Source organism: Tamandua tetradactyla, chromosome 16 (assembly GCF_023851605.1).
Source record: "Tamandua tetradactyla isolate mTamTet1 chromosome 16, mTamTet1.pri, whole genome shotgun sequence".
Classification (NCBI taxonomy): Eukaryota; Metazoa; Chordata; class Mammalia; order Pilosa; family Myrmecophagidae; genus Tamandua; species Tamandua tetradactyla.
In genome coordinates this window covers 5,768,830-5,840,918 of record NC_135342.1, presented here as the reverse complement: position 1 = coordinate 5,840,918, position 72,089 = coordinate 5,768,830, and the positions used below count along the sequence as shown (strand labels likewise).

Below are 72,089 nucleotides of genomic sequence, written 5' to 3'. Positions count from 1 at the left end.
ATAAATATTTTTAAACACTGTAGTCTTTGTTTCAATCTTTGGTGGCAATACTGAGGGTGGGAGCTGCAGATTGTGTAGACTCAGTATTACAGATTGAAGCTCAATTCCTTTTTCTGAAGCATTTCAACATTTCTGGGATTGAGATAGTGGTTGAAATGCATGCTTTTATTGGATTTCTCTTTCTCCCCATATTCTACTATATTACTAACACCTTGCACTAGGGTGGTATTTTTGTTACAACGGATGGAAGAACAATTTTATAATTGTGCTATTAACTACAGTCAATAGCTTGCCTTAGGGGATCATACTTCGCATTGTGCAGGCATATATGCAACCTTAATTCCCCCCTTTAACCACATTCAAATATATATTCACAATGTTGGGTTTCTTATATGCATGTATAAGTTACAGAAGGAAATTCATATGAAGGCAAAACCAGGACAGAATTCCCAATGATGTCTGATGAAACATTTCAAGTGACAGCTGTCTCCTCGATGCCCGCTACTTGGGAGGCACACTTTAGATCTGTCTTTCATTATGCTCAATCTTCGAAATATCTTGCAAAGGTTCCCACTAAATTCTCATTTTGTGTTACAACTAAAAGTAGAGGCTTGCATTTGTTTCTCAGATATAAAACGATCATAATCTAGAATCAGCAAATTCTGGCTGCCAGGTACTAATGGGAAAATAGGAAGCAACTGCTTTATGGATGCAGCACTTGGGTTGATGGAAATATTTTGGGATGCAATAGAGTGGTGTGTGCACAAGATTGTGAATGTACTAAAATAGCACTGAATTGTTCACGTTACAAAAAACTGCTCACTTTTAAATGATCAATGATGCTGTTACATGATAGTCATCTGAATTATAACAATAATTGTAATAAGGATAGCGTATACACATGGATTTCCCCAGTTTCTAAAATGTTCTCCTGGATTTCACCATTTATTCAGACTTTTAAAAAAAGTTTACTTTGGTAGCAGGTACAGTGTAACAGTCTTTCCTATTTTAACCACTTGCAGTGATACCTTCAGTGGTGTCATTATCTTCACAATGCTGGGCTGCCGTCACCACAATCCCTTATCAAAATTGTTTTATCACCTTAAAAAGAAATCCTGCACGCATAACTCCCCACATGTCTCCGTGCTCTGTAGCCTGGAGTCATCTTTCTAGGGTCATTTTTACAGTTTTATCCACAGCATCTAGACCAAAGTTAGTTCATTTAAGGCACTCAGTGTGCATTTGTTAAAAGGTAAATATTAAGCCTCTGGGAGTGGCAGGCAAAGCTTAGAGGTAAGCACAACGGGCAGGCCTGAGCCTTTTTGAGCTGCAAAGAATCCTGCCTCCACTTTGTCTCCTTAACCTCAACTTGGACAAAATGGTAAAATTCCAAGTCAGCTTGGATAAAATGGTAAGATTTCCTTCCCTCCACCCACCCAGCATGCCACCGATGAATGTTGACGGATGTATTGGTGGGATAAGAAGAGTAAACACAGTAACTGAAAGGATTTCAAAAAAATCCTGAGACTTTCCCCAAAGAAACTTCTCTTGGTATCTGCAAAGAACCAGATAACGCAGAGAGCTGGGGTGGGGAGGCCGGAGGACCCAGAGAGATTAGGACGATAACAAACTACTGACTTGCAAATGAGGACCTTTGAGTTTTGGGGAAAGGATTCTCCCAGAGGCCGGAACTCCACCCGTCTTTGCATGGCCTCCCCGGAGCACCTCAGGCTATGGGATTCATTTGCAAATCTTTGGAATTTCTGATTCCTTTGGTCAGGATTCCAGGGAATGCTCCTTGAGTCATTACTTTATAGCCCTGGGGAGATACAGGTGAACAAGTTTGGTCTCCTTGATGGAGAAGTTATTAGACAAATCAGAAAAGACCACCGAAGTATAAACGTGAGGTGTGTAACGAAAAGGGTGCAGGATCTCCTCTTATATGAAATAATGAGAATATGCAAATTCAGAGGCAGAGAGGGGCTACAGGGGCCTGTTCCAGGGTGGTGAATGGGGGTGAAGGAGCACAGAGTTTCCACTTGAGGGGAGGTAAAAATTGGGGTAAAGGATGGTGGTGATGGTTGCACAGCAGCGTGAGTGTAATTAGCATCACTGAATGAATTGTGTACTCGAAAGTGGTCAAAAAGATAAATGATAATTGCATATTTGTCAGTATAAAAAAGTTTGAAAAGTGAAAAAAGAAAGTGTGGCATGCCATCAGAAGACCTGATCTGGAGGTTCACAGAGACGTCCCAGAAGATAGCTTTTTTTCTGTTAATTTATGTTTTTAAATAAATGTTTAAAATTTAAAAAAATATGTAACAACAAACACAAACATTCTTAACATATGATCATTCTGTTCTACATATATAATCAGTAATTCACAATGTCACATAGTTGCATATTTATCATCATGATCATTTCTTAGAACATTTGCATCAATTCAGAAAAAGAAATAAAAAGACAACAGAAAAAAATCCATACATACCATACCTCTTACCCCTCCCTTTCATTGACCATTAGCATTTCAATATAAATTCATTTTAACATTTGTTCCCCCTATTATTTATTTTTATTCCATATGTTTTACTCGTCTGTCTATAAGGTAGATAAAAGGAGCATCAGACACAAGGTAGAAGATAACTTTTAAAATGAGAAGTGAAGGGCGGGAAGAGAGAGCTGCCGTGAAGGGCCGAAGGCTAAGACCATCACAAAGACAGACCTAGGGTGCTGGAAAAGAGCTTGCCGAGTTCTGGGATGTAACGGACGGCATGAGTGGCTCAGGTGCAATGGAGAGGGAGCAGAGAGGCCCTGGCATTGCTGTCCCCCAGCAACCCTGACCAGAGCCAAACCAGACGCTTGGAACCTGGGCTCTAGGCCAGGGTTCGATTCCAATGCCTTCTGTCCATGTGTGCTCAGGCAAATAACTTCATCTCAGTTCCTTCACCTGTCAAATGGAAGGGATGTTCGGAGACACAACGGAAGGACCTGAAGAGGCCAACGTGGCATGGAGCACAAGAGTGCCCATTCCTTCACCCACTAAACCATGAGGCATCTGCTGTGTACAGAGGGCAGTATTGGGGACACAGTAGAAAGCAAGACAGATATGGCTTCTGGCCTCAGGGTGGTTTGATCAGAGACCATGCAAGCACCTACTTACTCAACATTCTTTAGCTTTGCTCCTTAGACGTGCTGGGTCTGGGTATACAGTCAACTAGACAGAACACCCCTGCTCTTTGGAAGCTTAAGCTCGGTGTAAGAGGCAGGGAACGTACAAGTTGACAAATAAATAAAATCACTCCAAATAACAATGCAGGCAATGAAAAGCATATGTATAACAAGCTAGGGGGATGGCAGATTGCTGGGGGTGGTAAAGTAGGGTAGGTGTTATGGTTAGTTCGGTGGCAGTGAAGGGCTCTTTGAGGAGGTGGCAAATGGGGCCTGGAGGATGAGTTCTAGGGACAGTCAGATACTCAGGGCTTTTCTGGAAAGGGAAGGAGGCCCAGGAGCAAGGGACAGAAGGGTCCCGTTGAAGCTTGAGCTGGAGGCTGAATCTCAGCCGAGTGAGCTGTTCTGAGTGACTAAATCCCGTGGAGTGTTGACAAGGGGTGAGATCTGAGCCGTGTGTTCGGAGACCCTGCATGGCTTTGGCTGCTGTGTGCAGAGCAGAGCAGAGGCGAGCCCCGGAGTTCTGAAGTGGATGCCTGTACGTATTCATCAAGACAAGATGCTGTCAGGATGTTTGCCTTTCTCTTTATCCGAATTATGAAGGTCGTGGGGCCCTCAGCAGGGAGAAAATGGCACTAGGTGGACATGGCCCTCCAAATACTGTCTCATCACAACGTTTTCTAATAGTCCTTTGCAGTACATTTTGGTTTCCATTACACTGACCAGGGAAGTAAGGTTTTAACCAGCAAGGTCCGAGGAAAAAATCACTAATATCAATGTGAATCGCTCTGTGTCTTTCTCAAGGGCTCCCAATTTTCCTTATTTTTAGCACCAGCTCTGCCACACCTACCTTGAATCTCCTCTGAAAAATAAAGGGCCATAGGGTTTTCTACTCTTTTACCTATAATCAAAGTTACTCTCAATGCTCACTGCAGCATATTAATTATTACACATTTATAAAAATTGAATCACCCAACAAAAACAGATTCATTAAATCATGGTAGAGTACTCTGGATTGCCATTAAGCACATTTTAAATATTTTTATGCAGACATGCTGACTTTTTAAATATATATGAAATCTAAAAATCTTGGTGTGATCTCAGGTTAGAATTAGGCAGAGGTGTACATATGCGTCAAAGACATGATGGCTTTAACATTTTTTTTATTGTGGTAGCATATATACAGTATAATATTTCAAACTAACTTTTCTAATTTTTAATTTTTAAATTGTATAGAGCAGTTGTAGGTTTAGGGAAAAATCATGGAGAAAGTTCAGGTTTCCATCTAGTCCCTGCAACACACCCAGTTATCCGCATTATTAATATTTTGCACTGGTATAGTACATTTTTTATAATGAATGAATCGATACAATGAGTTGTATTAGTAACTAAAGTCCATAGTATAATCAAGGTTCAATCTTTGTATTGCACAGTTCTATGGGTTTGAATTTTATTTTATCAAGGTGAAATAAATGCTAAATAACATTTCACATTGATTTGTTAAGAGATCAGAAGAGTGATTGTAGGAGATTGAAATGAAATAAAACATAATACTGGCAAGTATTTTATGTTTGGGTGATTTTCCCTCATGGTTGTTGTTTGTTGGTTTGTTTTTTGTTTTTTCTGACCACCGATCTATTTCTAGACCTGTATTTTTCAGCTCTGGCACGCTTGGCATTTCCGGGAAGATAATTTTTGGTTGTGAGAGCCCATCCTGTGCATGTAATAATGTCCCAGATTGTAAACTTCATGTTCCTATTCACCTTTCTATGCCAAGGAAGTAGCAAAGTCTCTCCTACGTCTCACTTGCTTAATAAATAGCAGAATTATTTCTTAATAAATAGCAGAATTAAATAAGAGGTAATTATTTCATAGAAATGTCTGTTGAATGAATAAATGAATTCCCAGATGGTAGAATTACGTTCTTATAGGTACTTTTCGGCATTTTCCAAGTTTGTTTTGGCCATGTAGGCCATAAAGGAGGAAACATGTTAAAAACCTGAACCTACAGCTGACCTTGATCAGTGAAGGTCAAGGTGGGGCAGGGTGGGCCTGGTTGAAAGCCCCGGAGCTAGGTGGAGAAAGGAAGAAGGGAGGGAGGGAGGGAGGGGAGCAGTCTCAAATCCTTTCAAAATCCAAAGGGGAATGGGTCATCAGCTTATATAAGAGAGCAGCAGCCTCACGCACTCATTGCCTGGAGTTGAAAGCAGTGCTTTGATACCTCCCTCGCTGCTCTGTAAGTATCTGCTGCCGCCGCTCTTCCTTTTACTCCCTTTTCTGTCCTTTTAAACTGAAACCTGTTTGCTGCTAAATGCCCAACTCATTGCTGCTGGTTTTCTCTATTCATCAATTTCTGCATTTCTAGGAATTTACCCTGCTTGACCTGCTTTGCTTCCTTGGGCCATGAAAATGCTCTGTCGGGCGTGAGTTTGTGAGGTTCCTACCGACACACAGGAAAGCGGGAGCTTTTCTGTCCCAATGCTGCCCAGCTGGAGGGATGGAAGGCCACCAAATCGCGGCGATACGAGCTTCCATGGTCTGTGTTTTGCAGTTCGGAGTCTACATCTCGAAAGGCTGCCTCAAGACTCACATCTCGAAGGCTGCCTTTGGGCAAGATTTCCTGGACTTAGACTCTTAAGACATATCAACCTGTGGTACTCAAACTATGGGGGCACTTTCTGTTTGATATTGGAAAGTGTCACCAATTTTTTGAGTGTTACCGGTTGAAGAAATGCCCAATATGGTAGGGGAAATCGGCTGCCCATGAGGTAGGGTCTTCATCTGACACCAGGATTATATTTTGATAAACAAGGTAAGAAAGGCTCTCAAGTTGTGCTTTCTTACCCAGTTCGCCTCTGGTCTTGGGTCTTAGGTGGAACTGCCCGGCCTGTGGTACTCAAATGTGGAGGCACTCTTCTACTATCCAAATGGAAAGTGCTGCCAAATTTGGGTATTGCCAGCAGGGAATGACGTTTCATATTTTGCTCAGTTGTCTCAAGCTGTTTAACTACCTTAACCCCTCTAGTTCATCACAGCTCAGACAGGGGACTCCAAAATCGGGCACCTTACTGTTTGCTTAACTGGTAAGTGCTTCCTTTTTGGGTCTCATGCCTTGAGTAAAGCCTGAGGGTCGCGTGTGTATAAGCTTCAGTGACAACCCATCTGCTTTCCTGCTCTGGGGTGTACCAAAGCCTTAACTTGCCTAATTAGAGCAACCGCTCACAATAAGCCAAGCTGAATTCTGTCACTGTCCCTGCCTTTGTTTCTATCCCTTAGAATCCTCCCCCAACCCTAAGTTTTCAGTTCCTTCAACTTTCCAGGCTGGAGATTTGAAAGTGCACGTATCTCCTTGGCTCCTTCACAATAACCCTCCCCAAAGTTTCCAAGACACTTTTACCCAAGGGAATTCACCCTAAGTGACCACCTGGACCAGAGGCTGCATGAGCGAGCTCTTCAATTCCTGCCTCCGATCCTCCTGGACAGACAGAAGAAAACAGGAACAGACCTCCTGGGTGAGTAACTTCCCACGAGCACCTCTTTTCAGGTCCTAGACATGCTTACAAGGCTTAGAAGTCAGGTTCCAACCGTTAGGTACGTCTAACCCCCGGAAATCTGGGTGTCCAACAGTTGTAATGATGGGAGGTCTTCACATCTGCTTGCACTCCTTTAAAATGCATTCTGTGTAATTGTAAATTTAAGTGTTGACAGTGCAAAAGGCCCCAGTACGAATGAGGAAATGGGGAACACTGGCCGGAGAACGGGGCTAATACCCACGTTTAGAAAGTGAGGCATCCCATATGATCTTACATGTGCTTACGTCATACATAAGGACTTGCAGAAAGGAGGGCTCCAAATGGGCCCAACTGAGCCCGGTCCCCAACCTCCAGTGAAACCAGTGCAGCATTCTTAAGATGCCATTCCTGATGAGGGATTCACCCTCTGTTTTGCTGTATGCAATCCCACTTGGGTTGAACTCGGCAAGGTTTAGGGAAAAGTGAGTGAGGAGGTGCTGGTCTGCATGCTTCCCTGCCTAATAGCCGTCTTACATGCCTCCTGCCCTAACGGGAGAACTGAGACAGCCCCAGTGGGACCCAAATTAGACGGTGTATTATGGTGGAGGTGCAGAAAAGGGCCCCAAAGACACAATTTCAATGAAGTCCTATGTATACGCTACGTGCCCAAGGAGGGGCTTTCTGGAGAATACCAAGCCTAGGGCAGTACATGAGTGGTCCCAGGCACCCAGGTGCTACTGATTTACTATGTCTCAGGCAGAGGGCTCTGGATATACAAAGAACCCCACAAAGTGGGAGCGGGCAGTGCTGTGTACTGATGCAGTTATTGTTTACCAGGTCCACAAGAATTGAGGCCACGTCCAAGAGGCGCTCAAGAAGCCTCCCAGATGGAGAGCTGGACATCAATGGGTCAGCGCCCTGCAGCCCCCTTCCACCTCCATCCTCCAGGGCCTTGCAAGAAGGGTCACTGCAAATGGGAATGCCCCATTTGCCCCAAAGGGGGATCCAGGTGGTGAAGCCATAAACTCTAGGGTAGTAACCTGCCAGTGCAACCTTTTGAAGAATGCATGCTGTAGCCCCATCAATCCCCTGTGACCTCCCTGCAACTGAGCCCCTTGTAACCGATTTACCCAGCCCCAACAATCCAGTGGACAGTTGTAACCAGATTTCCAGGGTTGACCCTTGCAAACTCCTTTAAGGAATCTGACCCCAGTATAAATTAGAATCGGGAGCAATGGCCAGAGGCCTCATTCCATATTTTTAAACTTGTAAAAGGTGAAAAATTGGATGAGACGTACATGTACCATCTTTCATGCCAGAATAAAACTTGCAAAGCCATGGTTCAAAAATGGGTGTCTGTGTGGCTTTCTGGTAATATAAAATTTCCATTTAAATCATTTTTCAAGTTTTCAGTGACAGTCAACAAGTTTTACCATCACCATCCCCTACCAAAAACCCCAGATGGTTGCACATTAAGCAATAGCTCCACAGCACCCCCAGCCTCTGCTCACCTCTAAGTATGCATTCACAGACATAAGACGCTTTGCTAATTTTCATAATTAGGCACCCAAATGGTTTAATATTTCAAGTGCTTAAGATATTAAAATCAGACCTAAAAATCAGGCCCAGTTTTTTTACAAGTGAAAATAAGCAGCTGGGAGTTGAGTTTTGAGACTAGAAGCAGCTTGGAGGTGAGAGGATTGCTACCCCAGACCCAGGTGACAGAAGCCAGAGAGGAGCCAGGCTCTGTCTGCCACCTGAGTTCTCAGCCAGTTGCCGGATTGTGACACTTTGAGGGAGCAGCAGGCCCCTGAGTCCCCTTAGATGTTGGGCCATTTCAGAGGCCCTCTTTGCCCACCAGAAGTTGGAGGCCAGTTTCTCTGGGAAAAGGGGATGCTGGTGGGAGACTTGCTAAGTTTCTTCTCCCATGGCAGGGTCTTAGAACAGAGGATGAGGGGGACATCAAAGACCCTGGGCCAGTTGGTAAATGTCCAGGAAGAGGATCTAGATGGAGGTAGCAGGTGGAAGAGGTCACAGCACCAGCCCCCAGGCAGCCTCAATGGGGGGTTGGGCCAAGTAGGAAATAGGGCAGGAAATAGAAGGAAGGTGTCTTATTCAAAGGTTACTGTAGTTCAAACATTTACATTAAAAGCACTGTTGGCAGGCAGCCATTTCCCAGAGGGGTCAAACATTGGCATTTAAATTTTTTATTCCACATAACGATAGACGAACACAAACGTTCTTACCATATGGTCATTCCATGCTTGATATATAACCCACAATACACATAGTTGTATATTCGTGATCATTTCCTAGAACATTTGCATCAATTCAGAAAGTAAAAACATTCATATATACCATTCCCCTTACCCCTCCCTTTCATTGATCACTGGTATTTCAATCTAAATTTTAACATTTGTTCCCCCTATTAATCCATGTTTTAATTGTCCATAAGGTAGATAAAAGGAGCATCAGACACAAGGTTTTCACAATCACAGTCACATTGTGAAAGATATCACTATACAATCATCAAGAAACATGGCTGCTGGAACTCGGCTCCACATTTTCAGACAGTTCCCTCCAGTCTCTGTTATACCTTAAGGTGGTATCTAATAAGAATAACCTCCAGGATAACCTCGTGACTCTGTTTGGAATCTCTCAGCCATTGACACTTTATTTTGTTTCATTTCACTCTTCCCCCTTTTGGTTGAGAACGTTTTCTCAACCCCCTGATGCTGAGTCTCAGCTCATTCTAGGATCTCTGTCCCACGTTGCTAGGAAGGTCCACACCCCTGGGAGTCGTGTTTGTTGGCTTTCTTAGTCCCTGCATAAGCTAGAGGGTTGCTTAGTGGGCAGACAGACTGTCTGGAACACGAGGAGGGCTTGGTGAGCATGGGGTGGCTGGGAAGGGGGATTGACGGGTGGGCAGCGACCCGAGACAGCCAGCCAGGGAGAACAGGTGCGGTGGATAGACAGACAGCTGAGGGCCAGAGGCCTGGGTCTGCAGCAGGGTGCTGAGGGGGAGGGGCTGGTTTTGCACCCATGGGGGGGGGGCAGGCTAAGACAGCGGAAGAGGTGGCAGAATCCAGCCTGCTGCTGAGGGAAGAGGAGGGCTCCTTTTCTCCCTCTTCTGTGCTTGTCCTGGGCTGACCAGGTCTGGTAGAGCTGAGAATGAAGTAGCTGCGTTTTCCAATACCCACCCCTCCCAGCTTTCAACTTTGGCAGTAATTTTGCACATTCCTTCAGACACTCAGCTCTGTGCCTTCATCTTTCCCAGAGGTTAACTCCGTGGGAGGTTGTGTGGAGAGTGCCAGCACTCGGGCTCCCTGCCTCCTTTATCCACGCCCACCATAAAACCCTGCCTTCCCCGACCCACCGTCGTGGCAAGGGGTTGCCTTCTCCTGCCTCGAGGATGGGGACTCCTTATAAACCTTCCCACAAAGGCTATCTCCTGCCTGCCGTGCTGGACTTGTCCGAACCCTGGGTCTCGGGCCCCTGCAGCTGCATGGAAGGCTGTCTGCACAGCCCCTCCAGAACACACGGTTCGGTTACTGGCTGCACTTCCCTTGCAGGTGCAACGCCCTCACCCTTCTCGTATACCATGAGAGCGCTGAGACTTCCTCACTAGGGGTTTCTTTCAGTGATTTCCTCCTCACCGCTGGCTAAGGTGCTGGCTCCTGTTTGAGGGTGAGGGCGATCACTGGGGGGAGTGGGCGGGTTAGGATAGGTGGGAGACGGCATGTGAGGGACACCACTGGAATCCTCCCTGGGGAGGCAGGTGCAGGGGTGCCACCCCCGCCCGCCCCCTCGGGGCAAAGGAGTGCCTGCGCTGTCTTTGCTGGGGGACGAGCCCGCTGAGGGCATGGGGACTTTGTCCCACAGCTCCGGGAAGCAGAGGGTAACATGGAGACGGCCCAGGGAAGGCGGGGGCGGGAGCAAGGGGTCTTTGCTGTAGGGGACCAGGGGTGTGGATGCGTGCACGTGGCACGAGCGCGCGCTGCCCCGAGCCCGCGGTCGCCAGGAAGCGGTACCCGGGGTGCAGGGGTTTCTGGAAAGGTCCCGGACAGGCTGCGGCGCCGCTCCGCCTCCGGGGTCCGACCTCTGGTTCTCCCTCTCGAGAACCCACTGGTGGGTCAGGGGCCACTTGCCCTCGTCCAGGTTCCGCTGTGCGCAGGCGCAGGTGCTGCTCGGCTCACCCACCCCCCCAGTCCCAGTCCCCCGTCCCGGATGGCACCCGCGAAGTGGTACCCTGCTACCCGCAGCGCGCGGAAGGCGGGCAGCGCCTTCTGGAGCCCGCCCCTCGCCGCCTGCCCCGCCCCTCGCCGCCTGCCCCGCCCCCTCACCGCAGGCCCCGCCCCTCACCGCAGGGCCCGCCCCTCACCGCCGGCCCCGCCCCTCCCCGCAGGGCCCGCCCCTCACCGCAGGTTCCGGCCCTCACCGCCTGCCCCGCTCCCTCCCCGCCGGGCCCGCCCCTCCTCGCCGGCCCCGCCCCCTCACCGCCGGGCCCGCCCCTCACCGCCCACCCCGGCCCCGCCCCGTCTGCTCCACCCCAGGCCGCCTGCCCGGTCCCCCGCCCACCGCCCCTGGGGCTCCAAGTGTGACAGGGCGTGGCCGGGCAGGAAGCGTTCAGGGAGGCCTGGCTAGCCGCAGACCCGGCGTTGACCATTCCAACCCTCCAGGCACCAGAGCTCAGCGCACTGGTAATTGTCAGTACTGTGACCTGGACGTTGGAACGGAGACTATCCAAAACTTTTTTCCAAAAACTTTATCTTTCCCCTCTCAGAGTGGCTGCTGAGGCTGCATGGAGGTTTTTTTTGTTTGTTTTTAATTCCTCAATTCTAATGATCTTTTACCATCACAATCGACTATATCCTCTTTTTTTGTGAAAAACAGCATCTATACAAAACAGCGGTAAATTTCAAAGCACAGGACAACAATTAGTTGTAGAACAGATTTCAGAGTTTGTTATGAGTGACAATTGCACGATTTTAGGTTTTTACTTCTAGCTGCTCCAAGATACTGGAGACTAAAAGAAATATCAATGTAATATAAAGCAGTCATACTCGTTTGTTAAACCCTACCTTCTCTGAATAACTCCACCATCGCCTTTGATCTTTTTCTCACTCTTTAGGCACATTTGGGCTATGGCCATTCTAACTTTTTCATGTTGGAAGGGGCTGTCGATAATGTGGGGTAGGGAGATAGAACTAGCTGGTATTCTGGAGAGGCTGGGCTAGGTTTCAGAACCTACCTGGTCCAGGGACCCATCTGGAGGTTGTAGGTTTCAGGAAAGTTACTTTAGTGCATGGAACCTTTGTGGAATCTTATATATCGCCCTAGGTGTTCTTTAGGATTGGCTGGGGTTTGGCAGGTTATGATAGGTAGCAAGGTCTACCTGAAGCTTGTGTAAGAACAACTTCCAGAGTAGCCTCTTGACTCTATTTGAACTCTCTCTGCCACTGATACCTTATTTGTTACACTGCTTCCCCCCCCCCCCCTTAATGGTCCATGTAGCATCTTTAGGAGAAGTAGATTTGGTAATTGTAAACCAGGGCATAGGAGCTCTAAGGGATGTTGGGGTCACTTCATCTGTCTTAAATCCCACTGCCCTCATTAACCCTCCCCCTTGGAGGACAGAAACTATTTAAATAGTGGGTGCAGGAACCACTTAGCACAGCTTTGGGGAAAGGACTGGTTCAGGAAGATGTCAGGTGAGCATAGGTTTGGTCTGGGGTACCTTCTCCTAAGCCCGAGGATTGGGGGTAACGGACACAGGCAAAATGATGCAAAAATAAGCCATAATTTGCCCTGTGAAGTGGGTTAAGACTTGCACAGTGGGTTCCTCAGTCGCTGTGACGTTCCCAGTGAATTTCCCAATCTGGACTTTTTTTTTCTGGTAGACCCTTTGTGAGGGTGGCTGCAGTAGGCTAGCGGCTCATTGGAGCATGTTGACGGCCTTGAGCTGGGGATGGCTGGACGAAACCCATTGCAGTGAGGGCGCAGGCTGGGTCGGGGCTGCAGAGCAGCGGTGGCATGGAGGCCTTTGTCCGTCCTGATCAGGGGTGTGGAAGAACACGGTGTGGTCAGCCTGCTTCCAGAAGGTGGACGCGGACGAGGGAGACGGGAGCTTTGGCCAGGCCAGCCGGACCCCTGCCTACGGCAAGGAAACCAGACAGCTGCCCTATAGGCAGCTCTGATAGATTTCACACCACCCCCAGGAGTCAGGCGGTGAAGGAGGGGGCCAGGCAGTGTGGCCTGAAGGTGTTTATCTCTTTAAGGCTAATGCAATTGAGAATGCAGTTCAATTTCTGGACAGGATGGTGTGGCTGTCCTGATGGACTGTAGTTACAAAGGCTTCGAAAGCCCCTCGGCAGTGGCGATGATGTGTTAACGCAATGGCATGAAAAGGCCTTGCAGCTGGAGGGGTGGGGTCCCTGCAGCTGGAGGGAGAGGGGTGGGTGGCTGGAAGGGAAGGGTCCCTGCAGCAGAGGGAAGAGTCCCTGCAGCTGGCAGGAGAGGCACCCTGCAGCTGGAGGAGGAGGGTCGCTCACTGGAGTCTTGACGGCAAGGAAAACCACATGGTCCAGCGGGAACTGGATGTCCCAATGGGAATGGGAGTAGCTGGCACAAAGACCAAAACAACCAAATGCTTCTGCTGCCGGTTGAGTAGCATCTGTTTCTCTCAACTGTGCCTTCTGTCTTCCTTTGTTATATCTGTAAAGAAGAAAATTACGCATCAGTTTTCCTTTTAATGAAATCTGGATAATAGAAAATTTTGTTTCAACAGGAGTGTCTCCTGCTCTGAAAAACCATTTCAGGGATGTGAATTACAGTCTGTATAGAGTTCAATTTACGTTCCAGTTTAATTGTGCAATTCTCAACCCCTATTGGCTGTCTTTTGTTCTGTTTTGCTCTGGACTAATTCTGAGAGATGCATTGGAGGTCAGTCTTCTAACTCATTGCTAGCCAAGTAGTGCTCTTTATAAGAAATATGTTTGAAAGACTGGTAGCCATTACGTTGTAAAACCGGACCATGCTTCCCCCAGCAACTCATGGTGGGTGACCACTGCCAAGTCACAGCTTTGCTTCTGCTCGCCTCCAGATCACCTGTGTGGTGAGTTTTTAAGTATGCTCTCCTCCAATTAGCATCCAATAATCGTGGCCTCTCAATGTCTTTGTGGCTACCCAGGGTGCAGAACGGAAGTCAGATGTCTCTAGAAAATGTCAGAGTCTGTAAGGCATGTGCATAAGCTTTTGTCCCAGTGATATGGCCCTATTTGGGACACTAGAATACAAATCAGAAAGGCTATGGGAACTGTGACGTAGTTCAGTCTCGGAACGAAATGCTATTTCCTTTAGAAATATGAAAACTGCCTAGACATTATGAAGTGTTCAAATAGTATTTAATAGGCCCTCTAAATGTCTTCAGTGTCCTTCAGGGTAATTGGGATCTCGAAAGATTTGGTTCAGATCCAAACAAATACACATTACACATTTTTTCTCGGTGTTTTTTTTTTTTTTTTTCAAGAAAATGCTACAAAGCAAGAATTATGTACTTTGTTTCACAAACCAATTCCGTTCTCAAGAAAATGACTGGTGTTACAAAAAGTTATTCTTTAGTAGCTCCAAAACAAGTCACCCACATTGCATACGACCAGGAAGGAAATCACCCTGCTTGTGTTTAGTTTTTCAGTGGACACCAGTTTCATAGCTATTGACTTAGGTGAAAACTGGTGCAGAAATTCTATAAACCCTTTGCTGTTTTGGATACCTGCTTCCCCCCCTTTTTTTCTTTATTTAATTGTGGCTACAAAATATTCAACTTTCAAGTGTATAATTCAGTAGTACCGTTACACTCACAATATTGAGCTAACGTCACCACCGTCCATTACCAGAACTTTTCTGTCAACCCAAACAGAAATTTTGCGTTGCCTGGGAGACTTCTAAGTAGGCTCTCACGTATATACATATATGTCTCTGATCTTTTTCTTTTCTTTCCTTTAATGTCAGTCAAGCCACTGAAGTCTAATTTCTCATCATCCCTATGCCTTTCAGTTGATCCCTGCTTTTGTTTTGTTTTGCAAAAATGACAAAGTTTAGAAAATAAAATGTCAGTGTTCAATATTTTTTGTCTGCTTTTAATTTTTTTAATTTTATTTTTTTAAATACCAAAAAACACATAACAAACGCAAACATTCCTCTTTTGATCATTCCGTTCTACATATATAATCAGTAATTCACAATATCATCACATAGTTGCATATTCATTATCATGATCATTTCTTGGAACATTTGCATTGAATATATATTTTTTAAAATCCATTTGCTAAATTTAAAAAGGCCCAAAAGGTTTAAAAAAAACATATCCTTGAGCAATGCAAAGGTTTTCCTGGATTTTGCTTGGGACAAAGTATAAACAATTGTAGATTTTCCATGGCCTGATTGTACGCTTTTTTTTTTTTTTCACATGGGCAGGCACCAGGAGGTAGTATGCTTTTGAGATTCATAATTTTTAGATGTCATAAAGAGGTTTTTTTGGCCTCCAATGGAAGAAAAATAAACAACTCTTGCATTAAGAACTTGCTAGAAGTCATACCTTTGCCAAAGATTTAGGATATAATTAAAGTTCTGGTCAGGACTTCCGGAGAAGATGGCGGCTTAGTAAGACGCGCGGGTCTTAGTTCCTCCTCAGAAAAGCAACTAAAGAAAGAGAAACAATACGAAACAGCTCCCGGAGTCACGACAGAGACCAAAAAGACAGCGTACCCCATTCTGGAACGGCTGAACGGGCAGGGAGAATCCACTGCGGTGAGATACCCGAGGGGCGCGCGTTTTCCTGGCCGGGGCGGCCGGCGACTGGGGTCCCCTCCACGCACGTGGCTCCCCAGTCTGACTGGGAACGTTGGATAGCGGGGCCCTCCCGTCACGCCTGGCGCTAAGGCCAGCTGGGCAATTTGGACCGGCACTCCCCCAAGCCGCGGCCAGCGACCCCCGCCTCCACGCGTGGTTTTCCGGCCGACTGCCCCGCAGACAGACGACTGCCACGAGCGCCACCTACTGGCCAGGAAAAGAAAAACAGAGCCCAGAGATTCCACAGAAAAACCTTTCAACCAGCTGGGTCCCACACCCAGGGAAATCTGATCAAATGCCCAGACACCAGCAGAAAATAATGGATGACGCTCGGAAAATTGAAGATATGGCCCAGTCAAAGGAACAAACCAATAGTTCAAATGAGATACAGGAGCTGAGACAACTAATGCTGAATATACGAACAGAAATGGAAAAACTCTTCAAAAACCAAATCAACAAATTGAGGGAGGACATGAAGAAGACATGGGCTGAACAAAAAGAAGAAATAGAAAATCTGAAAAAACAAATCACAGAACTTATGGGAGTGAAGGACAAAGAAGAAAAAATGGAAAAAACAATGGATGCCTACAATGGTAGATCTAAAGAGACAGAAGCTACAATTAGTGAACTGGAGGATGGAACATCTGAATTCCAAAAAGAAACAGAAACTATAGGGAAAAGAATGGAAAAACTTGAGCAGGGAATCAGGGAACTGAATGACAATATGAAGTGCACAAATATACGTGTTGTGGGTGTCCCAGAAGGAGAAGAGAAGGGAAAAGGAGGAGAAAAACTAATGGAAGAGATTATCACTGAAAATTTCCCAACTCTTATGAAAGACCTAAAATTACAGATCCAAGAAGTGCAGCGCACCCCAAAGAGAATAGACCCAAATAGGCATTCTCCAAGACATTTACTAGTTAGAATGTCAGAGGTCAAAGAGAAAGAGAGGATCTTGAAAGCAGCAAGAGAAAAACAATCTGTCACATACAAGGGAAACCCAATAAGACTATGTGTAGATTTCTCAGCAGAAACCATGGAAGCTAGAAGACAGTGGGATGATATATTTAAATTACTAAAAGAGAAAAACTGCCAACCAAGACTCCTATATCCAGCAAAATTGTCCTTCAAAAATGAAGGAGAAATTAAAACATTCATAGACAAAAAGTCACTGAGAGAATTTGTGACCAAGAGACCAGCTCTGCAAGAAATACTAAAGGGAGCACTAGAGTCAGATACGAAAAGACAGAAGAGAGAGGTATGGAGTAAAGTGTAGAAAGAAGGAAAATCAGATATGATATATATAATACAAAAGCCAAAATGGTAGAGGAAAATATTATCCTAACAGTAATAACACTAAAAGTTAATGGACTGAATTTCCCAATCAAAAGACATAGAATGGCAGAATGGATTACGACCCAGCAATACCACTGCTAGGTATCTACTCAAAGGACTTAAGGGCAAAGACACAGACGGACATTTGCATACCAGTGTTTATAGCAGCATTATCTACAATTGCAAAGAGATGGAAACAGCCAAAATGTCCATCAACAGACGAGTGGCTAAACAAACTGTGGCGTATACCTACGATGGAATATTATGCAGCTTTAAGACAGACTAAACTTATGAAGCATGTAACAACATGGATGGACCTAGAGAACATTATGCTGAGTGAGTCTAGCCCAAAACTAAAGGACAAATACTGTATGGTCCCACTGATGTGAACCGACATTCGAGAATCAGCTTGGAATATATCATTGGTAACAGAGACCAGCAGGAGTTAGAAACAGGGTAAGATAATGGGTAATTGGAGCTGAAGGGATACAGACTGTGCAACAGGACTAGATACAAAAACTCAAAAATGGACAGCACAATAATACCTAAGTGTAATGTAACTAGGTTGGAACACTGAATGAAGCTGCACCTGAAATATGGTTTTTTGTTTGTTTGTGTGTTTGTATCTTTTGTTTTTATTTTTTTTCTTTTTCCTTTTTATATATATATTTTTTATTAGTATTATTATTTTAATTCTCTTCTCTGTATTAACATTCTATATCTTTTTCTGCTGTTTTGCTAGTTCTTTTCCTAAATCAATGCAAATGTACTAAGAAATGATGATCATACATCTATGTGATGATACTAAGAATTACTGAGTGCATGTGTAGAATGGAATGATTTCTAAATGTTGTGTTAATTTCTTTTCTTTTTTTTGATTAATAAAAAAATTAAAAAAAAAAAAAAGTTCTGGTCATTCATAGGCAAGTATGGAGGAAACCACAGGCAACCACAGCTTCAAAAAAAGAAAGAAAGAAAGAAAACAGTCACACCCAAAAGAGTCCTATTCTTGTTTCTGAATGACTTTTGAGCCACACAATGATTGGGAGAAAAAAAAAGAAAACTGGCTGCTTTTATAAGCCTGAAATTAAATCATAGCTTAGCCCTAATAGCAAGCCAGTCCTCCCTACTTGCCTCCAGAAAACTTTGGAAATTATTCATAATATATCACTGGTATACTGATAAAGTAGTAAGCTGAGGAAAGCAATACTTCTGGACACCATCCCCTAAAATAGCAGCGTCTCCTGAACTGTCGGTGTCAAGTACAAGCATGCAATTTATTCTGCGTTTGTTCTCCCAAAATACAAGTTTGCTAATAAAATAGGCCAGCATTATATCCGATTTTTTTTTCGTAATTACACAGTCACATTGTGAAAGCTATATCATTATACAATCATCTTCAAGAAACATGGCTACTGGAACACAGCTGTACATTTTCAGGCACTTGCCTCTAGCTACTCTAATGCACCACAAATTAAAAAGGGGATATCTATATAATACGTAAGAATAGCCTCCAGGGTAATCTCTCGACTCTATTTGAAAATTCTCAGTCACTGACATTTTGTTCTGTCTCATTTCTCTCTTCCCCGCTTCAATCGAGAAGGTTTTCTCAATCCCTTGATGCTGAGTCCCACTCAGTCTAGGATTTCTGTCCCACATTACCAGGAAGGTCCACACCCCTGGGAGTCATGTCCCACCTAAGGAGGCTTGCCGTGTTGGCTGAGAGAGAGAGACCACATCTGAGTAACAGAAGAGGTTCTCTGGGGGTGCGTCTTAGGCCTAATTTTTTTTTTAAATATTAATTACCATCTATTTTCAGCACCCTGAAATAATGACATTCCTTTGTTCTTCCTCATGCAAAAACATTTTTAAAATTTGTACATTGTACATTTCACTATTATTGTACACTCTAGGCATTCCTAGATTATACCATCTCAGTCTTCATCATTTATCTTTCCTCTGGTTTCATATGTGCCCCCAGCCCTTCTCCCTCCACCATTCTCACACTCAGCTTCATTCAGTGTGCTTATATTATTGTGCTACAATCAGGTAGTATTATTCTATTCATTTCTGAATTTTTATAATCAGTCATGTTACACAATCTGTATTCCTTAAGCACCAATTACCCAATTTCCACCCTATTTCTATCTCTTAATAACCTGTGTTCTTAATTGAAATTCTCCAAGTTCACTCATTAGCATTAGCTCATATCAGTGAGACCATGTACTATTTTTTCTTTTGTTTCAACTAATCTCACTCAGCATAATGTCCTCAAGGTGTATTCATGTTGTTACATGCTTCATGACTTTATTCTGTCTTACAGCGGTGTAATATTCCATCGTATGTATATACCACTGCTTGTTTAGCCACTCCTCTGTTGATGGACATTTGGGCTGTTTAGCAATTGTAAATAATGCTGCTATAAACATTGGTGTGCAAATGTCCGTTTGTGTCCTTGCCCTATATCAGATTTTTAAAATGAAAAATGTGAATTTATGTTTAACAAAATTGAGATTTTGACGAACTATTTTAAGAACAATGTTTTGTAGGATGTTTAAGGTCCTTAGTTTCAAAACTCTTTCTGGTAACTTAAGGTATGCTGATATATAAAGTATGCAAGAAGTACTTAAGGAAAAAGGGGTGTACTTTTTTTTGCTAAAGTGAAATGACTAGTTTTCACAGAATGAAAAGAGGAAAAGTATAGGGCAGAACCTAAATGGATATAGAAATTTATAGGTTTATGGAAGTGAAGTTGATTTGGTCTGGTCAATGCTAAACTAACATTTGATAGTACCAGAATAATATCCTCATTGATATTTATATCAAACTTATCCGGAATTTAGAAAAGGCTCACTTTTAAAAAAAAGTGTTTTTTTTTTGGTTAATAGGAAACCAAATATGACAACTTTCTCAAGGTCAAACCCTAAATATTTTTTTTCTTTTAAATTTCAAACTGCCTTTTGGATTTTCCAGGTCCCCTGGAGAATTGCAAAGGATTTGTTTTTCTCACTATGAAAAGATGTGTTAGAAATAGTCAGGTCCATTTGAGTTATGTGCAAAGTGTTGTCAGTTTAAAAGGGACTTTTATATAAATTCCTAGAGATTTAACTTGTGTTCTCCACATGATATGTCCTGACATTGATCTGCATGATAATATGACAATATGGTTTTGGTCATGGTTGTAATGGGAAAATGCTACATGCCACAGAAACAAATCGAATTTCCTTAACAGTTACATTATTTTACTGTCATTTTCTGAAAGTGCATGTGGTCAACTGCAGGTCAGAGCTTCATCTTCAGGAAATAGGACTTTGAAAGAGAAGCAAAGCAAGTTTATCAAGTGTATAAATTAGGTCTTTACATGCCAATTAGCATAACACTGGTAAGAATGTGAAAGTGGGACAGGTTGACGTGCCACGACTGACAGGGCCATTTTTGGACATCTTCAAATGGACTTTATACAGCTACATACTTCTATGGGCTAGGAATGTGTCCTTGTCATGGCTGTTTTATGGGTGGGCAGACTTTTTCTTGTCAGAAGGCCACTACCATCACAGTAACTAAAAAAACCTATTAAACCTCCTCACCTGGGAAATTCCTGCTATTCTCTCCCAGTTTACTGAAAATGTATTCAGGAAGCTTTGTGGGGTCTCACCCACCAAGCAGAGATTTACCTGTCTCTTTCATCCTCAGTTGTTAAAAGGGGAAATGAACATGGTGTAATTAACTCTGCTAAAATTTATGGAATCCTTCAATCTACCATGGCCAAAAGCTTTGCCCATAGTCTTACCAAATCTAAGGTCCACTGCTTTTAGAAAACATAAAATTTTCTCATTCGAACTTCTAACAGGGATACCCATGAAAATACTGGAATATGACTCTTACCTAAAAAAAATATATGATAATAAGCCAAGCCCTTGATCTTGAAGCTTGCACAAATGAAACTTTTGTAATGACAAAACTAATCCTAATTACAATTAATGCCTAAGACTCACCCCCTGAATACCTCCTTGTTGCTCAAATGTGGCCTTTCTCTAAGCTACCTTCCCCATCATGTGGGACACATCTCCCAAGGATGAGCCCCCCTGCTGCCAAGGGATTAATACCAAAGAAGAAAGATCTTGAGCAAAAGGGGGAAGGCTAAAATAAATAAGTAAGCAACTAAGTAAGTAAGTAGTTTCTATGGCTAAGAGATTTCAAATGGAGTTAGGAGTACTGAAGATTACTCTCAGCCAGATATCACAAACTGCCAAAGTATGCAAAGCTTCAAGCAACAGTATGACTCATATTCACTTGTGAAGCTTGTTTCTCAGGGTCCTAGATTCCAGATTCTTCAAATGCCAGTTGAGCCATGAAACCCAGGGGTACCAGTCCCACCAAGAACAACAACCCAGGAATTCATAAATATCTTCAACCACAAGCAAAACAATTCCATTCCTCTGCCCCATAATATCTCCATCCCTTCACAGCCTGAAGCAGCCAGAAATATCATTGGCCCACATCCCCCAAGAATGAGGATGAACAAAAATAAGAGGGGACTGAAGCCATTGCAACCAGACCGTCTGTAACCAGATACTACTTGATTTCCTATGACACAGCTTTTTATAGAAGCAGTTGTGAAAAGGGTACTAGAATCCAGGTGACCAAATCTTTTTTGAGGGATGGGGTCCAATTGTTAACACTTTTAAGAAACAGTTATGCACTGGTAGGGCATTCACTGATGCCCAAAGGAAGAAGAGGTCTGTGATGGAGACATAATCAGCTGCTTTCTCTTGTCTTAAAAATTTTCCTTTGGCTTCCTCTTACAAGATACGTGCCAATATATGTCTTCAGTACTACATGTTTAGAGCTATCTCATGGTGTTCACGGGAACTTCATTCCCCATTATCACTGAACTTAGTTTCTTCATTCAAATTTCCAGGAGTGAGTCTGGTTCCATTTACGTTTCCATCCAAGGCACACCTAGGTTATTGGCCAGTTTACAGACGGGCCAACACTGAGTAGGTGTCAAACCATGGCCCAAGCAGTCCCAGTGAGGGGACATAATCATGGTAAAAATGTGTTGGTCCTTTGAGCAGGGCTTGCTGGTAGGGTCTTAAGAGTTGATGTGTCTAGTAGGTCTGACTGCATAGTGCCTTTATATTCTGTACTCTAGGCACAATATTTTCAGCCCTGGGCACAATATCCATTTTTGGTTGGATAAGGCTGGGGCTTTCTTATGTCCTCAATTGACTGCCACCACTGGGAGATATAGAGTTTTGCACTCCCTATTATGAGCCCTCATGTGTCTTGTAATCAGGCATTCTTCTCCTAAGTTCCAAGTCATCCCCATAAGAGCTGAATTTCCATAGCATGTTGGTTTCTTAGATTGGCAGTACAAAGGGCTATTCTCAACTGTGGTTTGGACTGTTGAAAACTGATCACTATATAGATAAGTGGGTCTTGGGTAGTGTTTTAGTTTGTCAATGCTGCCAGAAATGCAATATTCCAGATATGGGTTGGCTTTTATAAATTGAATTTATTAAAATACAAATTTACAGTTCTAAGGCCATAAAAATGTCCAAACTAAGGTATCCAGAGAAAGATACCTTGACTCAAGAAATCCCAATGGCACCCAGAACACCTCTGTCAGCTGGGAAGGCAGGTGGCTGGCATCTGCTGGTCCTTTGGCTTCTGGTTCAAACAGCTTCCCCAGGGGCGTTTTCTTTCTGCATCTCCAAACATCTCTGTCTGTGTCAGCTATGAAGGTTTTTTCCAAAATGGTTCCCTCTTAAAAGACTCCAGTAAGTGGATTAAGACCCACCTTGAATGGGTAGAGATACACCTCCATGGAGAACACCTAATCAAAAGGTCCTGCCCACACTTGGGTGGGTTACAACTCCATGGAAACAACTTAAAAAAAAACCCACCCAATAGTTGGTCCACCCTCACAAGATTGGATTAAGATAAAGAACATGGTTTTTCTGGGGTACATAACAGTTTCAAATCGGCACTGGTAGTGACCCCTCTCACCCAGTCATTCCTTTGTCTTAATGCAACAGAAGTGCCCGATCAACAGCCAATATCTAAGTAAGGTTTCTTCACACGAAGTGCTGCCAACGCCCTTTGAGTCATTTTATTAAGGTGCATTCCAAACAACCTGAGGACACAGAAATAGAGTTCAATGGTGCCATTTAATTTATCCATACATCAGGCATTAAGCACTTGTTCCTGTTAGAATCCATTACCAAATACATTTCAAACCTAAATCTATACATTGATGACTTATGCAAGGATAAATGTAAATACAATTTTTCCTAGTTGCAAAAGGGAAAAAGTCCTACCTCACCTCCTGCCTTGGCATATTTTTGTACAAAATTTATTGTAAATTCTTTCTGCCTTTGAGAAGGACCTGTGAGGCATTTCTGAAATGCAAACATCAAGGATGATAGCACCGAGCTCTCATTTCTATGACAGTTTATCTTAGGGGTCCATCTCCAAATTCTAACTAGCCTATAGATTTATCTCTTTGGATAGAGGTGAGTATCAAAGACTTACCCCATTACCAGGTGAATTTAGCATGAACTATGTAAATGATGCCAAAATCTTCTTATGTGCTTGTAAGGTGCTGTATCTGCTTAGTTATAAATGGATTTTATTTCATTATATTCTTGTACACTGGAAGACTGCCTGTGATTTATCACACAGTGATTTCATGCTTATTTAATAAAATTGTTTTGTCTTACACTTGTGGAGTATTTTGCTGGGTTGGGAAATTTTCTTCCAACATTTAGACATTAAAAAATTAATCCTTAATTTTGAGTGTCTTGTGCTACTTCATTCAATTGTAATAACCTATGAAGAAGGCAAACTTTCCTCATTTTGCAGACTAGGATACTGAGCTGCTGGGAGGCTAACTTCTAAAATTAAGTCACTGCTGATAAACAGTGGAATTAGAATTTGAATTTAGTCAAAATATTCCAGATTCTCAGTAAATGGCCTCCCGTCTGGCAAATTAGGAGACAGATTCAGTCGTTTATTTGAGGTTATGAAGCCAATAGATGTCTCCAAAGCATTTATTCCTAAATCCATGAGAGGTAAGGCTGATCTGCATTCCACATGTGCCAACATGAAAGGGTGAAACAAATGTAAAGGCTCATTTCTGTCCATACAAGTTGTGGGTCTCAATTATTTCATCACTATCACCCTTTTACCCAACTCCCTGCTAAATGTTCTGCCTCGTCCAGGAAAGAACTCAGAGCCACCTCACCAGAGGACTCGAAGTTTGCAGCCGGGATGACTGAGCTTCCTGCACAGCAGCATGACACCTGTGTCCTGCAAGGCATTGTGGGTCAGGTAAAGCTCCATCAGGGTCTGGTTGGCTTCCAAGGTGGACGAGAGATCTTCACAAGCTTTGGCGGTGAGGCCACAGCTATCCAGCCTGTTGCAAGAAATGAGTGGGTGAAGTCTCTGGTACCTTAGAGCAGCGAGAAGTAAAAGCCTAAAATCATGGAATCATAACCCATACCAAATTCTGAAATCTGTTCTACAACTAAGGGTTGTGCTGTGCCTTGAAATTTATTGCTTTTTGGTATTTTTATGTTATTTTTCACACAAAAGAAAAAAGTCAATTGTGATGATAAAAAAAAAAATATTTATTGCTTCTAACATTCTACATTCTGGAGCAGTTAGAAGGAAAAATCTGAGAAGATGGTATGATGGCCCATGACAGACTCTGAGATCTCTCCTGTAACTACTTGTTGAAGAGTGCTTTGAAAACTATTGCTTTTTTCTTTCTTTGCTTTGTATATATGTTGTGCTACACAATAAAAAAATTAAAAAGAAAAGGAAATGAGTGGGTGAAGCAACATCAAGAGCTTCAGAATTGGTGACATTTTCAGGTTAGCAATTTAAGGGGAAGCAAAGTATTCTAAAACTCAAGAATAAGGCCAAAATTGTGATGGAAATCGTTTTTAAAAAGCCTTCTGTGATGCTCCCCCAAATTTACACCTCCATCTAGAATGGGTCCCTGTTGATTTTGCAGTTCTGTAACCATTTCTCCTGGTCATTGTACCCCAATTGCAAAAACTTTCTCCATTGTAAGGTATAAAACGAAAAAATTGAACCACATTCAAGTATGCAATTCAGTGCTGTTAATTCCAGTCACACTGCTGTACTACCATCCATTGTCAGGGTTTATCCATAGCCCCAAATGAACTTACTTATTAACCTTTAATTCCATACTCCTCAACCCCACCTGGATACCTTTTACAATTGCACCCCAGAATTTCATGGAAACTCCAGTCTCAGACCATGCGGTCTGGTTGGGTGGACTTGGTCCTCCATTCTAGGGGTGACACGAGACTGAGGTCCAAGTCAGTTGACGCATCTCATATTCCTAACAAACTAGATGGCTCAGATTGGGCACCAAATGCCAGGGGATGGACCATAGCGCTTCTGTAGCTTTTTCATTCAGGGCTGGAACCTGGAAGGAAGTAATCTACAACTGCATGCATTTTATCCCCAAACAGGTTTTAGCCTGAATGATAAGGCAGACCACACAGCAATAGGTTTAGGGGAAAAAGAGGACTCTTAGAAACCCATATAACTAGAACCAGCCGTACCTGAAACCAGCTATTTCTATTGCCCAAGTTAATTAAGGCCCCCCCCCCCTTTTTTTAAAGATGCAATAAATCAAACTGCCACCTTCTCTGACAGCAGGCCATCTGATTCTTATTTCTACTCTGTCTTAAAATTGTGCTTCTTTCCCATGTTCACTGCTGCTCCATTAAAAAAGAATAAGTACATTTATTGAGGACTGACAGATGAGCAGCTTGCTTTCAGATTTGTTTACCATTTATCTCTCATAGCAATCTTTTGGAATAAGAGTACCATAGCTGGAGCTTTAAATTGAAATATTTTATCTTAGTTTGGGTGAGGCCCCAAGGAAATAGATGTCAGCTTCCAAATTAAGATGCCAGATGACAATTAGGGATTTACAAAGGCAGGCAAAAAAGTCAACACGGTAACGCAACCACCCACGTCATGGACCATAAATGGTCAGAAGTAAGGAATTACGGTGAGAGTTGGTGAGAGTTGGCTTGGTTATGGTTAAGCCAGTTGGTTCCACAGCAGGAAGCCAGATGGGTGGGGGCAGCTTCCATGGGGTCAGGATAGGAACTCACAGGGTCTCCTTGAAAAGTCAGCATTGTAAATGGTCTAGGAGCCATCACAGCCCCACCCCACCCCCAATCGGTGTTTTCTAACCCCTTATTCAACACCTGCTAGGCCCAATCCACAAAACTCTATACCTAGTCAGAAGTAAAGCTCATTCAAAGCTAACAGCAAGATCCTGTTTTTCCCCTTTTCCAAGGAAACCAATGCAAACCAGCTTAAAAGCATGCCCAATTAAATAAAATCATCACCTAGAGTCACCTTAGCTCTAACAGAAAATTCTAATAGAAAATTTCTCTGCCTCTGGACAGGATTTAGACACTATTTTTTGAACACATAATATATGTAGAGGCACAAGGTATCCTTCTCAACCAGCCCCTGACCCACATCACCTAACCCCACCTACCTCTCCACCCACCAGAAAAGCCAATCTAATGCTGCTACACTTGTAATTCAGGGAGACAGACTTGAGTCGAGTTCTCTTGTCTCCTGGGAGATGGGGGTTACTGACTGCCACATGGGGTCCTAGGGTACCACTGAAGGGAGAGATGTTAGCTCTAAACCCCATCTTCCCAGTTCTCTAATAGCCCAGGGGAGCAAGAGATCCAGAAATGGAAGAGGATAAGAAACAGATGACACGTCATCCTATTCCAAGCCTCTCAGACTGCATGCCAGGCTAGTCTCGAGAGAAAAGGAGAGTGGAAGTGGTCATTGATAGTTGATTGGATTTAAATCAAACTAAGTTGCATTTTTATTATCTCAAAGTTACTGAAAAGCTATGGCTCTGCCCAAGTAAACATCAAGGGATTTGGGGAGATTTTACAAAACGCTTATAGGCAATGAATGAAGGGAAAACGGAACCATTTATTGTATTCCCACAGAGCATAAATTATTGCATGAATTGGCTGCAGAATATTCCCATCTCTATTCTCTGTCCTCTATTTTGCACAGTGAGAGAGGGATGACCCTTAAAAAGAACAAATAGAACAAGAAAGTGCCCCACCTCACCCCAATGACCACCCTCACCACCAGCCCCGACAGCCCAGCCACTGACCACAGTTTCTGGAGTCTGCAAGTGGGGTGCTGCAGCCCCTCACACAGCAGCTGCACGCCCCTGTCTCCTAGGTCGTTGAAGCTCAGGTCCAGCTCCCGCAGGTGCTGGTTGTCCTGGAGCACGGCAGAGAGGCCCTCACAGGCTGCGGAGCCAAACCTGCAGATTCCTAACCTGGAAAGACAAGATGGCCCCCATAAGAGCCAGAGTCAGGCTCTGTCCGCGGTGCTGAAAGAGCGTGCTCGTCAGTCTCGGTCTCTACCTTGAGAGGGGAAGAAAGAGAAAATCAGGGGTCAGGAGGTAGGATGTTGGAAGGAATGGACAAGTAGAGAAATGGAGACAGGAAGGAAGCAACTCAGGAAAACAGCATGAAAGGAGGATACAATCCAATATGTTTAGAGCATTTGGTATATGCTCAATCGCATTAATTATGGGGAAAAATTCAATTAAGAAACATTTTACATGCAGCAGAGTTTCAAGAATAGGAAGTTGAACAGCCATAAAGATTTAGGGAAACAGGAGCTTTCTTAAATTGTTTATGGGAATGTAAACTACTGCAGCATCATTTTTCTTTTTCTTTTTTTTAAGTTTTCCTTTCTTTTTTAATTTTGGAAACATAGGCAAAAAAACAACTCCAATATATTTCTTGAGTGCAATTTGGAATTATTTTGAGATATTAAGTATGCAAATTCAATCTGACCCTTAGGAGGACACCTCAGAGGATCTTATAAGGATTTTGGAAGGACACATGGACAAAAATATTCATCGCAACGCTGAAGAGTTGGAAGCAGCCCAAATGTCTCAATAGGGAGATGGATAAATGACATTTGGTATAAGCAACTGATAGGGTATATAATTAGTTACAGATTATGATTTGCTTATACTAGCAAGAACTGATCTCAAAATTTATAAAAGTGAGTGAGAAAAAGAGCATGATGAGGTGTTTCATTCATGTAAAATGAAGATGCAAGTGCCTGTAGATGGATAGTGGATTTGGGGAGAGCAATGGAGAGAAGGAAAGTAAAGCTGATGGTTATGTCAGACTGGTGATATTTACCCATCAAGGATTATGAATGTTCTAGTTATTTGTCTCTGCAGTCCAGAAAAAAAAATGTCCAAAAAAGGGGGCATGGTGAGGGGAAAGTGTGTGAAGAAATGGGGCATGGGTTTATCTCAATTCTCTGGATCTCTGGATATAAGAAAAGTTAGAAGCCACACCACAACTCAAATTCTCAACAAAGTAGATGTACAGGGGCTGGTGGTGCCTGGGAATGGGGAGTAATTGCTTAATGGATTCAGAATGTCGGTTTGGGGTGATGATGATGTTTTGGTAATGGATATTGACTATGGTGGCACAATATTGTGAATGAAACAGGTAACACTGAATCATACATATATGAGTGGTTAAAATGGGAAATTTTGTGTTGTATATGTGTCAGCACAAAATACTTCTTTTTTTTCTAAGTGAATGCATTAGATAACTGACGATGCATTTGAAGGGCAAAGTACAGCCTCTTCTCAGGAAGGTAAAATGAAAAAGGTTTCTGGAAATTTGATAACCCTCCCTTCCAACAACACAGCCACAAATGCCATCTTTTCTTTCCCCATCACAAGGCTCATTTTTCATTTGTTCCATCATCTGTTCATTTAATAATATATGTACTTTCAAGCAGTTCTGAGCCAGGCCATATACTAGTCCCTGGAATAGAGCTCAGCTCCTGCATTAACTCTGGAATATCACACACACACTACAAATGGTGATAGGTGATTTTCAGGAGAAATATGAGGTTATCTAGGACCATGAAACTAGGAAGAGAGACTTTGCTAGGATTCAGGGGAGACATCTCCTTGTAGAAGTGGCATTTGTTCTGAGTTCTAAAAGATGAGGCTGGGGATCAAGGGGAACAGCAGAGAGAAAGTCATTTTGGTAAGAAATAACTGCCTGTGCAAAAGCTCTGCAGCAGAAAACCCATTGAAAGGAGGCAGATGTGGCTCTAGGTCAGGAGCAGGTTGCGGGAATCATGGACTCAGTGGCCCAGAGGGGAAGGCGGAATTGTGGCTCTGGACTCACACTGAGGGTGGGCAGAGCAGGACTCACCGGAGGGTCTGGACTTTGCATTTGGGGTGCCTGAGGCCCTCGCACAGCTGTAGCACCCCGGGGTCCCCCAGTTCATTCAGGCTCAGATCCAGCTCAGTCAGGCTCTGGTTCACCCCAAGAGTGGAAGCCAGGTCTTCACAGGCAGCCGCGGTGAGGTGGCAAATCTTCAACCTGCACACAACGCAATGCAACAAGTTTTGCAGTGTTTCCTGTACTATGCTCGTTGTATATCCCTCTGCCAAAGTTTTCTAAATTATTTTTTGTAATTTTTTATTGATATATATTATACCTTCACATACCATGTAATCATCCAAAGTATACAATCAATGGTGCCCAATATCATCCTATAGCGTGCATTTATCATCACAATTGACTTTTTTGTGTGTGAAAAATAACATATATACAAAAAAGCAATACATTTCAAAGCACATTGTGGGCGGGTCACGGTGGCTCAGCAGGCAAGAATGCTTGCCTGCCATGCCAGAGGACCCGGGTTTGATTCCCAGTGCCTGCCCATGTTTAAAAAAAAAAGAATAGAAAAAAAAGCACATTGTGACAATTAGCTGTAGAACCGATTTCAGAGTTTGGTATGGGTTACAATGCCACAATTTTAGGTCTTTACTTCTAGCTGCTTTAAGATACTGGAGACGAAAAGAAATATCAGTGTAATGATTCAGAAATCATATCCGTTTGTTACACCCGACCTTCTCTATATAACTCCACCATCACCTTTGACCTTTCTCCCATTGTTTAGGGGCATTTGGGCTGTGACCATTCTAACTTTCCCATGTTGGAAGGGGCTGTCAGTAATATGAGCTAGGGGGATGGAACTAGTTGATGTTCTGGAGAAGCTGGGCCCTTTGTATTTCAGGATTTATCTGGTCCAGGGACCCACCTGGAGGTTTTAGGTTTCTGGAAAGTTACCCTAGTGCCTGGAACCCTTGTAGAATCCTATATATTGCCCTAGGTGTTCTTTAGGATTGGCTGGAATGGTCCTGGTTGGGGGTTGGCAGGTTATGATAGGTAGCAAGGTCTACCTGAAGCTTGGCGTAAGAGTGACCTCCAGAGTAGCTTCTTTTTTAATATATATATATATATAACAACAAACAAAAACTATTTTTTTGTATATGCAGGCTTCACCATATCTGTAATATTTTATTTGTTTTTCCAGTGATCTGATATATTCTTTTTTTTATCATTCCATTCTACGTATATAATCAGTAATTCACAATATCATCACACAGTTGCATATTCATCATCATGATCATTTCTTGGAACATTTGCACCTATTCAGAAAAAGAAATAAAAAGAAAACAGAAAAAAAATCATATATACCATACCCCCTACCCCTCCCTTTCATTGATCACTAGCATTTCAAACTAAATTTATTTATTTTTATTATTTTTAAAAATATTTTTATTGAGATATCTTCAAGCACATACAATCCATCCAAAGTATATCATCAGTGGCTCACAATATTACATAGTTGTGTATTCATCCACATGATCAGTTTTAGAAAATTTGCATCACTCCAGAAAAAGAAATAAAAAAACACATACATCCCATATCCCTTACCCCTTCCTCATTGATCACTAGTATTGCAATCTACCCAATTTTTTTACCCCCTAACCCCCCTCCCATTATTTACTTATTTTTTATCCTTATTCTTTTACTGATCTGTCTATACCCTGGGTAAAGACAGTGTCAACTACAAGGTTTTCACAATCACAGGGTCACATTGTAAAAGCTATATAGTTATACAATTGTCCTCAGGAATCAAGGCTACTAGAATATAGTTCAGTAGTTTCAGTTACTTCTCTCTAGCCACCCCAATACATCACAAACAAAAAATGAATGTCTATATGATGCATAAGAATAACTTCCAGAATAACCTCTCGACTATATAAAATCTCTCAGCTACTGAAACTTTTTGTCTCATTTATCTCTTCCCCTTTCTCGTCAAGAAGACTTTCTTAATCTCATGATGCCAGGTCCCAGTTCATCCCCAGGAGTCATGTCCCACATTGCCAGGGAGATTTACACCCCTGGGAGTCATGTCCCACATAGAGGGGAGGGCAGTGAGTTTACCTGCTGAGCCAACTTAGAGAGGCCACATCTGAGCAATAAAAGAGGTTCTCTAAGGGTGGCTCTTAAGCATGATTATAAGTAGGCTTAGCCTCTTCTTTCCAGGAATAAGTTTCATAGAGGCAAGCCCCAGTATTGAGAGCTCAGCCTATTGAATTTCTTGTCCCCCCTTTTGGGTTTTGAAACTATATCATTTGATGTCAAACTAAGTTTATTTTAACATTTGTTCCCCCTATTATTTATTTTTATTCCATATGTTCTACTCATCTGTTGACAAGGTAGATAAAAGGAGCATCAGACACAAGGTTTTCACAATCACATGGTCACACTGTGAAAGCTATATCATTATACAATAATCTTCAAGAAACATGGCTACTGGAACACAGCTCTACATTTTCAGGCAGTTCCCTACAGCCTCTCCATTACATCTTGACTGGCAAGGCGATATCTATTTAATGCATAAGAATAATCTCCAGGATAACCTCTAGACTCTGTTTGGAATCTCTCAGCCATTGATACTTTTTTGTCTCATTTCTCTCTTCCCCCTTTTGGTCGAGAAAGTTTTCTCAATCCCTTGATGCTGACTCTCAGCTCATTCTGGGATTTCTGTCCCACATTGCCAGGAAGGTCCACACCCCTGGGAGTCATGTCCCATGTAGACTAGGGAGAGGGTCGTGAGTTTGCTTGTTGTGTTCGCTGGAGAGAGAGAGACCACATCTGAGCGACAAAAGAGGTTCTCTTGGGGGTGACTCTTAGGCCTAATTTAAAGTAGGCTTGACTTATCTTTTGTGGGATTAAGTTTCACATGAACAAACCCCAAGATTGGGGGCTCAGCCTATTGCTCTGTTTGTCCCCACTGCTTGTGAGAATATCAAAAATTCTCCACTTGAGGAAGTTGAATTTTCCCCCTTTCTCATCATTCCCCCAAAGGGACTTTGCAAATACTTTTTCAGAGTAGTTTCTTGACTCTATTCGAACTCCCTCTGCCACTGATACCCTCTGCCACTGATACCTTATTTGTTACACTTCTTTTTCCCCTTTTGGACGGGATGGAATTGTTGACCGCCCCCGCCCCCACCTGCTGCCAACCTTAAAAGCAAGGCATTGTTCTGGTAGAAAATCAGGAAAATATCTACAAATATTTCTGTGGTTATTGTGTGTGACTCCTCCGCCCCATAAGTTAGTAGTAATGCATCTGGGGAATCTGCTTCAACTCAGAGGGTGAACTGATTGGTATGACAATGAACATGTCTTCCTTGGCTTATAAAGGACCATGACCCAGTCCTCATCAAGGAAATACTAAGAGAAGTTTACAGAAGTCTTCTGAGGATGCTCTCCCTGCTTTTAAAAGACAGAGCTGTGGGAAGCCAGGCTCATCTCTCCATCTCTCTCTCTCAGCAAATGTGCATAAAGATGCTGGTGGCCAGCTTGGATGACAAAGGAAAGGGACCTGAGGACAGAGCTAAAAGTGTAGCAGACCCTGAACCATTTTTTCATAACCAACACACCCACCTGCACTGACCCACTTTCCAAGGCAGCTCCCTCCCTGACTAGGTGGCAAAAATTTCTATTTTTCTTTCTGATCTACATACCCCATAGATAAATTCTTGTTTTCAAGAGCTTCAGCCAGACCAGCCTTAATTGGTTTTAACCACAAAGACAGGTGCACTTAAAAAGAAGGCTAACAGTCAAAACTGTATGGCATAGGGTCAAAGATAGAAGTATTGACCAATGGAATGGAATTGAGAGTGCAGAGATAGACCACCAAATTTATGGACATTTGATCTTTGTTAAGGCCCCCAAATCTACTGAACTGGGACAAAATTATTTTTTTAATAAATGGGCATAGGAGAATTGGATTTCAATAGCCAAAAAAATGAAAGGGGACTGCTACCTTTCACCCTATACAAAAATTGATTCAAAATGGATTAAAAACCTAGCTGTAAGAGCCAGTACCATAAAAATTCTAGAATAAAATGCAGGGAAACATCTTCAAGATCTAATAATAGGAGATTGCTTCTTAAACTTTACAGCAAAAGCACAAGAAGTGAAAGACAAAATAGACAAATGGGAACTCCTTAAGATCAAGAGCTTCTGGGCTTCTAAGGACTTTGTTAAAAAGATGAAAAGGCAGCCAACTCAATAGTAGAAAATATTTGGAAACCACATATCGGATAAAAACATGATATCCTGGGTACATAAAGAAATTATACAGCTCAACAACAAAAGAACAAACAATGCAATTATAAAATGGGTAGAGGTTATGAATAGACACTTATCTGAAGAGCAAACACAGGTGGGTAAAAAGCACATGAAGTGATGCTCATTAGCTATAAGGAAATGCAAATTAAGACTATGCGATATCGCCACATTCATGGACTTTCGGGTCAAGATGGTGGCTTAACAACGTGCGCGTTTTAGTTCGTCCTCCAGAACAACTACTAAATAACCAGAAACAGTACAGAACAGCTCCTGGGGCCACGTCAGTGACCGGACACACAGCGTACCCCAGTCTGGACCAGCTGGATTGGCTGCGAGCACCCCCCGAACCATGAGTTCCCAAAGCTGCGGCGGCCAGTGCCCCTCCCCCACAGGCCGCTTCCCAGAGGGGAAAGGAAAAGACTTTACCAGCAGCAGGGACTGGGCACAATCAAACGCCAATCGTGGAACTAATTAACAAATTCTGACTACTAAAAATAGGCCCCCAGCTTAGGTGAACCTGATCAAAGCAGAGGTTGCTCATTTTTGCCCCGGTGCCAAGGGGGCAGGACTGACAGAAAAAGGGGGTGAAAAAAGAAGGAAAGAGAGGTTTTTGTGGCTGTGTATCTACAAAGGCTTGACTGCCTCTGGATACAGCGGCAGGACTTTTCAGACTGCAACTGCCCCAGGCATAGGCAGAAGTGAGCTCTTTTGGGGGTTTGTCAGGAGCCTGTGCCTTCCCCAGGGGAGGGGTGAAGCCCAACTCAGGTGGAATCCCTCCATCAAGGAATTCAGACACCAGGGCTTGGTAATTTGAAGCCATTAAAACCAGCCTACAACCTCTCCTCTGTCTCCACCACGCCCCCAGCAGGGAGAGTCTGCTGAAGTTAAAGGTACCGCATCATCTTATGCTGGTGGGACCTGCAGTCAGACAAGCACCACATACTGGGCAGGATAAGAAAAACAGAGTCCAGAGACTTCACAGGAAAGTCTTTCAACCTGCTGGGTCTCACCCGCAGGGAAAACCGACGCAGGTGACTCTTTCCTCCTGATAGGAGGCCAGTTTGGTCTGGGAAAATCTGGCTGGGGTCTATAATATCTAAGTAGACCCTCCTAAGTGTGTGTGTGGGGGGGAAGGCACCACAAAAGCAGGGCAAGAAACAAGAAAACAAAAACTGAAAAATTCTCCTCTGTTAGACAAAACTTAAGCTTAAAATCCAGATAAAGCTGAACGGAATGTTGAAGAACAAATAGACAACAAATTCATCCAGCAAGAAAACCCTAGATAAAAGAAGTGAAAGCAATCTCCAGCATAAACTGATTAAGGTAATTAAATGCCTAGACACCAGCAAAAAATAACAAATCACACTAGGAAAATTGAAGATATGGCCCAGTCAAAGGAACAAACCAGCAATTCAAATGACATACAGGAGCTGAAACAATTAATTCAGAATGTACGAACAGACATGGAAAACCTCATCAAAAACCAAATCAATGAATTGAGGGAGGATATAAAGAAGGCAAGGAAAGAACAAAAAGAAGAAACGGAAAGTCTGAAAAAACAAATCACAGAACTTATGGGAATGAAAGACACAGTAGAAGAGATGAAAAAAACAATGGAAACCTACAATGGTAGATTTCGAGAGACAGAACATAGGATTTCAAAACTGGAGGACGGAACATGTGAAATCCAACAAGAAACAGAAACTGTAGGAAAAAAAAATGGAAAAATATGAGTAGGGACTCAGGGAATTGAAAGACAATATGAAGCGCATGAATATACATGTTGTGGGTGTCCCAAAAAGAGAAGAGAAGGGAAAAGGAGGAGAAAAACTAATGGAGGAAATTATCACTGAAAATTTCCCAACTCTTATGAAAGACTTAAAATTACAAATCCAAGAAGTGCAGTGTACCCCAAAGAGAATAGATCCAAATAGACATACTCCAAGACATTTAATAATCAGAATGTCAGAGGTCAAAGAGAAAGAGAGGATCTTGAAAGCAGCAAGAGAAAAGCAATCCATCACGTACAAGGGAAGCCCAATAAGACTATGCGCAGATCTCTCAGCAGAAACCATGGAGGCAAGAAGACAGTGGGATAATATATTTAAATTATTAAAAGAGAAAAACTGCCAACCAAGAATTCTACATCCAGCAAAACTGTCCTTCAAAAATGAGGGAGAAATTACAACATTTTCAGACAAAAAATCACTGAGAGAATTTGTGACCAAGAGACCAGCTCTGCAAGAAATACTAAAGTGAGCACTAGAGACAGATACGAAGACAGAAGAGAGGTGTTGAAAAGAGTACAGAAAGCAAGACTATGAGTAAAGGTAAAAAGAAGGAAAATTAGATATGACATATAAAATCCAGAAGGCAAAATAGTAGAAGAAAGTACTACCCATGCAGTAATAACACTGAATGTTAATGGATTAAACTCTCCAATCAAAAGACATAGTCTGGCAGAATGGATTAAAAAACAGGACCCATCTATATGCTGTCTCTACTCAAAGGACACGAGGCCAAGGACACAAGTGGACATTTACACACCAATGTTTATAGCAGCATTATTAACAATTACCAAGAGATGGAAACAGCCAAAATGTCCATCAACAGACAGTTGACTAAACAATCTGTGACATTTACATAAGATGGAATATTAGGCAGCTGTAAGACAGAATAAAGTTATGAAGTATGTAACAACATGAATGGACCTTAAGGACATTATGCTGAGTGTGATTAGCCAGAAACAAAAGGACAAATACTGTATGGTCTCACTGATATGAACTGACATTAGTGAATAAACTTGGAATATTTCCTTGGTAACAGAGACCATCAGGAGATAGAAATAGGGTGAGATACTGGGTAATTGGAGCTGAAGGGATACAGATTGTGCAACAGGACTAATTGTAAAAACTCAGAAATGGACAGCACAATACTACCTAACTGTAATGTAATTATGTTAAAACACTGAATGAAGCTGCATGTGAGAATGATAGAGGGAGGAGGGCTGGGGACATAAATGAAATCAGAAAGAAAGATAGATGGTAAAGATCGAGATGGTATAATCTAGGAATGCCTAGAGTGTATAATAATAGTGAAATGTACAATGTACAAATTTTAAAAATGTTTTTGCATGAGGAAGAACAAAGGACTGTCATTATTGCAGGGTGCTGAAAATAGATGATAATTAATACTTTAAAATGTCTCCTTATGTGTGAGACTAAAGCAAAAAATGTTTATTTGTTAAAAAATTTATATTTTGACTAGAGCATTTCCTAATATAACTCATGTAGATAGCTTGATTGAATGTCATAAGTACTTGGAATCTCAAGTAGGACATGAGATTTCATTGGTTTGTCCAGAGTGATGCCCCGATGAATCCCAGAGTGATTTGATCAGTGACTGGAAAAGTATTTGCAAGCCCCCTTAGGGGAATGGTGAGAGTGGGGAGAAATTCAACTTCCCCAAGTTGAATTCTTGATATTCTCACAAACAGTATGGACAGCCAAAGCTATAGGCTGAGCCCCCAGTCTTGAGGTTTGTTCATATGAAACTTAACCCCACAAAGGATAGGCCAAGTCTACTTAAAATTTAGGCCTAAGAGTCACCCCCAAGAGAGCCTCTTTTGTTGCTCAGATGTGGCCTCTCTCTCCAGCCAACATGACGAGCAATCTCACCACCCTCCCCCTCTCTGCGTGGGACATGACTCCCAGGGGTGTGGACCTTCCTGGAATGAGCTGAGACTCAGCATCAAGGGACTGAGAAAAACCCTAGAATGAGCTGAGAATTAACATCAAGGGATTGAGAGAACCTTCTCAACCAAAGGGGGAAGAGTGAAATGAGACTAAGTGTCAATGGCTGAGAGATTCCGAACAGAGTTGAGAGGTTATCCTGGAGGTTATTCTTATGCATTAAGTAGATATCACTTTGTTGTTCAAGATGTAGTGGAGAGGCTGGAGGGAACTGCCTGAAAATGTGGAGCTGTGTTCCAGTAGCCATGTTTCTTGATGATGATTGAACAATGATATAGCTTTCACAATGAGACTCTGTGAATGTGTAAACCTTGTGTCTGATGCTCCTTTTAGCTACTGTATCAACAGAAGAGTAGAACATATGGAATAAAAATAAATAATAGGGGGAACAAATGTTAAAATAAATTTAGTTTGAAATGCTAGTGGTAAATGAAAGCGAGGGGTAAGGAGTATGGTATGTATAATCTTTTTTTTTCTCTGTTATCGTTTTATTTCTTTTTCTGTTGTCTTTTTATTTCTTTTTCTAAATCGATGCAAATGTTCTAAGAAATGATCAATATGCAACTATGATGATATTAAGAATTACTGATTGTATATGTAGAATGGAATATCTTAATGTTTTGTTTGTTAATTTTTTTAAATTAATAAAAAAAGTTTTTAAAAAAAGACTATGAGATATCACCTCATACCCATAAGAATGGCTACTATTAAACAGAAAACTACAAGCATTGGAAAGGATGTAGAAAAACTGGAACACTTACACACTGCTGGTGGGAATGTATAATGGTGCAGCCGCTGTGAAAGACAGCTGGGCGGTTCCTCAGAAAACAATATTGAGTTACCCTATGACCCAGCAATACCAATACTCGGTATATACCCAGAAGAGCTGAGGGCAGTGACACGAACAGACATCTGCATGTCAATGTTCATAGCAGCACTATTCCCAATTTCCAAGAGATGGAAACAATCCAAGTGCCCATCAACAGGAGAGTGGATAAACAAAATGTGATATATACATATGATGGAATATTATGCCGTAGTAAGATGAAATGATGTTCCAAAACATCCGACAATGTGGATAAACCTTGAGGACATTATGCTGAGTGAAATAAATCAGTCACAAAAGAAAAAAAAAAACAAAACCGAAGGCTAACTTGTCCAATGTTCTGGAGCAGCTAGAAGGAAAAATCTGAGAGGATGGTATGGTGGCCCATGACAAACTCTGGGATCTGTCCTGTAATTACTTGTTGAAGAGTGCTTTGAAAACTGTTGCTTTTTTTCTTTCTTTGCTTTGTATATTTGTAATAGTATACAATTTAAAAAGTTAAAAAAAAGGCTAACTTAGAAAAAAACAAAAACAACTTTGCCTAATTATAATAGTAAAAATCACACTCACTGACCCATAACCCAGATTCCCTGTTTAGCTGATGCTATGTTTTGAAACTGTAGCCTGTATCTGGACAGTAACAAGATGACTCATGACTGGCCCATTTGTGTCCCCTTATCTTGTTTTGCAACCCTGAAGTCTGGTGCCCTTGCACAAAGATCTTTACTGGTTAGCATGAGTCAGCCCAGAACTAAATACCCCAAATTCCTAAACTATCTTGTTGAACTAAGCCAGTTAGTTCTACTGAAGGTCAGCACGCCCGGCGCACACAGAAGCAAAAGTGTCTCATTGCTCTATGCACACTCAGCCCGTCTCTGGCCTCGTAATCTCAGACTCTTTTGCTCATTTTCCTAAGCCTGTCTGCTGTTGTTTGAACGCTATGAAATGCTGGCAGTGTCTCCAGTTCGGGGAGACAGATTTGAGGAAATTGTCTTCCTGGCTTTGAGAGGCTGCCCTTTGCTAAGTACATGTTTTCTCGTCTCAAAATCCCAGTGTCTACGGATTGACTCTGCACTTCAGGAAAATACTCACTTTAAAAAAAAAAAATTATTTATTAATTTAAAAAATATTTAACAACAAACAAACTAAAACATTAACACATGATCATTCCGTTCTGCATATATAATCAGTAATTCACAACATCATCACATAGTTCATATGATGCATATTCATCATTTCAAAGACTCACTTTTGAGATGTAACAAGATCCCAGGAGGACAAGGAATCTTTCCTGCAGCCTTCCTTACCTCTTGTTGTAGTGTGAGCATTTTAAACGGAACCCTGGAAGTGTGAGCAAGCTATGAATTTAAGTGTTCGTCTCACAGAGAAGCACAATGTAGGACATGCTTCCAGGTACGTATAGACTCCAGTTAACCCACATATTAATTACTACTGTTTGTGTTCTCTCATCCTCATACCCAGACGTGGAGGCTGTAACCCTGAGGATGTTGTAAATAACTGAGATAAGAAACTGATGAAGTTCTCCAGATCTCTGCTAAATGTTACATGTTACCCGAGATGATCGCTTTTCTTTGTCTCTAACGTGTATAAAAGCCATAAGAAAAATCATGACAGGGAGTCAGCTTTGGGAAATGCTACTACCTTCACTGCTGCTCCACCTGCATAAATAAAACCAGCTTTTCCTCCACAGCCATGTTCGGAGTATCTGTACATTAAGCCATATCAAGTGACAGATTCCAGATTTTTTTTTTTTTTGCGGGGGGGGTCTCATCTTCATGATTTCTAATTACATGAGCCTATAAAATGTTTTAGCCAATTTAGAGTTAGGTTTCTATTATCAAACATTGTCACTGCAGCAAGGATAAAGCAGAAAAAATTAACCATCACCCATAATCTCACTATCAGAGGTGACCTCCTTGACGTTTAGCCATAGAACCTACCTAAACACATAAAGGGGAGACTGTGAGTTGGTGTCCCAACTTCTGCACATGAGCGTGTGGAGTCAGTTGTGTTTGAAGCCGGTATACCTCTGGACTTCTCAGTTACGTAAGCCAACAGATTCACTTTTTCCTTCAACCACCTTGTGGTAGTTGGATTCAGTTGTCAACCTGGCCAGGTGAAGGCACCTAGTTCTGTTGCTGTGGACATGAGCCAATGGTACGTGAACCTCATCTGTTGCCAATTACATCTGCAGTCAGCTAGGAGGCGTGCCTGCTGCAATGAAGGAGGTTTGACTTAATTGGCTGGTGCTTAAATGGGAGAGCACAACGTAGCACAGCCCAAGCAGCTCGACATTCCTCATCTCAGCACTCACAGCTCAGCCCAGGCCTTTGGAGGTACAGAAAGGAATCACCCTGGGGAAAGTTGTTGGAACCCAGAGGCCTGGAGAGAAGGCCAGCAGAGATCACCCTGAGCCTTCCCGTGTAAGAAAGAACCTCAGCTGAAAGTTAGCTGCCTTTCCTCTGAAGAACCAACAAAGTAAATCCCCTCTTGTTAAAACCCAACCCATCAAATGTTGTGTTAGTTAATTAATTAATTAATTTTTTAATTAAAAAAAAAACCCGACCCATCTCTGGTGTGTTGCATTCCAGCAGCTAGCAAACTAGAACACTCCTTGAGATGGGTTTCTGTCCCTGGGAAGCACAGGTGTCTTTATGCATGCCTAGTCCGTCTCTCCATGTGAGGACCTGACCCCACGGACCACTCACCACAAGGTCTGCAGCCTGCAGATGGGGTGCTTCAAGCCTTGACACAGCAGACGCAGCCCCGTGTCCCCCAGGGCATTGCCGGTCAGGTCCATCTCCGTCAGGTGTCGGCTGGTGCTGAGCACAGACACCATCTCCTGGCACGCCCTGGTCTCCAGCTGACACTTCCTCAACCTTGGGAGGAAGGAGATGTTAAGGAGGCAGCCACCTTATTCTTTCACATGCCAGTAGTTCCTCCCCCGGCCATGTAATCATCACCCAACGTGAACTGAAGCTACAGAGGGGAAGAAGTCATTTCCAGCACAAGGGGCTTCCCATCCAGTAAGATGAGTAGGTAAGTGATTACAGCTCAGGGCAGGCAGTTCCACGAGGCAGCACAGGGCCCTAACAGTATGGTTAAGAGTGGAGAGCAACAACCCGAGTTTGAGTCCATCTCCATCACCTATTAACTGGATAATCTCAGGCAAGTTTTTTGTTTTTTTTTAACATTCTGTAGTAATAACATATACAACTCAAAATTCCCCACTTTAACCATAATAACAGGTCTGTGATATTCATTATATTCACAGAATTATGCTACCATCACTAACATCCATTACTGCAACTTGTTTACCACCTGGAACAGAAATTTTGTACCCATTAAATAATTACTCCTCCTTCCCCTGCCCACCTCCACTTTATCTCCCCATCCCCATCCCCACAGCTCCTGGTAATTCAGTCCAATTTTTATCGGGTCTCAGTTTAATGTTTCGTGTGTTGCCATGCTTATTTTATTACCTATAAAATAAGATTAAGTACCTACCTGATAAGGTTGTTGTGAGGATTAAGTAATCTGGGAAAAAGAAAAGATGGAGAAAGGGGCTGGCCCAGAGGGAGAGAGAGTTCAATAAATGTGAGCCACTGTTTAATACAGCCATTACCTTGGAGCAGCCTCTTAACTCAGCCTTGGAAGACAGGGGTCTGGTTAGGAAAGGCTGTCCAGAAAAGTTTGAGCTGCTTCGTGCAGGCTAAGTAGGATATCACTCAGAGGAACGGGATGAGGGCATCATTTTGGAAAAGGGAACTGCCCAACAGAACCTCGTTGGGTGGGGGGCTCTGGGATCCAGACTACCCGGGACGTGTTGTGGTTTTTGGGTGGACATGTGTCCCTGTACAGTAAGGAATTTGACCTCCAAAAAAACCCAAAAGAGGTCTGGCTTTTGTCCCAGCTCTTGGGGAGTTACCCCTAAATCCTTGGAATTTCCCATGATGAGAGTGTCTTTGCTTACTCACTGTAGCTCCAGATCACATCTGATAGTTTATGCTAAGGAGATGACTCGGCAATGGGGACAGCCACACCAGGAAGCCCAGCATGTGGTTGGAGTGCTGGAACTTTGAGGTGAAGTCAGCCTTACCTCGGTTAGGAGAGGGAGTCTACAGATCGTGTTCAAACACGTGGGCACTGAGTCAATCAATCAGGCCTATGTAAAAACCCAGCAAAAACTCGGGACATGGAAGCTCAGGTGAGCTTCTCCGATTGGTAATACAATACGCATCAATGTGTCCCTGGGGGTGATGTGTCCTGACTCCAGGGGGAAAGGACATGGAAACTTACCCTGAGACCCTCCCAGACCTCCTTTATGTGTCTCTTCTCATTTGTATCCTTTTCAGTATTATGAAACTGTAACAATATGCAAAGCACTTTCCTGGGTTCTGTGAGTTATTCTAGAGAATTGTTGAATGTGAGGGCTGGTGAGAAACTCTCAACTTGTAGCCAGATGGTCAGATGTGAGGGTGGCCTGGGGATCCCCAAACCTATGGCTGGTGTCTGAAGGGCGGTCTCGTGGAGGGTTGCGCTTCTGACCTGTGGTATCTGACCTAACCCCAGGTGGTGACAGACAGAATTGCACTGTGGTTGGTGCTGGAAGTCACTGCAGCCCTCAAGGACTCCTCACCATGTGCAGCTGGGTAGAGCCATAAAAGCCCCAAGAGAGACCCTCTAAAGTGTAAAGAATCCAATGCAGGGGTCGAACGTCATGGGTCTAAGGGGACCCATCATTTAGGGGCAGAGACTAAGGAATTATCAGCATTTGAGTACCCTTCAATCCCCAGAAGGCAGTAAGTCTGCCTGAGGCGAACATGCAGATTAAGAATTCGTTCCTTAGGATGGAGACTCACTGAATCATCTGCAGTCTGCATTTGGGGTTTCGGAGCGCTTCACAAAGCATTGTCATGCCCGATAGCCCGAGGTTGTTGCTGCTTAAGTCCATCCTTATTAAATTTTTATTGGCTATCAGAGCTACTGCGAGGTCCTGACAGGCAGAGCTGGAGACTCCACACCTCTTCAGCCTGGGACAGAAAGGAGAAAAGAAAAAGCCTGGTCATTTCTTCTGAGGTAGTTTTTGGGATTCTGTCCCTTACCCTTTTTTCCCCTCCTTCTTATAAAATGCATTTACCTTTGCCCTTTTCCTGAAATAAAATAAAATAGCATAATGGTTTGCAGAGGCTGGACTGGGGCAGGGAGTGACTGCTAATGGATGAATTTTTAAAGTGATGAAAATGGTCTAGAATTAGAAAGTGGTGATGCTTGTACAACCATGTGAATACATAAAAAAAAACAACTGCATTATACACTTTAAAGGGGTGAATTATATGGTTTGAATTATATCTGAATAACAAATAATAAAAGCTGTAAGAATAATATATAGATGCTTTTGGTGCTTTGCAGTCAATGAAATGCTCACACAGAGGTTGGCCTTAAGGGAGGAATTCAAGATCCCTCACTTTTTAATTTTTTTAAATTAAACATAACCACATACAAACACAAACATTCTCACCATATGATCATTCGACATTCGATTATTTTGTTTTTTTAGGGGTTCTTTTCATTTTCCTTTTTGAAAAAAAAATTTTTTTTATAAAACCAATCAGCATATAACATGAACATTCTTTATTTTCATCACACAGTTGCATATTCATTATCATGATCATATCTTAGAGCATTTGCATCAGTTTAGAAAGAGAAATAAAAAGAAGACAGAAAAAAAATTCATACATATCATACCTGTTACTCCCCCGTCACTGATCACTAGCATTTTAATCTACAAAATTTATTTTAATATTTGTTCCCCCTATTATTTATTTATTTTTAATCCATATGTTCTACTCATCTGTCAATAAGGTAGATAAAAGGAGCATCAGACACAAGGTTTTCAGAACCACATAGTCACATTGCGATAGCTCTATCATTATACAATCATGTTCTAGAAACATGGCTACTGGAACACAGCTCTGCGTTTTCAGACAGTTCTCTCCAGCCTATCTGTTACGCCTTAGCTAAAAAGGTGATATCTATTTAATGCGTAAGGATAACCTCTCGAGTCCATTTGGAATCTCTCAGCCATTGACACTTTGTCTCATTTCTCTCTTCCCCCTTTTGGTCGAGAAGTTTTTCTCAATCCCTTGTTGCTGAGTCTCAGCTTGCCAGGAAGGTCCACACCCCTGGGAGTCATGTCCCATGTAGAGAGGCGGAGGGCAGTTTAGTTTGCTTGTCATGTTGGCTGAGAGAAAGAGGCCACATCTGAGCAACAAAAGAGGTTCTCTTGGGGGTGACTCTTAGGCCTAATTTTTCTTTTAATTTTTTATTAATTAAAAAAAATTACAAGAAACAAACATTCCCAACACATACACTCAGCAATTTCTTAGGCCTAACTTTAAGTAGGCTTAGCCTATCCTTTGTGGGGTTAAGTTTCTTATGAATAAGCCCAAGATTGGGGGCTCAGTCTATTGCTTTGGCTATCCCCACTGCTTGTGAGAATATCAAGCATTCTCCATTTGGGGAAGTTGAATTTTCCCCCTTTCTCATCATTCTCCCAAAGGGAAGTTTCCCCACTTTTCCTCTTCAGGAATGGGGAGGTGCTGTGTCCCAAGCAGATCCCTGGAAGCTCACTGGGCCTCAATTGCTGGTGGGCAGTGTGCCTTAAAAGCTCAGCACTGGAGTGTGGCTGTCTCTTTATTTTTCTTCCCTAAGATACCTGGTATGAAGAGGTACTTTTTTGAATCCTTTTCGTGACTTCTTTCCAGAAAGCTAACTGGTCTTAGGGAGAATGTGAGGTTTGGTGGCCCCTGGGCAGAAGAAGCCCTTGGTTCTCTACTCTTGACCTGTCTTACTACAATTCATTTAAGTGGTAGTCTAGTGAAAACTAGATATATGTGAACTCTGGACTCAGACAGATTTGGTGTTGAAAACCAATTTGCCACAGACTAGTTATAGAGTCCAAAGCAGAACCTTTTGATTAACTTATTTCAATTGAGATGTGACCCAGTTCATTCAAAGTGAGTCTTAATCTTTTTATTTTGTCCTTTATAAGGGGATAAAAGAAAGAAAAAGTCCCAGAGGAGCTGAGAGAGGAGGCCACTGAAGCCAGAAGCTATAAGCAATGAAACCCTGGAGAGAAGGACCAGCAGATGCTGGCCAAGTGCCTTCCCATGTGACAGAGGAGTCCCAGATTGCTGGTAGGTTTTCTTTGGGGAAAAGGTATTGTCCTGTTGATACCTTGAGTTGGACACCCCCATTGTAAAAGCCAGCCCTTTTCGATATATTACACTTCACCAGCCTTATCTAACCAAAACAATAGTATTTACCCTATTGAGTTGTTGAAAAAATTCGATAACATGATTAATGTAAAGGAGTCAGCATGGTAATCTGCCCATAGGGTGGAAGAGGAAGCAGCCCCAGCATAGCTTTAATGTTGCATGCCCAGTAATATTACCATGCTGGGGGAACTGGATTTAGAGCAGTGGTTCTCATGGAAGGGAATGGGGAGGGGGATGGGTATTTGAACCCCAGGAGATATTTAGCAATGTCTGGAGACATTTTTGATTGTCACAACTGGGAAGGGGGTCTACTGGTATCTACTGGGTAGAGGCCAGAGATGCTGCTAACCATCCTACACAGGATGGTCCTCCGCAACGAAGAATGATCCAGTTCAGAATTCCCATAGGGTCAAGGTTGAGAAACCCTGTGTTCTGGGTTGAACTGTGTCCCCCAAAATGATTGTTCAAGTCCTAACCCCAGTCCCATTAATGTGACTCCATTTGGAAAGAGGATATTTGAGGATGTAATCAGTTATGATGAGGCCCACCTGAGTTAGGATGGACCCTTAATTCAGTATGATCAGTGTCCTTTGAAGCAGAGGGAATTTGGACACAGTAAGAGAGATGGCCACATGATGGAGACAGAGGTTCAGTAACAGCACTGGAAGCCAAGTGACAGCCTGGACTGCCTGCCCCCCACCGGAAGCCAGGGGATGGGCCAGGAACAGATTCCTTAGGAAGAGGCATGGCCCTGCCAATGGCTTGGTTTTGGACCTGTATACTCCAGAATTGTGAGACAATGTACTTCTGCTGTTTAAGCCAGCTAGTCTGTAGTAGGTTGTCCTAGAAGCCCTGGTAAACTAAGACGACTGGTTTAGAGTATCTGATTCCCAGTAAGCACACCCACAGATGTTCATGCACTTATTCATTGACACTTATTACACATATAATACAGATAGATAGATAGATGGATGGATGGATGGATAAATAGATGGATGGACGAATAGATAGAATGATATGGCAAATGTTGCAAAATGTCAAAAGTTGGTAGACCTGGGTGTCTGGATGAATTTTCTGTATGGATTTTGTATTATTGTTGAAAAATAATACACGCAATTTTTTTTTAATTGAATCTGGTATTATGGTGAAGATTGGAGGAGACAAGATTCTAGACAAAGTGACTGGCAAGGAGAAGACAGAAATAATGAAAGTAAGAGAGCAATACCTGAACTTTCCCCATCAATCTCCATCTTATGTCCTTTCTGTCTCAGTTCCAAGCTAGAGGAACTCAGAGACCAGCCTGGACTCACCTCAGATTCTGAAGTTTGCAGTTGGGGTGTCTGAGCCCCTGACATAGCAGCTTCACGCCACGGCTTCCCAGGGCATTACGGTACAAAACCAGCTCTATCAGGTGAGGATTGGTGCACAGGGTGGTGGCAAGATGTTCACTGTAGGCAACGGGCAGAATGTTCCTCTCTGGTCTGAATGAAGGAAAGACAGGCCAAGTCTAGTTTTACTGGTAGCTTTGCAATGATTATGTTTGATAATTTGTTACTCCATAATTTATTTGTTACTTCATAATTTATTAAGCATTTTATTGTCCTTTATTTCAATTTATATTCATAATGACCCAGTGTTACCCACCCAAGGGTCCCATAGCTAGTAAGTAGTAGAAACCAGACTTGAATCCTTGGATCAGGGATGGATAGTAGATTTCATCTCACGGACACACTCTGATGGGTTGCTGCCGAGGGCACTGTCTTGGAAAGAAGGAGACCTCGTTTGGGTGCATCAAGAGAGGAGGTTGGATCCAATTAGCAAAGTCATGCTGGGTCAGGAGGAGAAAATAGCAGCACGTGCTTGTTCTTATCCGTCAGGCTAGACCAGTGTTTCTCCACTTTTCTGTGCATAAGGATCAACTATGGATCTTCTTAAACATGTAGATCAAATTCAGTAGGTCCAGGTGGGACCCTGGTTTCTGGTTTTAATAAACTCCCAGGTGCTTCTGGTCCAAAAGTACGGAACACAGAGCTAAGGCCACGCCTCCCAGGTCAGTGTTCTTTGCATTTTATTATCAGTCTATCAGACACCATTTATTGAGCTTTTACTTGGGTCAGTCACTTTTCTCTACATCCCTCCCACCCACAAGCCTATGATGTTGATGAGAAGAAGACACAGAGACTCAGGGAACTGAATGGCCTGCCCAAGGCTTTACAGCTCAGGCAGGACAAAGCCAAGATTCACACATCTCCTGACTCCTAACTCAGTGTCTTCATTTCTGTTTGTTTTGTTTTGTCTCTCTCCGCTATACCACTGCTCCACAGAGTAACCAATGTTACTAGAGTAAAACTGTTTATGAAAGGAAGAAGTAGGATCTCTTAGGATAAAATTGGCTATGGTGTCATGGGGAAAGGAAGAACTTTGATTCAATCTGTTATACCTGAGTTCAAATACATTTCTATGAGTACAAGCAAATTATATACCTTCTGTGATCTTGATTCCTCATCATAAAACAAGGAGAGGATAACAACAGCCAATATCCTTGAAGCACTTTTACCTGCCTGCACTTAGCAAATGTTAATGTCATTTAATCCATGCAGTTTCCTATAAGGGACCTAATACTTCCATTGTTGAGATGAGGAAACTGTTACTTAGAAGCATCATTTTCAAGGTCATGCTTTACGTAAGGGATGGAGTTGGGATTTGCAGTCTTCTACTTGATTCTGAAGACTGTCTCCATTTTAGCTTCCCAGTTTAACTTATCAGCTGTAGAACTTTGGCCAAGTTGTCTTAATCTTGAATTTCAGTTTCCTCATTTGTAAAATGAAAAAAACGATGGCCCTTCTTGTTATGGATTGAATCATAGCTCCCAAAAAGACATGTCCAAGTCCTAACCTCTGGTCCCATGAATGGGACGCTATTTGAAAATAGGATGTGTGAAGATGTTGCACGTTAAGATGAGGTCATACTGGAAAGGGTGGCCTCTAAACCCATCATGGCTTGTGTCCTTATAAAAAAAGGAAAGTGGGACAGAGATGTAGAGAGACAGAGAGAAGATGGCCATATGATCGGCAGAGATCAAGTTCTGCCACAAAGCCAAAGAAGGTCACGAGTGGCTGGTAGTCCACCCCCCAACCCCACAGACTTCAGAGGAGGTCCAGCCACATCAACACCTTGGTTTTAGACTTCTGGCCTTCAGAACTATGAGGCAATACACTTGTGCTGTTTTAAGCCACCCAGTCCTAGGAAACTAAGACTACCCCCAGCATTGTTGTCTGCCTTACATAAATGACTACCTGATGAATGCTTAAGGAGAATCAGGCTGGGGTCAAGAATCGGCCTGGCTCATGTAGCATAGGGTGCAATACGTAGCCAAAAAAAGGTCTCCTAATTTACTTCTAGTTACATGGTCTGTCTTAATTTATAATAAGGGGTCTTAAGCCCACTAGAGACATAGATTCTTGCAGGTGTAATAAGATCACTACACTTAGAGCACCCCCGAGGCCATGCTCTGGGATGACAATGAAACTAGTAACATTCATTGAGTTCTTACCCTGTCCCCAGCACAGCGCTCTCCTAAAAGGAAGGGATTAAAGTCTCCTATTCCGGGCAAAGAAATGAGTCTCAACAAGGAGAGTGCCTGGCTCAAGGCATTTGGGGATGCCAACCCTTATATGTCTGATTCCAAAGCCCAGACTCTGAACTCTTCCGTCCACGGCATTGTTTTGGTAGCACAGTAATTTAAAATCCTGGGCACATGGCCCCAAATAAAACGATTTAGTATAATTTATGACATCTGGGCCAGTGAGGATCCTGGCTACCAAAATTATTCCATTTGGGATGCAGAGTCAGGAAGAGCCAAGCAGAGTCTGATGAATGGAAATGAGTCCCAAATTAGAGTGGGGTCAAAACCTGGACTGCTGACATATTACCTCGATTAGTCTGCATCCCCTGGGTCTTTGCACTTCATTTTTTGGGGGGAAATAATTTCAACTTACAGGACGGCTGCAAAAATATACAAAACTCATACAGAGAACTCCAAGATAATCCCCACCCAGATATCTAGATCCACCAATTTTTAACATGTCACATTTACTGTTATCATTCTATCTATCCATCTATATATCTATCAATCTGGTTTCTAAACCTTTGACAGTAGGTTGTATAAGTTATGCTCCATGAACATTTCCCAAGAACAAAGATATTCATATATGTATCCACCTAAGTACAGTGATCAAGTTCAAGAAATTTAACATTGATGTCAAGCTAACTTCTGTATCCCAAATTTTTTCATATGTCCCAATAATGTCCTTTCAGATCTATCTTTTCTCCTCCATTCTTAGATTCATTTGCACATGCTTTTCCCTCTTCCTAGAATCCCACCTCCCTCCTCGATGTCCTCGTGGCTGGCTCTTTCTCTTCACTGAGCTCAGTAGCAGACATTCGCTGAGCTGACTGAGAGGGGCCTCAGAATGAGCTCCACCCCCACCAGTACATCTTCAATATGGCACAAGTACCCAGGGATCTTGGGGTGGGGCTCCAGTGACCCATTACTGACCAGCTTGATGATGGCCTGTGGTAGTTAGATTCAGTTGTCAACTTGGCCAGGTGAAGGCACCTAGTTCTGTTGCTGTGGACATGAGCCAATGGTACGTGAACCTCATTTGTTGCTAATTACATCTGCAGTCAGCTAGGAGGTGTGCCTGCTGCAATGAATGATGTTTGACTTAATTGGCCGGTGCTTAAATGAGAGAGCGCAATGTAGCACAGCCCAAGCAGCTCAGCATACCTCATCTCAGCACTTGCAGCTCAGCCCAGGCCTTTGGAGATGCAGAAAGAAATCACCCTGGGGAAAGTTGTTGGAACCCAGAGGCCTGGAGAGAAGACCAGCAGAGATCACCCTGAGCATTCCCACATAAGGAAGAACCTCAGATGAAAGTTAGCTGCCTTTCCTCTGAAGAACTAACAAAATAAATCCCCTTTTATTAAAAGCCAATCCATCTCTGGTGTGTTGCATTCTGGCAGCTAGCAAACTAGAACACGGCCCCTTAGCTGGAAGCTCTTCCCACCTGGCCTTGCTGGGACTGTCACCCAAATAAGCTCCATGCATCAAATTCTCATTTCTAAAATTACTCCTTGGGGAACCTAAGCCAAGGCAAAGTCTTGCCTTCACTTCCTCAGAGTCCTTTGTTGGCCATCCCTTCAACATGGCTTCTCCCCCTCAAGTCACTCTCTTTCCCATTACCTGTTTTATATTCCTCATAGTAATCTCTCCTGGAACCTATCATTTTTCACTTATTTGCTTGCTTGTTAGCCTGTTCATTTCTTTACCATCTATGTCCCTTCTCATTAGGAGATCTGCACCAGCAGGGACACTGGCTGCCTCATTCACTCTGTCCTCAACCCTCAGGAGAAAGCCTGCACCATAAATAGAAGGCACTGATTAATATTTATGGTGTGAACAAATTTCTCCATGACATCAGCCCCCAGTTAAGTTCTAAGGAATATTGTGAAGACCAGGATCCTCGCCTTCAGTGCTATTGACATTTCGAGCCAGATCATACATTGTACTAAGGCTGAGTCCTGTGTGTTGTGGGGTATTGGGCAGCACCCACGGCCTCCACCCACCAGATCCCAGGAGCAACCCCTCCTCCATGCAAATGACTTCAGGTATTGCCACATGTCTCTTGGAGGGACAAAATCACCCCCCACCCCACTGAGGACCGCTGGTTAAGAGCATGGGCTTGGAGAGCCATCTCTCCAGAAGGTACTTACGACGGCGCCTGCAGTGTCTGGGGACCCGAGGTCCCTCTCACCCTGTCGTCTTCGTCTGCACTGAAGGTGGTCCCATTCAGATGCAGCACCAGGGCACTCCTGCAGTTCCTCACGCAGAACGAAGAGACCATGTGCTCCATTTTAGTGGCAATGTTGCTGACCACAACCACTTGGAAATGGCTCAGGGCCTGTTGGATGAATTCCTCTTCCTGGATCTCATACAAACAACTGAACAGCTCCAGAGAGCCTCTCTGCAGGGTGGAGCCCTCACTCTGAGCTTTGCTTTGGATCCATTTCAGCAGTTCCATCTTGATGTGCGGCGAGACCTTCCAGCAAAGACTCTTCTCCACATAGCTTCTCGTCTGCTCGTTCAGGAGGCCAAACAGAAAGCGGACCGTGAGTGCCAGGGGGCTCCTCTCACACAACCCGTATTCAGCCAACAGCCTATTCACGTTTTGCTCTGGGTCCGACCCACTGTCCCTGCCATCTAGGATATAGTACATGGCAGCAAAGAACTCCTGGAAACTCAAGTGGATGAAGCTGTAGAACTTTTCACAGTTGATGTCCTTCTGGAAGATGTTCATATTAAGGAAGGCAGAGACATCTGCCCCATCTAGGCCATGTCTCCTGAGGTCCTGCTCCTCAAACAGGACCTTCTGATTCCAGAGGCCGTCCACTGCCAAGGAGCACAGCTGTCTCTGGTTGGGTGGGGGCAGGTGGGAGGGCGTCCCTGGCTTGGGTTGCATCAGACTCAGAAGGTAGAGCATGTACACAGCTGTGGTGGTCCTGGAGGTCTGTCTCAAAAGCTCTCCGTCCTCCAGCTGCTGCTTGAGACAGGTGCAAATGACCCAGCACACCATGGGGACAAAGCATAAGGTGAAGAGGGGCTCATTGTCTCTCACAAAGTTGAAGACTTGGGCAGCCTGCTCTGCATTGCGGAAATACTTGTAGAAATACTCCTTCCTCTCTGCCTCGGAGAAGCCCAGAATCTCAACATGCCGCGGGTGCTCCAGCAAGCGGTGGAGCTTCTCCAAAGCCGAAGGCCGAGTGGTGATCAGCAAAGACAGTTCAGGAAGCAGCGTCTTCCGAATCAGGCTGCTAAGGATAAGCTCTGTGGGCTGTTTCTCCCCGCAGTGGAGGAGCCAGGGTCCCTGAGGATCATGGAAAGAGGGCTTGAGCTCATCAAAGCCATCGATGATGAAAAGGAGGCGCTCAGGAGGCCCGATGAGCTCCTTCGGTGCACTCAGCTCCGGCCAGCAGCTGAAGAGAAGGTCTTGCAGGCTCCGTTGGGTGCTCTGGTTCATCTCCCTGCAGTTGATGTAGAAGAGATAATCAAACCTGCCTTGGAAGAGCCTCCCCTCGGCCCAGTCCAGCATCACCTTGTGGGCTAGCATGGACTTGCCCATCCCTGCTGCCCCTTGTAGGACCACAGTGCGGGGTGGCTCGGGCCGCTCCTCGTCTGGCTCGAAGAGGGACTCCACCTGGATGGGGCTGGCCTGATACTCCACAGTTCTCGCATGTCCCCTGCCCATGGCTAACAGCTTCTGCTGGGTCAGCACGGGATTTGAGTGTTCCTTCACCAGGACGAGCCGTGTGTACCGGTGGCTGATGTTGACACACTCTCCCAGGCGGGCGTTGCGGTCTTCCATCAGCCGGAATTTCCTCCGGACATAGTCCCGGTAGGTTTCCTGGGGACCTAGGGGAGAGGAATGAGGGGTCCGTGGAAGACGTGTCAGCAACCTTTAATGAAGTCATTGCTTAATGCAAAGCATGCTCTAGTGTCTGTTTGTTCTGAAATAGCTTTGGGACAATTCTTAAGACGGAGCTTGAGAATCTTGGTACTTTACAAGAATATTTTTCCTTTCTTGTGGGAAGCAGTGGCATTATCACTGATCTGTCTTGTGCATGTGAGGGCTGGTGCCATGGACAGCAGCGCCATGTCACCAGGGAGCTGGTTAGAAATGCAGAATCTCTCTCAGACCCTACCCCAGACCTACGCATTCACAAACTGCATTTCTTCTTCTTTTTTTATTAACAAAACCAATCAACATACAATATGAACATTCTTTTTTTCTTATCACAGAGTTGTATATTCATCATCATGATCATTTCTTAGAATATTTGCATCAATTCAGAAAAAGAAAACAGAAAAAAATTCACACATACCATACCCCTTACCCCTCCCTGTCATTGACCACTAGCATTTTAATCTACTAAATTTATTTTAACATTTGTTCCCCCTATTATTTATTTATTTGTAATCCATATGTTTTACTCATCTGTCCGTAAGATAGATAAAAGAAGCATCAGATGCAAGGTTTTCACAAACACACAGTCACATTGCAAAAGCTTTATCATTATACAATCATCTTCCAGACACATGACTACTGGAACACAGCTCTGCATTTTCAGGCACTTCCCTCTAGCTTCTCTGTTATGCCTTAACTAAAAAGGTGATATCTGCATAATACATAAGAATAACCTCCAGGATAACCTCTTGACTCTGTTTGGAATCTCTCAGCCATTGACACTTTATTTTGCTCATTTCTCTCTTCCCCCTTTTGGTGGAGAAGGTTTACTCAATCCCTTGGTGCTGAGTCCCAGCTCATTCTAGGATTTCTGTCCCACGTTGCCAGGAAGGTCCACACCCCTGGGAGTCATGTCCCGTATAGAGAGGGGGAGGGCAGTGAGTTTGCTTGTCGTGTTGGCTGAGAGAAAGAGGCCACATTTGAGCAACAAAAGAGGTTCTCTTGGGGGTGACTCTTAGGCCTAAGTTTAAGTAGGCTTAGCCTATACTTTGCAGGATTAAGTTTCATATGAACAAACCCCAAGATTGGGGGCTCAGCCTATTGCTTTGGTTGTCCCCACTGCTTGTGAGAATATCAAGAATGCTCCACTTGGGAAAGTTGAATTTTCCCCCTTTCTCACCATTCCCCCAAGGGGACTTTGCAAATACTTTTTTATTCACTGTTCAAATCCTTCTGGGATATATCAGGGCATAACTTTGAACAAACCTACAAAAATCTCATGCCCTACTCAAGATTCCATGTACTTATGCTGTTCAATTAAGCTGTCCACATAAGTTATATTAGGAAATGCAGTAGTCAAAATATAAATTTTGTACCAAATAAACATTTTTTTGCTTTAGTCTCACATATAGGTTTAAGTTTTAAAATATTAACTACCCTCTATTTTCAACACCCTGCATTATTGACATTCCTTTGTTCTTCCTCATGCAAAACATTTAAAAATTTGTACATTTAGTCACTATCATTATATACTCTAGGCATTCCTACGTTACACCATCTCAGTCTTTACTGTTTATCTTTCCTTCTGATTTCATTTGTGCCCCCAGCCCTCCTCCCTGTATCATTTTCACATTGAGCTTCATTCAGTGTTCTAACATTATTGTATTACAGTTAGGTAGTATTGATCTATCCATTTCTGAATTTTTACAATCAGTCCTGTTGCACAATCTAATCCCTTCAGTTCCAATGACCCAATATCTACCCTATTTCTATCTCCTGATGACCTCTGTTCTTAACTGAAATTATCCAAGTTTATTCACTAACGTCAGTTCATATCAGTGAGACCATATGGTATTTGTCCTTTTGTTTCTGGCTAATCTCACTCAGCATAATGTCCTTAAGGTCCATCCATGTTGTTACATACTTCATAACTTTATTCTGTCTTACAGCTGCATAGTATTCCAGCGTATGTATACACCACAGCTTACAAACTGCATTTCTAAAAGCACAGTTGTGTTGTCTGCATGCACACTGAAGTTTGAGGAGCACTGCTCTAAAGTTTTCCATGATCCCTTTGAAAAAAAGGGAACACACATCGCCACTGAAGGTGGAGAATTTACATGTCCTGTACATTCTTCACTTGAAGTCTCCGTAGGAAACCCTGCTTGACACAGATGTCTATGCATAAACTAGGGCTATGTTTCTCAAACGGGGACGATGGGTTCCCCAGGGCGCATTTGGCAGTGTCTGGAGATCTTTCTTTGGTTGTTACAATTGGGGGCGGCTACTGGCCTCTAGTGGCCAGGAGGGCTGCTGAACAGAGTCTGGAGATAATTGCAGCTATAGAGTCTGTGAGCTTTCACCCTTTCACCCATCCCAACCCCAAGCGGGGCCCTCTGCTTGGCGCCCAGGCTGTTGCTGCTGGGAAAAAGCCGACCGCTGGTAGGAAAACCAAGAAAGAGAGGAGGCAACCTGTGGTTTTGATTTTGTATTTGACAGGAGATAAAGAGGAAAAATGAACCTCTGTGACAAGTCGTGCCTTCATGTCCTAAAATTTCCATCTGCTGACGGCGAAAAGAATCAAAATAGATTCCAGCCAAGGAAGACCGTTTTATGCTCGGCCAAATGTGAAAAAGAGAGGAACTTAATTTACATTATCCCCAGCTCCTGAAGCAGCAAAGTTAGAAACATAAATAACAAATAGATTTTTTAGTGTAAGTACTTCCCAAATAGTGCCTGGAATATACTTATACCAAAAAAAGAAAAAAAAAAGTTCACTAGTTATCTGAAATTCAAATTTATCTGGATGTCTTGTGTTTTTATTTGCTGCCCATCACAAACTTCTCCTGACCATAATATCGGTTTACCTAACTGATAAGTTTTCAGGCTCTGAGTTGGTACCCAAATGCCACTCCTGCCCGCTTGCGTGCCCATGCCCCCTTACCTAGCCCGATTCTTCCTCCCAGTAAACAGAGGGCAGCCACAGTTCCTGCCCCAGAATGCTGTAAAGATGAAACGAGGAGCCTAGGACACGGTCTTTTCTCAAATGTTAGCAGTGTTAGCCTAAGTCAGGAGCCGGCACGCTTTCTGCAAAGGGCCGGGTGGTAAATATTTTAGGCTTGTGGGTCGCATGAGCACTGTTGCAACTACTTACCTATGCAGCTGTGTTGTTAAAGACATACACAAATGAATGGGCACAGCTGTGTCCATAAAACCTTATAGCTATGGGAATTGGGCTGGGTTTGGTCCGTAGGTTGTGGTTTGCCTGCCCTATTCTAAACAAAGCATTCTTTCTATCAGCGATAACAGCTTGTTATCACTTAAGTAACATTACTAAAATTGTCCAGTCGTTCATCTGACAAATATTTATGAAGCACCTACTATGTATCGTATGCCAAACACTGTTCTCCGGACTGGGATATAGCAGTGAGCGAGACTGACAAACACTCTGCCCTCGAGTAACCTACCTTCTAGTGGCAGGCTCAGAAAAAAAATCATAGCAATAGTGTAATGTAATATGACATGTTATAATACATCATAATGAGATATTATAATACATCATAATGAGATTTATAATACATCATAATGAGATTTATAATACATCATAATGAGATATTATATTACATATAATGTAATATGACATGTTATGATACATCATAATGAGATATTATAATACATCATAATGAGATATATATATCTCATCATAATGAGATATTATCACATAACATATATCATATGTTATGTGATATACATATCACATAACATATGAATTTTAGTGACATGATATAATAAAATAAATACATGATAAAATGATAAACAATAAATAGAATGATATGACCTGACACTAAAATATAACACTGTACATGACTCTACTCTACACTATATTAGAAGCTATGATATGGTAGCAATGAAAAGCACTAGGGAGAAAAGTCAAGCCAGATAAGGAGATGGAAAGTGAAGGGATGCAGTTTTTACAAGGGCAAGTGAAAAGACAGGGAGAGCCAAGGACCACCTGGTGATGGCAGTGCAAAGGTCCTGAGGCAGGGAATGCCCGATGCTTTAGTCATGGCTGGGAGGGCTGGAAGGAAGAGGCATTGGGGAAGGTGGTAGGAGATGAGATGGGAGGTGCAGGTAAAGGTGCAGGCAGCGCTCAGTTCACACTGGAGTCTTTTCAGCCACGAGAAAGACAAGATTTTATGCCTCAGTATGATGGGAAGCCATGGCCAGTTTGCTCACGGAGAGCTGACGTGTTTCTAAGTGATGGCTCTGGTTGCTGAATGGAGACGAGAGTTTCGGGGGCAAGAGCGGAAGCAGAGGCTGGCACGTTGCAATAAGGTCATTATTGTAACACTACCTGGAAAGGGGCCTTGCGCCCACACTTCTGAACCCCTAGAAATGAGAGCATCCAGGATTTGCATGTGAGCTGGGCATGGACGCAAAACAGGAAGTTGTGTGGTAGGCACACGGCGCGAGCCTACATCCGGGCAGCATTCAAGCGGCACAAACCCGCGGGGGAGTCAAACCACACAGGGCCTGGTTGCTCAACATCGAAAAGGGGAAGTGGCAACCTCCAGGAGCACGGCACTCAGCAAGGCCATCTTGGCCCCTGTTCATGGATCCTTGCACCGTGGCCCTGGGTTGAATGCCTCTGGAGACGGGATGCTCATTGCCTTCTGCTCTGGGTTGAACTGTGTTCCCCAAGTCCTAACTCCCTTACATGTGAACGTGACCTTATTTGGAAACAGGTCTTTGCAGATGTAAATAGTTAAGATGAGGTCATTTTGGATTAGGGTGGACCTTGAACCCATTATGACTGGTGTCCTTATAAGAAGAGGGACATTTGAACACAGAGATGGAGCCACAAAGAGAAGGCCATGTAAAGACAGAGGCAGAGGTTGAAGTTAAGCTGCCACGAGCCAAGGGACCCTGGGGTCATCAGAAATGGAGAGAGACCAGGAAGTCTCCTCCCTTAGAAGCTTCCAAGACAGTGTGGCCCTGCTGACCTGGATTTCTGGCCTCTACAAGTATGAGAGAATAAATTCCCGTTGTCTTGAGGCACCCAGTTTGCTGTGGCAGTCCTAGGAAACAAGTCCGAGGAAACAAGGACTTCCAAGGAGATGGTATTCATTTTCTATTGCTGCTCCCACAAATTACCATAACTTCAGTGGCTTAAAACAACACCCATTTTCTGGCTCTTAGTTCTGAAGTTTGGAAGCTTGGGTGGACTCAGCTGGTTCCTTTGCTGGGAGGTCCTCATTCAAAGTGAGGGTGACAGCCTCTTGGGCTCTTGTCTGTAGGTTCGGGGGGACGATCTGCCTCCAAGCTCAGCCAGATTGTTGGAAGACCCCAGTTCCTAGAGGATCTATGCCGGAGGTGCCCGTTTCCACGCTCTAGCAGTCACTCTCAGCTCCAGGTTCTCTCCTGTCCATGTGAGAGCCAGCAGGACAGGAAACAGGGACCCATCTCCTGCTTGGACTCTCTCTATTCTCCCCTTCCACCACATCTGCCTTTTTCCAGCTGGAGAAGCTCCTCTACTTTTGAAGGTCACATGAGTTCAGATTGGATATCCCAGCATGGATAGTCCAGGGTCCTGTCCCTACTTTAAAGACATCTGCAAATTCTCTTTTCCACATATGTAGCAAAACATATGCACACGACGCACGGGCAAGGTCGTAAGCGACCAGTGCTGCTGACCACAGGAGTAATAAATCATCGTCCATCATTAGTGTTCTTGACATAACGGGTATCGCTTATTGAGTGTTGACACGGGGCTGAGTCCATTATTAAATGCATCCATCCATTCAACCATAGACAATTATTTTAACATTTATTTTACTTTGTTATTCTTATTGTCGTAATATAACAGCATAATACCTCACATGTCAACCACTTTCAAGGATATGATTCATGTGATTTTGGGGGGGGGTGCAAGGGCTTGGGAGTCAAGCCCCGTCCCCCGCATGATAAGTGAGCACTCTGCCCCCAAACCACCCGTGCACCCCTTCATATATGACTCTAAAACATCAAATCCTTTTCAGCCCCAGTCACTGTCTGGGTCCCTAGTTCCCTGTCCTCCGAGCACCCGTGAGACATGGATTCTCACCCCATCCTCACGGCAGCCCGAGGAATGAGGTGCCATTTCACAAAGGGGAAAACTGAGGTTCAGAGAAGCGGCAATCCAGCTCATCATGGTCATAGCAGGAGACCGAGCTAGGGCTTGGACCCACTGACCACCCACGGAGCTGACATCCACCCTGGGATGAGAACACCAAACCAAACCAAACCAAACCAAACCCCTCAGAAACCGAGAGAAAGAAGATTGTAGTGCCACATGTTTTAAAAAAAATGAAATGTAATTCTAAAAAATTCCAAAACACTGTGATGAGCAACATATCTAAATTTTACATGAAGACAGGACCTGGCAGTGCCACGCCGAGCCCTACTGGAGCCTGAGGCAAAGGAAACATCAGTAAAATCGGTCTTGCATTTGTTTTGTGTGGCATGGGGAGCTGGAAGCTAAGCCGCCCTGCTGCAAGGGGAGCTCGGCTCGGGCTGGGGTTGGGCTGTTAGGAGCAAAGCGTCGGCCACAGTGGGCCTAGAGGCCATGTTCCCCAAAGGGGGCCCGGCCCGTGGGAGACTCCCCAGGTTGGTGGCACTTTTTAATGCTGTGGATCAGGAGGGCGGACTTGAATGAAATTGTGCCTTGGTTGGGTGACAGCGCGTTTAACACAGTGGTGTCTGATGCTTGGGGACAGAGTGACGCCCTCCCCCAAAGACGTGCACGCCGCCTCCCCCTGCCCCCGGGACCCGAGTGTCTTCCCATCCCTGGTCAAAGGGGCTTTGCGGTGGGATTAGGTCAAGGACCTTGAGAGCGAGATTCTTCTGGGAGGTGCGGGGGACCCAGAAGAATTAGGCAAGTGTCCTGATAAGGAAGAGAGGGAGGCGGGAGGGTCTGAGATGCAGGGGCGCCAAGGGAAGCAGGAGTGCCCAAAGAAGGCAGGTGTCTCGAAGCGGGGAAAGGGGACGAGGGACCCTACCCTGGAGCCCCCAGAAGAAGGGCAGCTCGGTTTTAGCCCCACGAGACCCACTTTTGGAGTTCTGACCTCCAGAACGATAGTCATGCCTGTGTGCTGTGACGAGCCACCGAACTGCTGGCGCTGTGTCCCAGCAGTGGTAGGAAACTAGCAGAGGGGTTGTGGTTGAAGGTGTTTCCTGGGCACACCCCTGTGTTGGAGGGTGAAGGGAAAGGAGGGGTCCAATTTGGGTCAAAGTGGCTCATGAAGGGCAAGAGAGGAGAGCAGCTGTCGGAGCAGGCGATGGGGAAGACACAGGAACAGTGCGGGCTGCCCCCGGGGTGGTGGGGAAATCATCCTCTTTCCCTCTAAGTCAGGGCCTCTCAGCCTCACACACTGTGGGCCACCTGTGGGTGAATCATCTGTCACATGTGTCAAGGTGGGATGCTTAGCGGCTTCCCTGGACCCTGTCGACCAGATGCCAGGAGCATCCTCTCCAGTTGTGGCATCCAGAAGTGCCTGCAGCTAAGGCGAAGGATGCTTATAGACAGGATTTTTTTCCTGGATAAAATGATGGTCTCTTGAGGAAAAATGCCTTTTCCCTCTCTTTTTGTCCCTGCTTGTAATTCACTCATGCGAGATGCTTTGGTGACCGACCATTTTATAACCATGAGATGACGTGCCTTGGAACAGATGTCAATGTGGGGATTGGCAGAGTGGAAACAAAAGAAGAACTTGGGAGCTTGATGGTATTATTCATTCACTACATGAATTTGCAACTATCTAACTCAAAACTTCTTGTTGCATGTGAGCATTAAGTAAATGTCCTTTTTGCTCCATCTACAGTCAATTAGATATTCTGTTACTCGAAACCCAATGCGTTTAATGGATACATGCCTCATGACTCACCTTTCCTTGGAGCAACAGAAGAAACTTGCAGAGGACATCCTGACTGTCTTCTCAGGGAGGATGAGCCACCTTCTGGAGCATCTGGAAAAGAAATGCTGGGAGATCAGCTAGTACCTATATGAGTAGCACTCAGTAATATTAGCTTATAGTACATCAAATGTCCTGCATGATATCCCACTGCCCGCGCACGCCCTGGGATGTTCCATGGCCACTTCACGTCCACGGTGCTGAAAACGGAGTTCTTTATCTGGTGAACTGGATGTGGGAGGGTCCAGGCAAGGAACACAAAGATGATTCCTGGGAAAAGCTAACTGATGGGGATAGAAGTAAAAACGGTGGTTATCTCTGGAAGGTTGTCGATTTGGTAGAGGCCCTAGGGAACCTTCTGGGGTGCTGGAAATGCTCTATTTCTTAATTAGTTTGGCGACTACCTCGCAGTATACAACATGTAAATATTCATTGAATGATGAAGCTTGAGATGTGTGCACTTCACTTACAATGTGTATCTACACCCCGATTTAAAAAAAAAATTCTTAAAAAGACCAAAAATGATATCTAGGCTTTGTCTTGGCTTGAGCAAACAGATGGAAGTTGGAACATTTACTAAGATGGGGAAGACAAAAGGAGGATGGGGTTTGATGAGACAGGAAGAACAAATATGTAGAGTTCCTTTGCCATACTCACTTGAGATGACTGTGAGACACACATTGAGTAGGCAGGTGGACAGACATGTCTGGAGTTCCATAAACATAAATGTGGGCATCATTAGCCTATAGATGGTAAATAAATCCTCGATATTAGCAAATATTACCCAGAGAGAGGTAAGAAGGTCCAGAACTGTGGACTCTACATTGACACCTGTGGTAGTTAGATTCAGGTGTCAGCTTGGCCAGGTGAAGGCGCCTAGTTCTGTTCCTATGGACATGAGCCAATGGTATGTGAACCTCATCTGCAGACTGATTACATCTGCAGTCAGCTAGGAGGCGTGGCTGCTGCAATGAATGACCTTTGACTTAATTGGTTGGTGCTTATATGAGAGAGCGAAATATAGCACAGCCCAAGCAGCTCAGCACACCTCATCTCAGCACTCACAGCTCAGCCCCAGCCTTTGGAGGTATAGAAAGGAATCACCCTGGGGAAAGTTGTTGGAACCCAGGGGCCTGGAGAGAAGGCCAGCAGAGATCATCCTGTGCCTTCCCACGTAAGAAAGAACCTCATTTGAAAGTTAGCTGCCTTTCCTCTGAAGAACTAACAAAATAAATCCCCTTTTATTAAAAGCCAATCCGTCTCTGGTGTGTTGCGTTCCGGCAGCTAGCAAACTAGAGCAATAACCAAGTCCTGTTGATTCTATTTTTTAACCTATCCCTTAAACTAGACCCTCCCTCTCTATTCTCAGGGCACTACCTTCATCTGGGACCTCGCATCTTCATTCATTCACTCATCGGTTGACTTATTCAAAAATCATTTTAAACCATTTTTTCTTTCTTTCTTTTTTTTTTTAACATGGGCAGGCACCGGGAATCGAACCTGGGTCCTCAGGCATGGCAGGCAAACATTCTTACCTGCTGAGCCACCGTGGCCCACCCAGAAATCATTTTAAAAGACTATTCCTAGACAATGTTTCTAGATATTGTGGATACTGCGATAAGATAGAGATGACATGACGAAAGCCTGCTTGTGTGAAGAACCCACAGGCTTGTGAGATGAGATACAAGTAAACAGACAACAATGAAAATGCGGGATAATAGAGTGTATGGTTTCATTTATATGAACTTCCAGAACACACAAATCTAATCTATGGTGGAAGAGACTCAAAACAGTGGTTGCCTGATGGGATTGGCTAGGAAGAAGCATAAGGAGATTTTCTGGGGTGATTCATGTTTGATACCCTCATGGGGGTTGGGATACAAGGATGTAAGCATTTTTCAAAATTTAGTAAGGGTTCACTCTGAGCCTTTCATTGCATGTAAATTTTACATCAAAAGAAAGGAAAACTTTGAACATTGAACCTTACGTAATGATTTGCAAGCTGAACCATGGGGGTGGGTAAAGTACAGGTGTCTGCACTGTCCTCCCAAATGCATAAAAAAATAAGATAGATTGATGGATAGAAACAGCAACGATAGATGGATGAACACGTGGTACAACAAGTAGAGTAAAATATTGATGACAGAGTCTGCATGGTGAACACACCAGGTTTTTCACTATAGAATTGGAGGAAGCTGAGAGACTGTGAAAGGGCAGATGAGAAGCCAGGTCTGAGGTCTTTGCTTTGGGATGTGATGTTAGAATCGATTCTCACTGAAGGAGCTGGAGTTCAGCAGACTTGCAGGGAAGAGGAAAGATCTCTTTCTTCCTGTCTCGTCAGCCTCTGCGCTCGTCTGCCTGCCTCCAACTTCCCCTCTGCAGGGAATTTCTTCTTACACCCAGATCTGACCATGTCACTTACGGAGTCAACATCTCACGGTGCCTTTCCCTAGCCCAGAGCGGACCCAGTAAGCCTGTCTCAGTCCACTGCTCTGCTGCAGCTCTTGTCCCTCCCTGAACAAGGGAGACAGAGATCCGTCTTTGAGAACTCGGCCCCTACTAAACATTCCCCACGTTTTCTCAGGCCTCTGAGATGGCGATTTCTGCTCTTTCTGCTTCCTTCTCCTGTCAAAGCCCTCGGGATTCCTCTGGTTGAAGCCCCCCACTCATATCTCACATGAAGCCTTCCCCACACGCTCAGTGTCTGACCGAGTTGCCGCTGGCCTCCCCCTGTCAAGGATCTGATCACAATGGCCTGTCTCCCCCAGTCCATGTCAGCTCTTGCCCCTCACTGCAAACTCTAAGGTCAGGGACTGTGTACCCAGCATCACCCACCACTGGTCTTCCCCCTCCTAGAAGCTTCAGGAATTTGATGCATAAACCAGTTAAATAGAGGAATGTGGTAGATGTGTGAGTCTGTAGAAGGGAGTCTCGTGTCTCTGAATTGGTGTGTTCTGTGACTGAAATTCTTTCATAGTTCACATGCTGAAGGGGTTCTACCAATTGTATATATATATAATATTGGACTATATCTATGAGTTTATGCATCTGCAAGTCAATGGGTCCATATTTCTGCATTTATTCATTCATTCTTTCATGCCACAAATAACTATGAGCACCTACTGTGTGCTAAATACTCTAGATACTGAGTCTATAGCAGCTTACACTGCCCTTTCTGAGGATCCATACTCCCTTTTGCCCCTGTCTTGCTGTGTGACCTTAGAGAAGTCTCTACAGTTCTCTGAGCATCAAGGAAGGAAAGGGATGACTCTCTGCTTAGAAGCACCTTTCCAAAACTAACATTGGGGTGGCCCATTGTCCTCTTCCTCTGTGCTGCCTCCCTCTCTCACATCCTCGACTGTGAGACTCTGAGTCTAGGGCCCTTTCCTGCCTAGAGGAAAGAGACAGGGTCTGACCTGTCTCCATGTCCCAGCATGTCCCAGCACAAAGGGGCATAGAAATTTTTTTAATTAAAAAAGAGAAATCAATGAATATTTCAGTTAAAAAAGACCTCAGTGTTTTAGTGTTTAACTCAGTGTTTCCCAAAGCATGTCACAAGGACCACCTGCATCAAAATATAGATTCCTGATGCCTTACCCAAGCCAAATCAGAACCTCCAGTGCAGGGATTTGGGGTCCCACATCTGCAACAAGACGTCCCAAGAGATTCTTATCCACAGTAATGTGTGAGAACCACTGATCTAGTCCAATCCCCTTTGTTGTCCAGATGAAGAGACAGATGTCCAGAGAGGTCTGCAGATCCTGCAGCATCACACAGGTAGAGCAGAGCAAATCTAGACACCTGGTCTACCTCAGAACCCTGGCTGCCTCCTGATTAATGAAGAGGACTCATGGTCAGATGGTTCGGGGGACGATGTTCACGAAATGGCTATCACTGTTGACACTGGAGAGAAATTTAGGCAGAAAGGGGAGACTTGGCTTTTTACTCTACACTCTTATATTAGTTGAGTTCCTTAAAGTAAGTATGTGAAATTTCTATAATCAACTGTAATTCTATAAATAATGAAATGTCATTCTATAAAATTATAAATAAACATATTGCTGATAACACTTCCATTTTCATATATTTCCCTAAGTAAAGATGTGACCCAACTTCGCCTTACCTGCTCCCCAGACCCCAAGTCCAAACGGTACTTCCAAATGTTCTCCAAGAAAGAGGTTCCGGGAGGGAGGAGGAGTCATGGAGGATAATATCTGGCCAGGCCTTGAGGGGTTCGCATCACACATTTACCGGCTCAAGAGAACCAATTGCTAATTTCTAGGAATTATGAGCCCTTGGACATCACATTGTTGGTTCGAAACCAGCCGTGTTGGGAGAATCTACACCACAGGAAATAGCAAAGGCTACAAACAAGGGCCTTAATTATTTTTCAGAAGAGCCCATGGTTAAACATGTGCCAGCACCCCACTGCCATCATACCTCCTTAGTGGTGAGACACTGAGGCTCAGGGAAGTGACTCTGCAGCCAGTTAGTGGCAGAGATTGATTATTCATTCAACAAACATTTGTCAAGGCTTCCTCTGTTCTTGACAAGAGCTGGACACAGAAATCACAGAGAGGAATCAGAACTGTTCCTGCTCTTGAGAGGCCCATGTACTGGCAGAGGAGATGGGCGAGAAATCACATTAAAAAACAGAGCCTAACTGCCATCACCACTTCCAACCATTTGCGGAGCATTGGATTAAATACTTTTTATGTATTATTTAATGAATTTTTGTCTGAGGGCAAATAATCTTTTACTGAACCTCGCTTTTCTTGTTTATATAATAAGGTCAATAATATCTTCCCTGATTCAGCATTTTAAACATGAGATGTCTTGATCTATATAATGCTATGCTCAGCGGACGGCACGTTATAGGAGGAACTCAGTAATGTTAGAACCATCGCTATTGTTCATAGGATAAAGATGTAACAAAAGAAAACTAAGAGTCCTAAGGATGTATGACAGTGGGACTTCTAACCCGGGCCGGGGAGGGCACAGGTGGGAAATGGGGACCCATAGGTGGTGGTGATGGCAGCGGGGAGGGTAAGGAATATTCAGAGGAGGAAGTACCTCCAGGGTTTTGATGGATAAAGAAGAATTTTCCAGGCAAAGAAGATAGAGGCAGGGTGTTCCCGGCAGAGGACCCAGCATGAACCAGGATAAACAGGGTGACGTCAGAAGCACAGGTCCCCAGGGCTCAGGCGTCATCAAGGAGAAGGGAATGGGTGGGACCCACCTTGCCCACCCTGCCCTCTCCTTACCCCTCACCAGGTCCTCTCTCTGTCCTTGTTCCCACAGGTCCTTCCTGTTGATCCGATCGAAGATGCTCAGCGCCAGCAGCCAGGCCTCTCCTGACCCTCGATGGGTCACAAGCAGTTGGGCCATTTCCAGAGGGCCAGCCGTCTCCATGCGTCCCCACGGGATCCTGCCTTCCCCCAGCTCTGCTGCAGTCCCCAGAAACAACTTGAACTTCTTCAGTTCCACAGCCTCGAGCTCTTCCAAGTACGTGGTCAGGCGACAGACGACACATTCTGCCATGCCCGCCTGGGGTTCAGGGCGTGGGGTGCCGTGAACGCGGGTGGGGAGAGCTGCAGGCCAGGAGGATTCTAAACACAGCTCAGTGGAGATCCCAGCACGAACATCGTCTGTGCATCTGCAGGCCAAAAGGAGGGCAGGTCTGGGGCTTGCTGCCGGCTGCCAACGCTGGGAATGAAAGAGGGGAAAGTCCTTCAGCTGAAATAGTGCTGTCTCACCCTTCACCTCCCTCCTGCCCTGCTCAGCTCACCAATGGGTGACCCCTCTGAGGAGAAGGAAGTTGGGGGGATTAAGAAATCGCAGGAGCCATTTGGCTCATGAGAAAGCCTTTTTTTTTCTGCTCCCTCTTCCGTGCTCCCCGAGCAAAACAAAGTCGTTCTCTTTCCTCCATCCTTCCTCCTCTTTTCCTTGCCTTGCAAGTATCCATGGTAGGTTATACTATTATCAATAATGAGACTTGTATCAGATTTGAATATGTGACTTGCTTTGGCCAATGAAATAGAAGCAGCTGTGACTGGGCCTCTTCCTGGCAGAAGCTTTAAGAGTCTGGTCTGGGCTAAAGCAAAAAAATGTTTATTTGGTACAAAATTTATATTTTGATTAGTGCATTTCCTAATATAACTTATGTAGATAGCTTGGTTGAACACCGTAAGTACATGGGACCTTCGGTGGGACATGAGATTTTGTTGGTTTGTCCACAGTGATGCCCTGATGAATCCCAGAGTGATTTGATCAGTGAGTGGAAAAGTATTTGCGAAGTCCCCTTTGGGGAATGGTGAGAAAGGGGGAAAATTCAACTTCCCCAAGTTGAATTCTTGATATTCTCATAAGCAGTGAGGACAACCAAAGCTATAGGCCGAGCCCCCAGTCTTGGGGTTTGTTCATATGAAACTTAACCCCACAAAGAATAGGCTAAGCCTACTTAAAATTAGGCCTAAGAGTCACCCCAAGAGAGCCTCTTTTGTTGCTCAGACGTGGCCTCTCTCTCCAGCTGACACAACAAGCAATCTCATCACCCTCCCCCTGTCTACGTGGGACATGACTCCCAGGGGTGTGGACCTTCCTGGCAACGTGGGACAGAAATCCTAGAATGAGCTGAGACTCGGCATCAAGGGATTGAGAAAACCTTCTCGACCACAAGGGGGAAGAGTGAAATGAGACAAAGTGTCAATGGCTGAGAGATTCCAAACAGAGTCGAGGTTATCCTGGAGGTTATTATTACGCATTAAATAGATGTCACCTTGTTATTCAAGATGTAGTGGAGAGGCTGGAGGGAACTGCCTGAAAATGTAGAGCTGTGTTCCAGTAGCCATGTTTCTTGAGATGATTGTGTGGTGGTGTGGCTTTCGCAGTGTGCCTGTGTGATTGTGGGGCCTTGTGTCTGATTCCCCTTTTATCTACGTTGTCAATGGATGAGTAGAACATATGCAATAGGAATGGATAATAGCGGGAACGAATGTTGAAATGAATTTAGTTTGAGGTGCTGGTGGTCGGTGGGGGGAAAGGATGAGGGGTATGGTATGTATCATTTTTTTTGTTTGTTTTCATTTTATTTCTTTTTCTGTTGTCTTTTTGTTTCTTTTTCTGAATTGATGCAGATGTTCTGGGAAATGATCATGGTGATGAATATGCAACTGTGTGATGATAGTGTGAATTACTGATTACATATGTAGAATGGAATGATCATGTGTTAAGAATGTGTTTCTTTCTTGTCATATTTTTTAAAAATTTAAAAATTAATAAAAAAAAATTAAAAAAACAAGAGTCTGGTCTAGGGGAGCTGTTTTCTCTCTTCCCTAAGTTACAGGACTGGCATACTCCAGAAAGGGGCTCTATGTCAGGCAGAATATGATTCCCCAAAGGGGACCAAGTCCCAAACCCTAGAACCTGTGACTATGGGACCTTCCACAGCAAAGGGGACTTAGCAGATTTGATTAAGAATCTTGAGATGGAGAAATTCTCTTGGATTATCTGGGGTGGGGGGGGTGGCCAGTGTCAGCTAGGGGTCCTTATAGAGGGAGGCAGGACAGTCATAGGTAGAGAAGGAGATGGGTCGTGGAAGCCGAATGCAGTTACTGCCTGGGGCGATGGTTCCGAGGAATGAGAGAAATCTCTGGAAGCTGGAAAAGGTAAGGAAATGAACTCTCGCCTAGACCCTCCAAAAAGAACTCAGCCCTGCTGACCCCTTGACATTAGCCTCATAAATTCCATTTCAAACTTCTGGCCTCCAGAACAGTAAGGTGATAAATTATTATTGTTTTAAGCCACCAATTTTGTGGTGATTTGTTACAGCAACAGTAAGAAACTAATGCAGGTCCCCTTTTCAGTGCTGGGCCAGAAAAGAAGCAGACATAGATCAGAGTCCTAGCCCACTGACCCACAATGGATTTGTACGGAAGGGAGAAGTAAATAATGTTGCTGTGAGTCTTTAAAATGGAGGAGTCATTTATTACTGAGCATACCTTGGTCTGAGCTGACTGATACAATGTTTTAACGATTTAATGATTTCTGGAAAGCCGTCAAAACAACAGGCCTCACTTACAAAGCCCTGGATGGAATTTCAACCCCAACTGCAAATGCCTTCAACAGTAAAGATACACTTTATCAGAGCTACATGAAATAGAATAGTTGAATTTCATAAGCAAAAAAGTTGAGCAAGAGAAGCCAGGTATAAAAATGTGCAAAAGGCCAGGCTGTATAATTCCATTTACGTGACGTTCAAAAACATGTAAAACTTAAAAGTAGTGGTGTTAGAAGTTATATATTGACTACCCTTGAGAGGGGGGAGGTCCTGGGAGGGACCCCAAGGGGGGCTTCGAGGAGACTCTGGCCGTGTTCTGGCTCTCCGTCCTTTGCAGGGCAGGCATGTGTTCAATCTGTGAAAGTTCATCGAGCTGTGCACACTGGATTGATTATACAAAAAGTAAAAACTTTTAAACAATGATGAGAGCAATAAAATAATTTATTTCACTTTTCATTAAATTTAAGAGTAGAATTCCCAGAGGTTTGGTTAACTCACTGGTTCAGTCTCCTCAACATGCCACTCTGATCTTCGTGACACATCCCCTTTCGTTTTCAAGACAGCTCCTGCGGCTCCAGGCATGACATGTGCCCACGTCAATTTCCAGCGAAAGAATAAAGAGCTGTTTCCCTCACGTATCTCTTTTCAGGACCATAAGCTCTCCCCAGGATCTCCCAGCAGAATTCTCACATCTCACAGACCAGAACCGGACCGTAAGCCAATTCCCGGCAAGGAGAGAGGGTAGATGCCTCGGGGTTCACAAACCGCATGGCTAAGAGGAGAAAGATGAGGGACCTACAAGAACTGCGGGCTCACCCAGCAAAAAGGACAGAAAAATGGCCATTTGTACACAACCAGTGGCATCTGTTATCAACACATTTGGGCTTTGGTATCAGAAAGATTTGCACCAGGGATGCAGTTTGATCATTTTATAACTGACTCTGGGTGACCTTGAACTCTCCTCCTTTGGAATTCTGATTTCTATTTGTCAAATGTGGTTAAGAACATGTACCTGGTAAAAATTAAAATTCAATACTTATTTATTAAGCATCGCCTACTCATTCATTGATTAAAAAAAAAAAAAGTGTGTTTACTCTGGGCCAGACCCTATGCTCCACGAAGATTTCCTGCCTTGGTAGGAAATTTAAGAAGCTATTTGCATTCAATGAGATGTGAACTAGATACATACTTATTAATCAATAAATTTTTTCACTTCTTCCTCCCTGAGTCCCATTCAACAAATTATACATTGAGTTAGCCACACTGCAGGGAGGAGGGGGCTCAAAACTCACAGTCACAGCTACAAGTGATAACAAGATTCAAGGTTTACACCATACTTTCTTAGGCACCCCTCTGAGCATCCTTGCAAAAAGCCAGGTAAGACTTGGTCCTTTAGCCCCACAGGACAGATGAGAAAACCAAGATTTGGAGAGGATGAGGTTGATGCTTGAGGTTAGTGAGCATCAGAGCCTTGTCACTCTTATCCTTAAATCCTGGGGATTAGCAGATACTATATCCTGTATCCTTTCATGCACCTGCTGAAAATCCTTCAATGATATCCCTTTGCGCTCAGAATAGAATTCAGTCTCTACCATGGCCTCTGGAGGAGAACAAATCCATTTGTGCCTCAGGACCTTTGGACGTGCTGAGCCCCCTGCCTGGAATGCTCTGCTCAGGGACCTTCCTGTGGCTGATGGTCATCATTTAACCCTCGGCACACATGTCCCCTTGCAGAGAGGCATGCCTTCACCTCCCACACATCAACTCCAACTGGTCATTTTCTACTCACATTATCCTTTTTTTATTTTCTGTATAAGAAGGATCACTTTCTGAAATTATCGAATTTGTCCATTGCTTGTGTACTGATGAACTAGTCTCAGTTCTGTCTGCCCGATGTGTCCTCCTGAAGGCAAGACCTGTACCTTTGTTCACCATTGGTCTGAGCTGCCATTTTATTCCCAGCAACTAAGGTGGTGCCTGGACTATATTAAGTGCCCAGTTTGACTTCATCAGCTCAATTTGACTTCATCATAATGAATGAATGACTCACACATTCCTGTGGCATTTTATGTATTCCAAGAAAGATAAGATAATTTCTGTCTTATCCAAGTGAAATCATGGTATCTGCTGGGGAGGAAATAAAGGATATTTTGTTAGAACAGTTGGAATGGAAGATGAGACCCTAAGGTGATGCCTAAGCATGAGGAAAGAAACTAGGTTTCCAGAAGAGAGAGGAAGGCAGCTGGGAGTGGAAGGTGGAGTTGAGATCCTATGAGAAAGTAGTGCCTTCCCTTGATCTCACCTCCCACTTCCATACAAAAGTCAGGAAATGCCTGGTGTAAGAGGATTGTTCATGGAATGTTGTGAAGATCATTTTTTCTTTCTGTCTGGATTGATGGGGGGTGGGGAGAGAAACAGAATTAGCATGAAGCAGGAGATAGAGGGAATCATGGGCATGTTAATTCACCAACGTATAAAAAACTGGGGGAGAATTTTGAATTTTCCAGAGCCATGGACTTGGAGGTCTGGATGCCAAAGAAGCCCCAACTGATATCTGGGTAACATTCATCCCAAAACTATTGGCTAAAAGGCCAAAAGGGCATGGATGGGAAATAAAAAAAAATAGAATATAGACTGCAAGGCATGTCAGAAAGACCTGTGCGTGAGGCTTGGACTTCATCCTGAGGGCGATGGGGAGACGTGAGTGGCTTTGAGCAGGGGAGGGACAGGGTGAGGTACAGGTTGGGGAAGACCCTTTAGGGTCCTCGTGGAGGATGGACCGAAGGGAGGAAGGCTGGGCTGGAAGGCTGGAGGGTGGGTCTGAGCCGGGATTGCAACCTAAGAGGAGCAGGGAGGGTGAGCAGTGAAGAGTGCTATGGCTGCGTCGGCGTCTGCAGGGGGTTGGTCTACACTTCCCCAAATGACTCACTTCCTTCCAGGCCACTGACGCGGGTGGCAGAAAGACAAATTTCTAGGATTTCAGAATCAGAACCTACTTCTGCCATCCACCTTCAGGAAAGCCCTTCTTTCTCACCAGGAGGAAGAGGTTTGGCAACCTCAGGGCCACTCCTCTAGCTGAGCTCCGTTTTGGAAACACAGGAACGAGTCCCTTCTAGCGCCTGGCTTCAAGGGCCTCACAGTGCGAAGCCAGAGGAACAGCATTTTTATTTTTTTAAAATAGCAATTCAGGAAAAGCTGAAAATGTTTCCTGGAACTCTTTTTTTT

At 43.8% G+C, this 72,089-nt stretch overlaps 1 protein-coding gene across 1 annotated transcript; it reads right to left on the bottom strand.

Annotated features, from left to right (window-relative positions):
• Positions 1 to 22,371: 22,371 nt before the first annotated feature.
• Positions 22,372 to 66,527, bottom strand: NLRP12 (NLR family pyrin domain containing 12). The gene is made up of 10 exons (XM_077130840.1): positions 66,070 to 66,527; positions 60,779 to 60,859; positions 51,109 to 52,804; positions 46,644 to 46,814; positions 42,916 to 43,086; positions 40,762 to 40,932; positions 29,168 to 29,338; positions 27,073 to 27,243; positions 24,115 to 24,285; positions 22,372 to 23,004 (listed from the first exon to the last, which is right to left on the bottom strand). The coding sequence occupies exons 1-10, from the start codon at positions 66,344 to 66,346 to the stop codon at positions 22,917 to 22,919; spliced, it is 3,168 nt and encodes a 1,055-aa protein (XP_076986955.1). The 5' UTR covers positions 66,347 to 66,527; the 3' UTR covers positions 22,372 to 22,916.
• Between the last annotated feature and the right edge of the window lie 5,562 nt (positions 66,528 to 72,089).

What these genes read in the sequence shown, in the direction of transcription:
- NLRP12 (XM_077130840.1), bottom strand. Translation starts at nt 66,346, where the DNA reads ATGGCAGAATGTGTCGTCTGTCGCCTGACCACGTACTTGGAAGAGCTC. An exon ending in TGCAAACTTCAGAATCTGAG is followed by an intron (nt 43,087 to 46,643) that starts GTGAGTCCAGGC and finishes TTTCTGTCCCAG; the next exon opens with GCTGAAGAGGTGTGGAGTCT. An exon ending in TGCAGGCTGCAGACCTTGTG is followed by an intron (nt 29,339 to 40,761) that starts GTGAGTGGTCCG and finishes CGTTGTGTGCAG; the next exon opens with GTTGAAGATTTGCCACCTCA.